This window comes from Astatotilapia calliptera, chromosome 23, assembly GCF_964374335.1.
Source record: "Astatotilapia calliptera chromosome 23, fAstCal68.1, whole genome shotgun sequence".
NCBI classification, from domain to species: Eukaryota; Metazoa; Chordata; class Actinopteri; order Cichliformes; family Cichlidae; genus Astatotilapia; species Astatotilapia calliptera.
In genome coordinates, this window is record NC_137443.1 from 19,565,493 (window position 1) to 19,637,581 (window position 72,089).

General features: G+C 38.9%; 1 protein-coding gene and 1 pseudogene across 4 annotated transcripts; one reads left to right on the plus strand and one right to left on the minus strand.

Annotated features, from left to right (window-relative positions):
- Window positions 1–19,532: 19,532 nt before the first annotated feature.
- LOC113017923 (histone H1 pseudogene) lies at window positions 19,533–20,361 on the minus strand (annotated as a pseudogene). Its single transcript, XR_013905123.1, has one exon. The product of XR_013905123.1 is annotated as a histone H1 pseudogene (transcript).
- Window positions 20,362–25,718: 5,357 nt separating this feature from the next.
- LOC145424352 (uncharacterized) lies at window positions 25,719–56,342 on the plus strand. 3 transcript variants are annotated; one of them, XM_080297597.1, is made up of 14 exons: window positions 25,719–25,828; window positions 26,663–26,746; window positions 26,831–26,914; window positions 28,267–28,314; window positions 34,453–34,497; window positions 35,043–35,097; window positions 40,568–40,623; window positions 42,151–42,365; window positions 42,968–43,239; window positions 45,752–45,865; window positions 50,722–50,863; window positions 51,916–52,005; window positions 55,294–55,322; window positions 55,923–56,342. In XM_080297597.1, the coding sequence occupies exons 2-14, from the start codon at window positions 26,712–26,714 to the stop codon at window positions 56,199–56,201; spliced, it is 1,464 nt and encodes a 487-aa protein (XP_080153723.1). In that variant the 5' UTR covers window positions 25,719–25,828; window positions 26,663–26,711; the 3' UTR covers window positions 56,202–56,342. The 3 variants fall into 3 exon arrangements, with proteins under 3 accessions (XP_080153723.1, XP_080153722.1, XP_080153724.1); XM_080297596.1 differs by having other exon boundaries at window positions 25,719–26,914; XM_080297598.1 differs by lacking the exons at window positions 25,719–25,828; window positions 26,663–26,746; window positions 26,831–26,914 and adding an exon at window positions 40,316–40,395 and having other exon boundaries at window positions 28,296–28,314.
- Window positions 56,343–72,089: the final 15,747 nt, after the last annotated feature.

Below are 72,089 nucleotides of genomic sequence, written 5' to 3' on the forward strand. Positions count from 1 at the left end.
TCGCGATGTCTTCTCGGGCGCTTCTCCGGCGCTGATAATTGGCGTCTGTCTTGTGTCGGTGACGTAAAAGACGGATTTAATGCGACATGACCGTTCAAACAGCAGTCGCTTTCTAAAACATCGGATATGTATCGGATTCAGTACCACATACGAAAGTGACCCAGATCGGATTTGAAAATATCGGATTTGCGCCGTTCACACTGTCATAGCATGATCGGATATGGGTCGCATAGGGTCAGAAAAATCGGATTTGATGCGCTTTCGCCTGCAGTGTGAACGTAGCCTTACTTAGTGAGGTACGAAGAACGGACCCCAGGTTTCTAGGTTCAGGTTTTTGTAGTGATGGCCAAATGAAGCTTTCTGAAGCATTGAAGCTTGTATTGAAAAACGGTTCATTACTTGAAGCTTTTCAACACAGTCCTCTCTGGTGACATCTGGTGGCCAAAAATACAAAGAGCAGCTTGAATCCACAAAATAAAACCAACTGCTTCATTATGATTGCTCACTCTACAGAGTGGAATTCTGTATGATATTGGGCCGCCGTTGTGTTGCTTTGAACGTGTATTTTGGGGGGTTAAAAAATGTGGTTTATTTGTTTTATAAATAATTATGACCAGCAAATTTTCCTTGTTTAAACATGCACCATGGCGTGGTCTTTCTTTGCTTTTCACTTCTTGATGTTGGTAAATGCAATAATTGAAAAATACCACGTTACATATAATATATATATAATAATGTACAACATATTATGGAGTATGTTTCTGCTGTGAGGTCCTGCCTCCATGCACTTATGCAATTAATCGCAAGATGGGTGTATTTATCAATAATATTATATTAGGGACATTTTCCTATATATATTTCTGACCTGGGGGTAGAATTGATTGTGAAATGGAAAATGCTTATGAACTTGCAAATTAAAAACATGATGCATTTAAAGTAGCCCTTTTTCATTTTTATTTAAGAAGAAAATTCGTTCCACTGTGCGATGGCCGAACCTGTTATTTTTCGTTGAGATAATTTCTCCTGCATTAAGGAAAATCCCTTCACATGGCCCAGAGGAGGCTGGAGTGCAGAGAAACTGGTAGAGATGCAGTTATACAGAAACTATCAGCTAAAGAGAATAAATAAATTCAATTGCTGCACATTTGGCAGACTAACATTTTAAGATTAATTGAAAAATAAAAAAATATATTTTTTAATATTAAATGTAACAAGTCAAATGGAAGTTTTTCTAAAGTTATTTGATGATATTTATATTATGAAAATCATATTTTTGACATTTTAAGTTTTTCCCGTTTTCAGATAAAATAAACACGCACAAAACAAAAGCAAACAGCCAGAACACAAAGCTGGAAAACCCACCCGATTGACGAAAATCAACTCAAAATTCTCCCACACAACAGAACCTCCTCTATTCCTCGCTGGCTCCAAATCTCTCAGTAGAATGATCAGTGGTTCGCTATCTGTCACCATCAAAACACTCCGCAAATCCTGCAAATGATTCATTTCCTTATAAACCATTGAATCAGATACCGAAGCAGTCACGCTCTAAATGAAGCTTCGGACGTCACTGATCACGTGACTCTGGCCAAACGAATCAAGCTTCGACACAGTGCTTCTGAAGCAGTGTGTTGATTTTTTTGACACACGCACTGCAGCGTCAGCTTCAAGTGGGCCATCACTAGGTTTTTGTTCTTTTGTATTATATTTGTAGGTGCTCCCACTTTAAGTTTTATTTAGTTTAGGTTTTATTCATGCTCTGCTTTTGTTTGTTTCCTGTCCCCGCTGCAAATAAAAGCGTGTTCACAGTTAAGTTTGTTATCAATGTCTGCACTTGGGTCCTGTTTCTCTCCACTCCATACGTCTGCCAAGGCAGCCGTGACACTGAAACCATCTCCACAGTGATACATGCTGGCCAATTTGGAACAGGGCCTTCAGTACAACTTGAAGACGCTGTTCTGTGAAACAATGATGCAGACAGGCAAAAGCTCCAAACAAAACTACTTATTACATCAGACTGTCAGTAATTATGAGAGAAATTCTAAAACATGGCCAGAAAAATATTGGGACTGCTAAAGACAACAAGCTGTGACTGTAGTGATCAGTGTGCTTCAGCAACATCCTCCCTCTGTTAACATTCATGATAGTCACAATAAATCCATTGATAAAGTCAAACATACAGAGAACAGACTGCTGTGTTCACTGTAATAACCACACAGGTTTACAGATGTTTGTTTGTTTGTTTTTTAGCTCAGTCGGTTTGTTCCTTCCTCACAGCCCTCAAACTTGGTTTGGTTGATTTTTAAGTTTTCTAAATGTCTGTGTCATCAACTTTGTTCTACACACTGGCAGAAAAGCTAGAAGCTGGCACAGTGTTAGGTTTTAATATATATATGGGGCACGAAAACCTTGTTCAATTGTGGTCATGTGACCTGGTATTTTGAACCAAGCTTCGGAGCAGTGTTTTTAATCCAGACTATCCCTCTCCCTCTCTGTTCTATATACTTCTCTGTCTAGTTATCACTTTATCTTTTTCTCTATATTTCTTCCTTAGTTTTCTCTCACTTATTAATTAATCTTGGTGAACATATATTGTGTAATGAATAGAAACACATTCCTTCTCTTACAGTAAGATCTTTCTCTGTCTCTGATATGTACCTTTGTGAAACAAACACATTGCAATGTGGAGAGAACATCGCAGTGAAACACCAGGACCATTTCTGAATTGTGGACACCGCCTTTACAACACAGACAAAGAACATATCACAAACTCTTACATGTTGGCCCCTCTCACGGGGGGGCTATACCTCCTCCCTCACAGAGAGAATTATGACCTTGTTTTCTGCTTAGCCTTCACCTAAGGATTTACATCCCTGATAAGCAGAAAGAGTCTCACTATCTGTTGATGTCTCCCATTACAATGACCTCACTGTGTTAACTTTCCACATGCATGTAAACTAGTGACAGGAGTGCTCTTACTATGGTAAAGTGAGAAAGTGATATTACTGTAACTAATGTGATATAATTATATATATGTGATTAATATATGAGAAAAGAAATCTGCCACCACAATATCATTTAGAGGAAGAAAAGGAGAAGCTAGCTTGAATACAAGAATATACAAATATACGTAAAAACGGCACAGAAATGATAAGTGACAAAAAGGCTGACGTCCTAGAATAACATGTACTTCCTTGTGGTGCATGCTGGGTTTTTTTCCTGCTGCCTAACAGTGTAGACCAGAGACAAACCAGAGAAACTGTTACAGCCCTGTTGAATCTGCTGTGTGAGGCTGTGTCCTGCTGCTCTTTCTAACTCACTCAGATAACAATTCTCCTGACTCCACTCAGCAATCAGCACTGAGGGCAAAGCTGGTGAGTTCTTTGAAATATCCTGCTGATTTATCTATTTATTTATTTTTATTTAATGAACATTATCCCTGGGGCGCAGGGTGGCTGTGGCTACAATGTAGCTTGCCATCACCAGTGTGTGAATGTGTGTGAATGGGTGGATGACTAGATGTGTAAAGCGCTTTGGGGTTCTTAGGGACTAGTAAAGCGCTATATAAAAATACAGGCCATTTACCATTTGTTTTCTGATTCTTGTCTGTAGTTCAGTTTTTCATCAATGAAAAGCAAATAAAATGTATAGTTGTAGAAAGAAAACAATAGCGGCACTAACACACATGATAAAACATGAATCAAAAATGTCAAATAATTTGATTTATTTATATCCATTTTGAAAAAATAGAAAAGTCTTGGAATGTGTATATATTTTTTTCTCTCTATTTTAAATAACCCCAAACTCATTTTTATGTGATTCTTGTTTTCAGTGAGCTTAATAACAAAGCTGATATGTTTGAAGTTTTTAAAACACATTTTAAAGGTGTCAAAATTGTTGGTCATGAGCAGAAATGTTGCTGAAACAGTTCAGAGCTGTTTCTACATTGAAATATGTGAATTTATCCTTGAGGTGAACAGGTCAGGATATTTCCTAAAGCTGGAAAAAAAAAGAAACAGCCTGAAACACTAACTGGTAAGACAACAGGAAGTAGTTATTTAAAGGTAATGCACAGTGAATGTTTCATCTCAGATACTTCAATGGGTGATTCCATCATGCTACTTCACTATGCATGGCACTGCAAAGAAATCTGTGTTTCAAGTGGAACAGTTCCCTTATTTTGCTGATCTTCTTGCTTTCGTTTCTCATTAAAGTTTTACGTCTCTTTCCTGTCACGATCTGCAATAACAGATCACATGGGAGTTGTGGTGTGCGGACCCAAAAGCAGAAGAAAAAGGTGGTACTGAACTTTAAGGAAATGCGAGCGTTTATTGTGGCTAAAAACAAAAAAATAAGCCAAATGAAGGAAATAACCAGGGGGGAAACTAACATAAAACTCGAACCAGGAAAACTAAGTACATGAAAGCTGGAATGCCTGGAACAGAGAGCAGGGAATGGAACACGCAGACTAAGACATACTTGACTCTGTCATAATTGTCTTTTCGCTGTAAATGCTGATTGTATGATGCATTACAGGAAGTCTGGGTCTGAGTGGGAAGCTATAGCTTTACAGCACAACCACGCCTTGTGGAAAAGTTGAGACTTTTTTTTTTTTTTGCCTGTCCCATTTGGTTCTTTAGCCATCAGAATTGTTGTCTGAAGACCAACAAGGATACCCAATGGATTTACTTTGCCAAATGGATCATCGTGGCATTGCCGTATTGGTCCATTTGGTCGATCTTTGTTTTTATTATTTATTATATTTTATTTTCAGATGTTACAGACGGGACAGACATGAGTGAGGGATAGGAAAGGGAGAAAGAAAGAGGAAGGAAAGGAAAAACAGAAGGGGAGAGGGACAGTGAGAAAGGGGGGGAGAAAAAAAATAAATAAAAATCTCCTGGATCACCTGTTGAGAGAAAAATAGAAAACAAGCAAAAAAAACCAAAGCAACATACTAAACACAACACCATCGCATTAATCTAGCTAAGTGTAAACAGCAGTAAATACTAAATATTCAATGTTGTTGTGCAGCTCGCAGGACAGATGTGCTTCGAAGTAGCGGCCAAGAAAGGTGTAATTTGGGTCTACGAGCAGTGAACACCCGTGTGCATACCTGTGTGGATCAGCGCGCTTGTATTCCAAAGGTTTCTCCATGTAACGATCTGCTAGGGAGTGTGGGGGGGCCACAGCCCCGTCCTCCAGGGTGTGAAGCGGGTATGGAGGAGATCAAAACTCCAGACATCCAGAGGCCCCCAGAACACAAGAGACCATGGAAGACCAACAGAGGGGCAGCCGCGCCACTGTTCCAGAAAGAGCTGAGGAGAGTCCCAGATGAGGGTTCACTCAGCAGCCGCGGAGCAGAAGCCAGGGGGAGTTGCAGTGACGCGCCCGTGAGCTCCGCCGGCCCCCAGCTGTGCCTGAGTGACCGAGCCCCAGGCCGAGAGGCCGGGGGCACCCCACCTCCGAAGGGGCCCGAGCGAGCCCCAGGCTCCAGGCCCCGATAAGCGGCCGCCAAGGAGTGAGCCGGTGTGTACCTGGACGCCCACCCCCAGACACAAAGAACCACCAACGCACCGACACCTGAGGGAGTCCGCCACCGGCAGGGGAAGTGGTGGTGGGTGGAGATAGGCCTCCAAACCTTGGAGGGCCTGAGGTGTCCCCAGAGAGGTGGCGTCTGATACCCAACCTGACATATAGACACAGACATACAGGCACACACAGACACAAACATTCATTCCCACCCTCATGCTCTCTCATGTGCACTTACTCCACACTCAACCAACGTGGAGACAGACATAAAGAGACGCTGTACACACGATCACACTCCCCAAGCGTACTCTACAAACCGGGTCTAGGTTGAGACTCTTAACTGAGGATGCATAAATCTAGAGCTGGGCGATAGAACGATAACCATATGTATCGCGATATAACTTTTACTCGATAGAGAAATTAAGCTATCGCGATAGACCTCGCCACTCTTGTCCTCTTAAAAAAAAAAAAAAAAAAAAAAAAAAAAGGTCAGCCGATCCAAATTCAGTAGCGCAGAGCCGAACCAATCACAGCCGCAGCGTCACGTCGCGTGACTTGGTACGTACAGCACAAGTGCCAAGCCGCACGTGTGTTTGTTTGGGAAGCAGCCAGCGGGTAATGGAGCCAGCGCGTAATGGAGGAAATGAGTGTGCCGACTAGAAAAATCAACCGAGCGTGACCGAAGAGAAAACAGATGATGGTCCCAATGCCGGAGAGATTGTCGAACGGAAGAGCCATAGAAGTTCCGTAGTGTGAAGGTATTTCGGCTATTTCAAGTCTGACAAAAAACAGAGTAGCGCGCACTGTTAATTGTACTCTCTGCAGTGTTTAAATGCTTACATATACACACAGTTACTGTCCCTCCACACATACGACTCTGTTCTGCTTCTATGCCCCAGCTTTGTTTACTTTTTCCCACCGAGGCTTCTAGACTTCTGATTGACCAACATTTCTGCACGGTTAGGAATTTAGCGCCACCTGCTGCTTTGGCATGTTCATAGCAGCGTTTTCTTTCATTTCTCCCTTTATGTGTGGACGGGATTATTTTTTAAAACGAAAACGGAAAATCTCCGTTTTCAAGAATACCCGTGTACGTGTGGACGTAGCCTCAGTCTCTGACTGGAAGCGCTAATTCGTCATTCGGCTTTTGTCAGACTAAAGTAACTGTTAAAACTGTTTGAAAAGCTAAGCTATACAACAAGGAGAGATTGAGAATTTCCTTTTAGTTCTCAGTTTATTTGATATTGACAAAAGTTAGTCAGTTTTGTCTGTTCTTCTGTAAAACAAACTAAGATTTATTTTTAGAATTAATATTTTGTTTCTAAGTGGAATTGACAATTTAGTCTGTTTTGTTTGTTCTATTTTGAAACTTAAACACTTTAGCGGCTGCCTTTTGTGTAGTTTACAATATTTGCCTTTATTTATCTGAAAAAGTCTCATGTTCCTTAAGTACATCTACCCTGTTGAACTTATTATGGGAAATAAATATTTAAATAAAAACAAGCTGCTGATTATTTCACATTTTACTTGTGAGCAACGGCACATTTAAATCTTACAAATATAGTTATTTGGCTTATATCGTGATAGATATCGTTATCGCCTGAAATGAAAAAAACATATCGTGATATGAAAAAATCTCATATCGCCCAGCTCTACATAAATCTGACATTTAGATCAGATATCGACCAAATCCTGACTAGAATATCTGAATTTAATATTGGTAACCAGGGGCGATTTTAGCCCATTTTTGAATGAATCAAATCACCCCCAAAGATTTCTTACTTTTTTGACTTTTTTTTGACAATATTTGCTGTTTGTGTGACACACTTCTAAAAATATAAAAAGCAAAAAAAAAAAAAACTGTACTTGTTTGAGACATAACATTTTAACAACGGTTAAAACAATGGTTAGCTTCAGCTCGCCTCTCCCCTACTCTGGCTCTAGCACCGTTGCTGCCAGAGCGATGGTGGCTGAGACGCAGCAGAGCGGAGGTGTAAGTGCCTGGCTTAAAACAAGACATATTAGCTGCATTTAACCTTCAGTTACTCTTTATATAGTTGGTAGGAGTCAGACCATGTTTCTTTTTAGCTGAAAAACATTACACCAGGTAACCTGCTGTGTTGAAAACTTGTTTTCTGACAATGTTTGCTACCCTACAATCCGTCCTGTTCTGTAGTAAATTCAGCAACATTTCATTGTCCTGTTGCTCCCATTGAAATTTATACAGCCTATTTAAAATCTAAAACGTAGCCTACTGTTGTTACCACTGTCCTGTTAGAAATGGATACTAACTAGCTAACTGACTGAATGCCCATTAACCTTATAACTCCTGTTGTGTGTGTGTGTGTGTGTGTGTGTGTGCATGTGTGTACAGCGAGACAGCCATGTTTATAAGGGATATAAGGACGTTTTTTTCAAAAAAAGGAGCCACATTCAGGTAAAAGTGTAAAATCAAATGATCCGTGAATCAAGAATAATGTTGGATCAGTGTTTCAATATTTATATCTTTTATTAGATGTTTATGCGGTTTGGTTATTTGCCTTTTGGTTGAAAGTACACTGAGAGAGGACTATCATTATTGATCTTAGTAGTATTTTTTTTTCATATTAATGTAATTTTTCATCTAATTGAATACAATCTATTTGTGTATGATTGTCAGTCCAAAGAGGGAGAGAGGAAAGAGGGAACATGAGGAGAAAGTACAAGGTCAGGAAGATCCAGGTAAGAAAACAGACAGGGAACAGTGACAGGCACAACAGAAACTGTTAAACTGAAAAAGAGAAAAAACTGATTTCACACAATCTGGAAGTTGTGTCCTCCCTATATTAAAGCTGCTATACAGAATCTGCAAAACAAACTGGGTTGAAGCATTTTTGACCCTCTTTAACAACATTCCAACATAACATTATCATTGATTGGGGAGATTAAAATTAATGATATATTTTTATGTGGTTCAGCCACAACTCTACTAAAACCTCAGCCAGTAATAGGTCGGCCAACTTTTGGACCGTCCAGTTGTCTGTATGACTGCCGCAGTACGTACATCACATTTGCACACTATCAGAAAGAGCCAAAAAGCCCTGGTGGAGTGAGGAGCTGTAAAGAGAAGCAGAGTGCTCTGTTTATATTCTACAAATGGTTTTTTTTTAAATTATTTAAATATATATGAGTGCTTATGTATAAATTTGAGATGGACCGATCTGATATTACGTATCGGTATCGTTCTGATACTGACGTAACTTACTGGATCGGATATCAGAGAGAAATAAGAAATGTAATCCGATCCATTAAATATCAAAAAAGCACCTCACAAAACTTGCTACACGGCGTAACTCAGCTCATAACCGTAGCACGTCGGAGCAGTATGCATCACGTGATAGAGCGGCTGTGTGTATTTGTAGCCTCGCTACCAATCCGGCATTTCATCTCTGGAGGTTATCCCAGAGAGAATTAAAGCAAGTGTGCAAGTTCATCTCTGAATTTTTGTAAAGCATTCCCACGTTAAGTTTAACAACCGATATATGGAGCAACTGCCTCTTCTCTCTCCCTCCCTCTCCTGCTGCTACTTCAGTCATGAAACTGATTAATGATCAGCTGATCGGCTGCGAGTCCGTCTCTCTTCTTTGTTTTTGGCCCACTTTGCACCAGAAAGAGGAAACCAGCAGCACGTTTTAAGTTTGATAAGCTGTTGTTAGAATTTATTTATTATTACTTTCTACACCAGGATCTTTTTCTACTAGCTGACGGTTGGTAACTGTGCAGGGGCGGATCTAGCAAAGTTTAGCCAGGGGGGCCGATAGGGCATTAACAGGGAAAAGAGGGCACAAAGACATACTTTTCTTTCTTATTCTCATTTAAAATACCTAGCTTTTAATAAATAATTATCTGAATCGTACACTCAAAGTTTTAATCTTATGTAAAATGTATAGAAGCCCATTACTGCATATAGTAACTGTTAAGTCTAATATACCCTAGTAAGCTATAGTACTTTTTCCTTTGGGAAGACACCGTCTGTGCAGTCTGCAGTTCTGTAGAAGAAAGATGTTGAATCTATTTAATTATTCTTGAAAAATAATTTATTTCTGTGCATTTTTTTTCACACTGCATCAAATTTAAGTTGATTACGTCAATTAAACATCATGAGGTGGGGGGTGGTTCCCTATTTTTTTTTTTTTTTTTTTTTGCTGGTAGTTTGCAACCCTATTAGTTAGGTTGCTTAATATTTCTGTGTGGCATCAAATTTAATTTGGGGAGGATGGTGCAAGTTTAAGTTTATTAGATTGATATGTATTTCTGAACTATGAAATATTTTGGGTGCAGTGTATTTTTTACATACAGGTATAACAGAATAGATTTAGTGTTGTTGTTTATTTAAACGTGAGTATGAACTTATACAAAATGCAGCAAGATATTAAAAAAAACTGTTTTATTGATTAAAAAACACTATATTGGATTCATATCGGTATCGGCAGATATCCAAATTTATGATATCGGTATTGGACATAAAAAAAGTGGTATCGTGCCATCTCTAGTATAAATACTGTTAGGGAAAATATTCTAAAACACTTCTTCAGTAAAGACTCAGAGAAGAGAAACACACAGAACTTCTTGCTAGCAAGGGCAGCCTCCAGACTGAGACTCGCGCTAAGAAACTGCCCCAATCTTTATTTATACTTCAGTAGGTGTGTGTGTGTGTGTGTGTGTGTGTGTGTGTGTGTGTGTGTGTGTGTGTGTGTCCTGCTGATCAAAGGGTCATGAGAGCACAAAAGGTACATCCTTGGTCAGGAAAGGGTAGTCTCCCCCACCCTAGATAACATGGTGAGGAAGTCCAGCAGTTCATCTATATGTAAAGAAGCACTTAAACTAAAACAGACATAGCTACGTTAATCCTGCCGTAAAACAATAAAACAAGGTACGAGCTCTCATGCTCCCAGACGTGGGGGTGCATTCCTGGGATGCACCCCAAGCCTGCAGCCTGTTAGAGATCACACACAATTAATTATATGCCTCTAGGTATACATGGTTGAATATTTCCTAATACAATAAACTACATGCAGTATTCTACCATATGCAAACTTATATCACTAAAAGATTATACTGACTACTAAATACAATTTTCCATTGACATTCCCTCCTGTTGTCAGTAAAACTTTAAGTGAGATACCAGTTTGTAACATCTTGTTGTACATTTTCTATCACATCGTCATTAATCACACAAAGTCTTCATGTTCCAACAGGTCGGGGTCATTATCATCATCATCACTTGTCATGGCTATTTATGCAGCAACAGTAGAAAATATTACGTGGTTAATCATAAGTTTTAGGCATGGCAATATACACGTTACAAAGACACAAAATAAAAGTGAAAATATCCCAACTCCGATGAGTAGTCTTTTTAGCACCTGTAACCAGGAGCCAGTGTATAGCCAAGAAAACCAGTCACTTGTATCACTTACATAGTCCTGATTTTTGGGCCTGCTAGATCTGTCTCAAAGCACTCAGGGCGTCAGTCACGTTTAATGAGTGTACATCGTCCAGTATGTAAGTGCAGCATGTGTTGTTGAAGAGGACACGAAGTCCCCTTTCTCTGCCAGTATCATAGAGTAGTTCTTCCCTGTGAGTTAGTCCAGGAACATATATATTGTGGGGTATGTTGCCATGCTAGGTAGATGGGAACAGACATAACAGTCTGTATTTGCCGATTCTGCTTTTGTTCTGTCGTGGATATAACGGTACCTGACATTGTTCATCCACGGATGAATGTGGTCTTGCGTCATATCTCTTAGGTGAGCGTTGTCGTGTGTCCATCTTTTCTGCCTTCCTCCTGGTTCAGCTGTTTCCGGCACCAGCTGGGGTCCTGTAAAAGTGAGCGTCGTAGTCAAGGTAACCAAGAGGGTCCACCTTCCCATGGTTGCACACAGGTCCGTCACGCCTCGCACTTGGTTGCCCTAGAGTTGATCAGAGGCTGGAGGTTGAAGTGCGAGCTTACCCTACGGGGGCTCAATCAGCACTCCCCCCTCACCACTGAAACAACCAAGTGTGAGATTTCTCTATTGTGCTGTCTTGAGGGTGCCGGGGTTTCTTGGGACCTCGACCTCTTTGCAGTGGCTCTGATAAATCCAGGAGGATCTCTCCGTTATTTTGCAGGCAGTTGAAAAGGTCAGAAGCACTTGAATTGGCCTCTATCAACCCCTTTGTGAAAAGGGTGCTGGGTCCAGTTATCTTACTGGCGTTATGATCCCAGCAGTCTTCAATGTGCCCGCGTATGCACAGTATAGTGACACAGCTTTAGGTGATGTTCATAGGTAACTGCTGTCATCACCACCATAGCTTCTGGTTCCTGTGCTTTCACAGAATCATGATGTCATCCTTAGACTCCCTCTGCGTTGTCGATGGAGCTTGGCACGCTCCCCTCATCCTTCAGGTGCCCGTCTGTTGTCCACAATCTCCTCTGTTAGCCTCTGGAAATCCCCTTTGGCACAGCTCTCATTCCAACGTAGTTTCATGGTCCGTGCTGTGGCTCCAAAATCTGATCTCATGATGGGCCCCAACCAGCTTGACCTTTGACCTCAACCACTGCCTGGCTGTCAGCTATGCCTGGAGTGGTTCACGCTTCTCACTGGGCCTCTGAAGATTTCTCAGGAGATTACTGCTGCACCTGTATTTCCTTGCTAAGAAGAAAAACTTCTATTTGGAGAGCATGTCAACAATCATCAAACCACATTCTTTAGTTCAGTGAACTTCACTTATAGGCCATCAAAGCCTCATCTGAACATGGATGCATCACTTGCATAGGTTTAATACCTGTAAATAAACGGTTAATCACACAAATCGCCACAAAAATTATATAAAACAAAATTTAATGTTAATTCTGAAATTTTATGTTAATTTATTGTTTCATATTAATCCTGGATCCCCTCTCTTGACACATGGACACTCCCATGAGTCAACTCATCAAACTCAGATTCCTGTCTTAAAGAAAAAGATTAGCTAGATCATATCCCAGGCAACATCAGGGCATCTCCTCCCCTGGAGCAGCACCACCCTGGACCTATAATCCTGCAATAAAAATGTTAGCGTGTTTTGCATATTAAGTTTGCTTAACACCTGGCACTCCCAGGAGCCTGCATACACACCATCATGGCCTGGAAAGCAAAATCTGGAAGTAAAATCAAACTTCATACCTGTAAACAATTGTATCATAAGAACAAGAAGCATTCAACATCAGCAAGACAAGTGTCATGTTCAGGTTTTCTCAAATCAGTAAACTACAATTATTTTCATAAGTCGCCTCAGACATGGATCATCCCATGTACTCAGGCAACATTAATGTAATCGGTGACTGCTCTTAAGCAAAGTCACTCCACTTATATATTACTATGGGCTCAAAAGTGGCCAGCTAATGAGCCCATATCAAACTATCCTAGAAACACTGTATCTCTTATTTGTTTTTCTCATGTCACTTGTCCGCTTCTGCCGAATCCTCTACACGCAGTCATAGAAAAACAAACATTAGCAATACACATTGACTGTGGTCAGACGGAGGTCAGACACAGGTCAACAGGTTCCAGAAGTGCAATAAAAACACCATAAAGCCAACCATCCATAACTATGGAAAGAAGTGACATTAGTTCTCAACACAGGAAATTTCACACGTGTTATTCACATCTTCAAAGTTACCTTCACATTTACCCAAAAACACAGTGTAACAGCATCACCACTCATAACCTATAAACACAGTTTTCCTCACACATAAACCCAGAAATCCTGTAGTAGGAAAAAACATCAACCAGTTGTCCTGGTATAAATCGCATCATCAATTCACATGAAGAACTGGCGTGCTGTAAGAAAAGAAAATGCAAATATTAGCGCTTGTGCAGGCGTATGCATACTTTGTCACAGTTATCTCTGTGAGCAACACAAGCCTATGAATAACACACCTGATAAATGCACAGACACAGAAAATGGCATTTAAAAGGTTAAATCATCATGCAACCTCGAGTGTTGCTGTCATCTTTCTGCTCCTGTAAAAGGAAACACATGGGTTCATCTGCACCTTTGTCAGGTGGGGGTTAGCTTCACACAATCATGTTCAGTCAGTCAGTCAGTTATTTTAAAATTCTTACTCATTCACTCAGTGGTTCCTTCTTTTGCTAATTGTGGAAATTATCATCGCATTCGTTTCCACGCTCAGCAAAACGACGTTATTTCAAAAAGAAAAATAATTTAGACTGGATTTCCTCGTTGAATCCTATTTGGGGGGGACTCTCATTTCCTAATTGTCCCAAATAAGTAGCTTTCTCCAGAGCCCATTTTAATGTGGAAAAAACTCACTTGTAACAATTTTCTTGGCGACGTGTAACGCTTTTAATTCCCGACTTGCAGATCTGCTCAAAGAAAAGAAATTCACAAGCAAAAATCAGTGCTTGTTCAAAAATGAAAAATAACAGAGGTTATCAAACCAAACTTTCAGTGCACTGTGAAAGTATCAAAATAAAATAAAGGCCTTGTTATAGTCATGACACAAGCTCCTCATCAACTTCACAACAGGAGAAGAATCATCAGCTAGATTCACTCCAAACCAACCATCAGCTGCACAACACACAACATAACCCTAATGTCTTCTTTAACTTATGAGTTTAATCACCAGGTCTGTGCTCTTCACTCATTTAAGCCACAGATCTATTTTATTCAATTTTCCTTTTTCCCTTCATCATAAAACATGTGACATGCTGTCATGCACTTCACAAAAGAAGTTTGTTCTGACGTATTCAGAGTTGTGTATCTAAATACAGGATTCACTCACACATCAAAACAGGAAACTCAGTGTTTTAGAGTCTCCACTCAACACACAACAAACATCTCATTCACTCGTGCTAGAATTCAGTCACCTTTCATTAATCTAAAACCGATCAACTAATTTGCATATCAGCTATTAACCCACTAGGATGACAGGACGACAGAAATGCATGTTCAAAATGTTATCTCTAAAAGAGAATTTCCCTCATACAGTAAATTTAGTAGTAAACTTGTGCTGCATCAATCAAGCAGGAAGCTTCTCCCAATTTACTATATTAACAACTAAATTTATTGTCTGATCACTGGTTGGTCAAACCAGGATCTTTTTTCCCACAAAAAGTTAAACTGTTGTCCTGCAACCTAGAGAGTCAATTTTTTGCATTGGATATGTTAGCAGAGCTGCTCTGTGCAGCGTTATGGCATAATAATTTTAAGGGAGAATAAAAAGTCGACACACATATCTCATTCCTGACGGAGGACTCTACCACTACACTTCTCCAGTCCATTCACAGAGTCGTTGCATGGTAAGACATGGATAGGAAGTGGGCGGAGCCTTTTACCGTCATTTTATTACGACGCAAAGTACAAACACCTGTGGACACACAATCCAACACCCCCACTTGTACACAGGTTGGGGAAAAACAATCCTCCGAAAAAAACATCTTACATTCCAAACACAAATACAGAGAATTTGTCTAACTTAAACTTTGAAACTGGTTTCGTCATCATATCTGCTACCATTGACTCAGTTGGACAGTAATCAATGAGCACTTTCCTTTCATGTACAGCTGACCTTATAAAATGATATTTCACATCAATGTGTTTACATCTTTGTTTGTTCACTGGATTTTTTGACAAAGCGATTGTTCCCTGATTGTCCTCCAATATCATAGGTATTTCATACTCAAACTCATCAAGATCTTGAATCAAATAAGTCAAATACATACATTCCTGAATTGTTGCTGCTAATGCCATGTATTCGGCTTCACAAGTTGATAGTGCTGTAGTTGTCTGCTTTTTGGTTTTCCATGATACCAAAGGACCATTTTCATTTAGGCTTACACAATAACCTGTCATACTGCGTCTATCAGAAACATTGGATGCCCAATCTGCATCACTGTATGCTTGTAGACCTAGTTTTCCACTTGAACATTTCCTAAAACACAGTTCTTTTCCTCGACTACCTTTTAGATACCTCAGAACATGTTTCACTGCTGTCCAATCATCAACAGTTGGCGCATTGAAATGTTGTGACAGTTTGCTGACAACATAGCTTAAATCAGGTCTCGTACAATAGCTCAGATAAATAAGACATCCTACCGCTTCACGATATCTTCTCACATCTGGTAATGTCTCGAATTTATCAGAATGAGTCCATTTCTGTTCACAGGGTGTTAACCTTGGCTTACAGTTTTGCATGTTAAATCTCTTTAAAATGTTCTCAATATATATTTTCTGTGACATTTTGACACATTCTTTTTCTTGAAGAAAATCTATTCCTAGAAAATGGTTAAGTTTCCCCAGATCTTTCATTTGGAATTTAGAAGAGAGCATTTCTTTCACGCCTGAAAGCACATTTTCATTGTTAGCTGCAATGAGTAAATCATCCACCCACACTATGATGATTACTTTTTCACTTTCAGTTTCTTTTGAATACACACAATGATCAGCAATATTTTGTCTAAATCCACAACTGCTTAAATAATCATGTAAGGTTTGGTTCCAGTTACGACCCGATTGCTTCAGCCCATAAAGTGATTTCTTTAATCTGTACACCAGTTTATTAGTCTCACTTGATTCTGTCTCAAAACCTTCTGGTTGTTGTATATATATTTCTTCATTTATTGGTGCGTGTAGATAGGCGGTTTTTACATCCATTTGGTGAACCAACATATCATCCTGAACCACTTTCTGCATCAAAACTCTCACACTCGATAAGTTAGCAGTCGGTGAAAAAGTCTCCTCATAATCAACTCCTTTTGTTTGACTAAAACCTTTAGCCACAAATCGAGCTTTATATCTGTCTGATCCGTCTGAGTTCTTTTTAACGGCATAAACCCATTTGCCCCCCACTGCTTTCTTACCCTCTGGTAAAGTGGTTAAAGTATATGTGTCATTCTCCTTAAGGGATTGGATTTCTTCATTCATCGCTTTTTCCCATTCTTTTGACTCACTTGACACAATAGCTTCGCTAAATGATGTGGGTATTTCACACAACAATCTGTAGCAATAATCAACACTGGTTTGCATCTGTTCATTTTCACACTCTTTCACATCCGTGATATAATCACTCAAATAATCAGGTCTCTTTCTGATTCTGGATGGATAACGTGTAGCTCCAGCATCTACTTTATCATCAGTTTTAACCTCGGACTCAGTTTGACTGCTTTCACTACCATCTAGAATATCCTCATCCTTCATCTGTTTGGGTTCACCATCTTTTCTGGATTCATAAACCTCATCTTCATACATCTGATCACTCTGTGTTTGTTGAACCATTGTCGCGGGATTTAGTATTTTTATCAATCTGTGCTTTTCAACTTTCCCGGTTTTTGGGAAATAGATCAAATATGCTGGACTATTTTTGTCATATCCCAAGAAAACACCTTTGTCGCATCTTGGATCCAGCTTTCCCCTATTTTGTTTATAAGCATAGCACAATGATCTGAATTTTTTCATTCTAGAAAGATCAGGTCTTTTTCCAGTTAACATCTTATACGCTGTCTGACCTGTGCGTTTGTTAAAACATCGGTTCCGAATCACTCCCGCGGTTTGTACTGCATATGGCCATAAAGACTTTGGCAATTCGCTCTCAACTAACATGCATCTCGCCATGTCAAAAAGTGTACGCCAGTTCCTCTCTGCTGTTCCGTTTTGATGAGGCGAATATGGCGCCGAAGTTTCCTGCCTAATGCCGTGTCTACTTAATAAATCTCTGAACTGTCTGCTTGTAAATTCAGTTCCATTATCAGAACGAATGCACTTGATTTTCCCATATGACGCCACCTCTGCAATAAATCTTTCAGTTGCTTGAGTCGTATCACTTTTGTGTTTCAGATTATATACAAATGTTGCACCTGAATAATCATCAACAAACGACAAAACATACTTAAACCCTTCTTTAGAGTTTGGCGTAATCGGACCAGCTAAATCCGTATGTACCAACTCTAATGCTGCCCTGGCCTTTTCATCTGGTTCTCGGTTCCTAGTTTGAGTAAACTTCCCTTGTATACAGGCTTCACATTGCATATTTTTGTTGATTTTACCCTTAATTTCCATTCCATCAACGACATTTTGCAGATTTTGAACATCCTCATAATTACAGTGTCCTAGAATTTCATGCCACGTTTGCATATCAAAACATCCATTACATTTCTCTTCAAACTCTTGCACAGTGTTTATAAAGAACAGTCTCTCGTGTTCATATATAGGGAATTTTGTTCCATCAACATGTTTAAGAAAACTGTCCCCGTGTTTGAAAACCACAGTGGCTCCGTTACTAGTAGCTGCTTTTACTGACAAAATGTCCTGTGGAAACGATGGAATGTAGAGTGCTTGTTTCAATGTTACCTTGTGACTGCGTCCTTTACTGTCAATCATACTTATCTCAGCATCTCCTCGCCGCTTTGCAGCTCCTCTGCTCCGCCTTCCGTCAGCCAACTCTACACAATGAGCCTCAGGTCGAAATGTGTCATCAAAAGTCTTAAAACTCTCGATCTTCGTAAAGATATGTGACGTCGCTCCTGTATCCACCAGTAGCTGGTTATTCAGCATCTCTTGGCCGCCGTCCGGGACCCTCTGGGGTTCGGAGCCCGTCTTGAACGCGTAGTCCTTCTCCACAACCCCTCTCGCTTCATCCCGTCTTAACTTCCTTCTACAGGTCGCATCTTTGTGTGTACTACTCCGGCAAAAACTGCACCATACTCTGGATCGGCACGTTCTTGCAGTGTGTCCCTTTAGTCCACATTTAAAACACACAATCTCATTATTCTTTGATCTTCGGTCATCTGCTCGCCATGAAGTAGAATCCTGGTCTAATTGCACTTTTGTCCTCATTACGTTGTCATCAGTTACAGCCGCACGCATTCTCTCGGTTTCTTCATAACTTCTGAGTTTTACTTTAAACTCTGAAAATGTGATTTTTGCTTCGCTCTGTGTAACGTGCACAATCAGGGGTTTAAATGTCTCTGGTAGACCTTTCATTATCATTGCGATCAGAAGTCCATCAGTTAATGACTCACCCGCATTTTTTAACGCTGTGATAATTGCTTCTGCTCAGATAATATAGTCCGTCACACTTTCATTCTTTTCATTTGTGAGAGAAGTAAGTTCGGTGTACAGACTTATGATCCTTGGCTTGCCCACTCCTGCATAATGACCTCTCAAAATTTTTAGGGCTTTCCGTCCGTCATCAACTGCATCTCTCATAACTAACGATAAACTTTTGTCATCCAGAAATTGTATCAACTCTGCATATGCTTCTGCATTTTTGTCATCATCTTCACCATCGGCTTCTTCATCACCCTCAGCCTTTAAGATGACATCTTTCAAACCTTGTAGTCTGAGATGACCAAGGAACTTCATTTCCCATATCTCATATTTCCTTTCATCTCCATCAAACTGCAAACGGGAATATCGACTGCCCGACTCTGCCGTGCGTCTGCTCATGATGCACAAAAACGCTTACTCACTCAATCGTGCCAAACTTTTAACACCTGCCGGTAACTTGCGGTTTCAGGAAACGCTGCCCTTCCTTTGGCAGTTACAGGATCTCTTTACTGCTGCTCTGGGCCCATAACCTGTTAGCAGAGCTGCTCTGTGCAGCGTTATGGCATAATAATTTTAAGGGAGAATAAAAAGTCGACACACATATCTCATTCCTGACGGAGGACTCTACCACTACACTTCTCCAGTCCATTCACAGAGTCGTTGCATGGTAAGACATGGATAGGAAGTGGGCGGAGCTTTTTACCGTCATTTTATTACGACGCAAAGTACAAACACCTGTGGACACACAATCCAACAGGATAAATTCAGCATTTGATAACAAGTGTCTGCTAAATTTACACTATTTTAACACTGATAAAAGATAACAAGCTAATTTTCATTGCATTTGTGTTATTAGGCAGGTTTAATCAATGTCTGAGGAGCTGCATATCCAACAGAGCATGTTCTTAAAGCTGCCTTTCCTACACACTTCTCTACTATTGTTTGATCATTTCTTAACTGATGTGCTTTGAGTCCACTGGTATTGGCATCACACTAAGTGACTTGGACAAGATGATAAACAGACTGACATGCTTAAGATGTTGTCTAATCTTCATGAGCTCTCTTGTGTTTGGAAGTGTTAGTAGAGTTAATGCATGTTCTGCTTGTGTGTGTGATTTTGTATATGATGTATATGTTTTTTATATTTGCATATATCCAGACTCCTTCTCAATTTTCCAACTTAAGCAGTCAGTTTTCTTTTCCCCAGGTTTTTTAACCCCAAATTTTAATTTCCCACTTTAAATAACAAAATTTGTGTTCTCACCACTCTCACTCTATTGTCCTCTCCCACTTCAATAGTCCAATAGCAGGCAGTTTCTCCTTCAGCTTTGTCCTGTCCCTCCTCTGATGCGGTTGACTTTGTACTAGTGGCTGAAGTGCTGCTGCTGCCTTCTTGGGCGACTTCTTAGCAGCTGCTGCCGGTTTCTTGGCTTTGGCCGCGGCGGGCTTCTTGGCTTTGCTCTCAGTAACCTTGTTCATCTTAAAGGATCCGGAGGCCCCGGTGCCCTTGGTCTGCACCAGAGTGGCCTTCGCCACCAGGCTCTTGATGGCGGTCTTGACACGGGCCTTGTTCTTTTTCACATCGTAGCCTCCGGCAGCCAGAGCCTTCTTGAGAGCGGCCGCGAACACGCCGTTGCACTCCTTGGAAGCGGCCACGGCTTTCACAATCAGCTCGCCCACGCTGGGGCCGACCTTCTTGGGCTTGGAAGTCGTCGTCTTCTTCTTCTTAGCCTGAACCTCTACACAGGGCGCAGGGCGTGTTTATGATGGAGCCTTTCCCACCACAGCGCCGGCACATTGAGCGCATCATGAAGGGTCCATTTCTTTCATGTAGCTATGGTCGCTAGCCAGCATGCTAGCTGCATGTGGCTTGCCCGAGTCACTCAGTCCTTTCTGAGCATTTCGACATGCTGCCGCCGCAGAACCTGGCCTCAGATCCAGCAGGTTTAGCGCGCTGATCTCCAAAAAAAAGTCCCGAAAGCCAGAAAGACGTCAAATAAGTGTCTCGTGCTAAGCGCTCGAACAAAAACTCCTCTTCACGCCGCCATCTTGCTCGCCCCTCCGTGGAATTCATCCAATCAGACAGGAAGATGGGTTTGCTTTCTTCTCTGATGCTGTTTGTCCACACTGCTGCTGCTTGCTGGAACTCTTTGCTCAGGACTTTGCTGCTGTCTCTTTATCTGCCATGTTATTGCTCTTTGGAGCTGCATTCCTTGTCTTCAGGGAGGAGTGAGAGCTGCTTGTGAGTTTGAGAGACACATGGTGCTGTAAATAAGTCAGCCAGAAACTTGGCCTGAATGGTTCCAATGATGTTAAACTATGACTTTCTTCCGACCGCTGCATGTGGAAAATTGATTCAGGTCTGCTTTTCACCTGAAAGTGACAAACTAAGACATTTCATTATTATCATCGCTGCTTAATCAACACACATCTCTCTCTCTCTCTCTCTCTCTCTGTGTGTGTTTTTGTGAACAGTCCTTTCTTAAAAACAGAAAATAAGATTGTAGTTGTTCTTGGCTGATCAACACAAAACCTTTTTCCTATAATTATTTTTCATCTACAATGTAAATTTTGTATCTTTTTCACTCTTGGTGACCTGCAGAATCACCGCTCTCACAATCAAAGGCAATCACTCTTACACAGCGCACAAAAACACTGTGACGTCAGACACATTCACACTCACTTTTTCATCTGCGTAAATAAATCACATGGCTGATGATATGTACCATGGTGATCCATAAATATGATCACCAGTTTATTTAACTATTTTTCAACCCAACAAAACAAATAAACAAAAACATGATGCTGATGTTATGAACACTCTACACACAAGTCAAGATGCAGGAAAACTGCTCACGGAAACGCTGCACACTCCAGTTATCACAGTTATAGTTCTGTTTGTGTGAATTATCTGCTTTCATTATTAATACCAGTTTATAGGTTGTTATCCTTTTATTATTAGTTTGAATGCATTAAAATTAAGTTGTAATTTAGCTTTTTGTTTATTTTACTTTATTCCTCTTGCATTTATATCTATTCAGTCGGGTCTGTTTCCAACCCTTTTTTAAACTACTTCAAACTACTGTGATCTCTAATTTTCGCTGGGTGAGGGATTATTATGTTCTTTCTAGTCTGAACTGCTCTCTTCACCTGAGCTGCTATCCTATTCTGAGTTACTGTCTTCTTTGTTTCTTCTACCTCTTGCTCTTCCACGATGCATTCCTCTCTCTTTCTTTTGGATTAATTGTGCTCCGGCTTGCTGTTTTTCTAGACATTTCTCATCAGGTGTTAATTTTACTTGTTTATCCCCCATTTTCAAAGATTTTGCTGGGCCGTCGCTGGCACGCTTGACTTCAGAGTGGTTTACTGATACGGCCTTCGACTTCACCCTAACGGTGAAGCGGTATCAGTTTTATGAGATGAAACTCAACCGTTCTCCTTTGTCACCAGCACATGAGCCTCAGCACAGAAAACAAAAAATGGAAGTAGTTCAGCAGCGTATTGTGCTGTAAAATCAACTTACTTCCAGACACATACACACACATAGACATTTGCGCGCTAATTTGTCACGAGATAATTTCAGCTACCTCTAAAACTGGTCAAAACACAGTTCCTTTTGGCGAACTTAAACCTAATTTGTCACGAGATAATTTCAGCTACCTCTAAAACTGGTCAAAACACAGGTCTTTTGGCGAACTTAAACCCCCTTTTTTTTTTTTATCACATTTCTTTAAACTTTTGCGGCCGTCTTATATACCAAAATAGTGTTTCTCACCCCTGACGTCCCACTGGTGATTCAGATCATTGGACTGAATCCCACCGCCGCGGACCAGATTATAACACCGGCCCAGACCCGAATTTAACGTCCTGGGGCTCTCTCCTCGTCCAAGAGGGCTGTGCACAGGCTTCGGTGCTGGCTCCCCACGGCGTCAGGAATCAGTGCTGGATCTTGGAACAGAGTCACAGATAACAATTCTGATATTTTCTCCTCCGGCTACGAAGGACCAAATAATGTTAGGGAAAATATTCTAAAACACTTCTTCAGTAAAGACTCAGAGAAGAGAAACACACAGAACTTCTTGCTAGCAAGGGCAGCCTCCAGACTGAGACTCGCGCTAAGAAACTGCCCCAATCTTTATTTATACTTCAGTAGGTGTGTGTGTGTGTGTGTGTGTGTGTGTGTGTGTGTGTGTGTGTGTGTGTGTGTGTGTGTGTGTGTGTGTGTGTGTGTGTGTCCTGCTGATCAAAGGGTCATGAGAGCACAAAAGGTACATCCTTGGTCCTCACCCTAGATAACATGGTGAGGAAGTCCAGCAGTTCATCTATATGTAAAGAAGCACTTAAACTAAAACAGACATAGCTACGTTAATCCTGCCGTAAAACAATAAAACAAGGTATGAGCTCTCATGCTCCCAGACGTGGGGGTGCATTCCTGGGATGCACCCCAAGCCTGCAGCCTGTTAGAGATCACACACAATTAATTATATGCCTCTAGGTATACATGGTTGAATATTTCCTAATACAAATAACTACATGCAGTATTCTACCATATGCAAACGTATATCACTAAAAGATTATACTGACTACTAAATACAATTTTCCATTGACAAATACACAAACAATACAATATAAGTAGCTCTGTTTTGGAAGTTCAGTTAACGCTAGAAATGTGTTTTGGAGTTTGTACATGCTTTGTCTCTAGGGGCCACCGTAAATATTTATATATAAACATATATAAATAAAACCACTTTTTTTTTACATTAGTAATTCCTTTTGTGCATAATTTTATATTATTGTTAATAATAAATTAATTAAAGCAACAAAACAACCCGAAGAGTCGGTTCGGAGCCGAAAGAGCCGGTTCTCTAAAAAGAGCCGGAAATCCTATCACTACTTGGTAGTAAACAATAGTGATGGGGAAAGTGAGGTTTCGTGAAACACTGAAACATTTGTGCTGGAATCGTGTTGAGGCCTCAAAACAATCCTAATGTCACGGTCCTGGGTTGGTGACCCAGTGTTTTGTGTTTTGAATTATTAATAGTCTTTGCTTTCATTATTATTTAGAATTTATAGTCTCTTAGTTTCTGTGCTCTTCCATTGATCCATGTTTCCTCTGTCAGTCATGTGTTTGTTGTCTTTGTTAATGTTTTCAGTTTACTTCCCCTTGGTCTCATGTTTGATTACTCCCAGCTGTGCTCTCCTCCTGTGTCTCATTCCCTCGTTATCCCTCAGTGTATTTAAGCCCTGTGTCTTCCTCTGTTTGTTTGCTGGTTTGTATGTGTATCACCCGTGACATTTCCCATGTTCATTATGTTCTGTGTTCCCTGTCTCAGGTTTTTATGTTTCAGTTCCAGGTTTCTAGGTTCAGGTTTTTGTTCTTTTGTATTATATTTGTAGGTGCTCCCACTTTAAGTTTTATTTAGTTTAGGTTTTATTCGTGCTCTGCTTTTGTTTGTTTCCTGTCCCCGCTGCAAATAAAAGCGTGTTCACAGTTAAGTTTGTTATCAATGTCTGCACTTGGGTCCTGTTTCTCTCCACTCCATACGTCTGCCAAGGCAGCCGTGACACTGAAACCATCTCCACAGTGATACATGCTGGCCAATTTGGAACAGGGCCTTCAGTACAACTTGAAGACGCTGTTCTGTGAAACAATGCTGCAGACAGGCAAAAGCTCCAAACAAAACTACTTATTACATCAGACTGTCAGTAATTATGAGAGAAATTCTAAAACATGGCCAGAAAAATATTGGGACTGCTAAAGACAACAAGCTGTGACTGTAGTGATCAGTGTGCTTCAGCAACATCCTCCCTCTGTGAACATTCATGATAGTCACAATAAATCCATTGATAAAGTCAAACATACAGAGAACAGACTGCTGTGTTCACTGTAATAACCACACAGGTTTACAGATGCTTTTTTTTTTTTAGCTCAGTCGGTTTGTTTCTTCCTCACAGCCCTCAAACTTGGTTTGGTTGATTTTTAAGTTTTCTAGATGTCTGTGTCATCAACTTTGTTCTACACACTGGCAAGAAAAGCTAGAAGCTGGCACAGTGTTAGGTTTTAATATATATGTATGTATTTTTAATAAATTAAATATATATATATATAGTTAAATGAAAAAAAAGACTTAATTCCTTCTTTACTAAAAGGCAACGTTTATCCCATTCTGATCAATCGTAACAGTCAATTTGATCAGAACATATTAAAATCTTCCTCTAGTGAAGGACCTTTGAACCTTCCCACTGCTGTGGATGCTGTGTGTCCTGTAACACTGTGTGATGTTTGTTTACTGTGAGTCTGGAGTTTGGGTCATAGTGAAGCTGCTTGTGTTGTCTATGAGATATTCTCAGCTGAAGGGTCAGTGGGAATAAAAGACACGAAACAAAAAACTCGTTTGCCATGAAAACTGTTCAGAAGTAGATCAGCTGTATTCATGTGTTTTTCTAACATTTCTTTTAACAGTAAAATATTCTTTATGACTGCGCACTATGCGAGTAACAGGTTGCAGTGAAGGAAATGACATTTTCTCTTAAAAGTGAAAAAAAAAAACTACAGAGCAAATGGAGTCAGAGCTGAAAACTGTTTTTTAAATCCACATTTGTAATAATTAAAAGCGACAATATCAAAAACACAAATTCAGTAATTGCAAATGACTGTAGTGCAGTGTCTGGAAGCAGCAGGTACACCACCTGTTTAAACTGGGGCACGAAAACCTCGTTCAGTCGTGGTCATGTGACCTGGTATTTTGAACCAAGCTTCGGAGCAGTGTCTTTAAACATCTGAGCTTCACAAGCTCGACTCAGTGCCAAAACATTTGTTTCGAGCTTCCCATCCCCAGTAAACAGGTGTGTTTAAGGGTTGTAGCTGCAGAAGCCTCCTATTGGCCACGTAGCTTGCACATTGGGCGACTCAGTTTGATCGGTATGTATCTTTGTTTTGTCGCCATCTCAGCATAAGTTCTTTCACAGTCATCTTTTTACTGTAAATGCTAATTCTACGATGCATTACAGGAAGTCTGGGCCTGAGTGGGTGGTTTCAAAGCTGTTGCAGCAGAACCGCTACTGCTTCCGTTTACAGAAGTGCTGCTTTGTCATTTTTTGCCTTGTTTTTGCCTTCTCACTAGATCTGCCTGCAACACACTTGTTCAGGTTTTTAGAAAAGCCTTTGAGCCCTATGTGGAATATATGGAAGCATCATATTGTACTGAATTATCAACTTAGAGCAGTGGTATGTAGAATAATTTAGAATAGTATTATAAAATTATTAATTTGTTTTGTGTTCGTACATTTGGGTTCTGAATGTTTGATATGTAGATTTGCTTTTGTGTTACAATGAGTTGGTGATTTTTCTGTACATGTCCTCATCTGGCATCCCATTCACCCTCTGGTAAGATACAGCTGTGAATTTGCAGTACACGTACAACTGAATCATTGCTTCTTTATATCTGATATTTTTAATAGCTGTCAATAAACTGTTGTTTTATACTGAACCACATCTCTGTCTGAAGTATAGTGGACCTGAGATCCTTCTTGATAATTATTATAGTTTCTAACTAAATATTCGGTGAAATTCCCAGGATAGCGTAGTCGGATTTTCCCTATGATTGTTAACACTTTGGAGCTCCTCTGCCACCATTCTAGTGTTACACGTGTGACATCACTGGTTCCTTGCTCTCTTCCTCATTATTCTCACCTCCTTGTGCTGTCGTATTGTCTATAATGTAATGTTTCTCCATAGTTCATGGTAAAAACCTGTCCAGCTGTTCTGTCCACTCTCCTGCCACCAATTAGATGACATGTCTTGTTTAAACTACTGATTAACATACATAGACAATTTGAAGGTTTTATTCATGTTTTTCTCTTTGTTTGAAAAGCAAACTGTCGTTACTTTGTTCTTCTCACTGCAGCGTTTCAGCTTCCTCTGGCTCACACTGCTGTCTGACTGCATTCAGCTGACAGTGAAATGAAGCAGAAAAGAAGCAGCTGATATTTGTACAGCACACATGATGGAAATGAGGATTTCAGTTGATGTGCACATGAATGATTTGTGTTTCCTCTGCAGATGAAGGTAGAAAGTGTGTGTGAGCTGATGTGGATGTGAAGTCAACAGCATGGGTCAGTGTGTGGGAAGAGAGCAAGCTCAAAGGTGAGATGACCATCTCTAACTGTGCATGACTCTTCTCCATGTCACAGCTCAGCACTCACATCTCTGCTCCATCATTATTCACAGGAACCAACCTGTACATCCAGATAGACATAGAGTGAGGGGAGCCTCATCTGGATACTATGAGGCTTTAATCATTCACCAAACTGGGTGATGTATTCTGTTTCTTAATGTTGTGTCTGACCCAGTGTTTTTTTCTCTGAATAAATTAGGAGAAGGTGTTCCTGTAATGATTATTTATTTTTATATTAGTTATTATATAACTATTGTATTTTAGAGGATAGACTCTTGTCAGTGATATGAATTTTTTAGTTTTATTTGGTCCACCAAAGCTGACATTTTTGTCTTATTTTTTTTTTCATTTCCCTTAGGTTCTATTCAATTATTTAAATTTTCAGTTAATTTTACAAAAATATGCATTTAAATAAGAGTTTTATTTCTCTCTCGTACCTTTGATTTCAGCGTCCCTCAGGTTGTACCGACAATCTAAAAAGAAAAAAAAAGATAATGTGTGTCTAAATGTTGTTTTGACTCAGTGTCTGTGAATAAATCCTTCATCATGTTTAATGTCAGCTCAGCTCTTTTTCACACACATTTCCATGTTCATATGTGAAGCGGTGTGTGTTGGAGTGTTTCCACAAACACAGCAGTCAGAGTGTAAAGAATGGATGTTGTTGGAGGTGTTTCTGTAATGAAGAGGCTGAGTGTCTGTAGGACTCCAGTAAGGAGGAACTTCCAATCAGGTGTTCCAGGTGTTGCTGGATGGAGGAGGGAAGCATTAATATGATTGTGATGGCATATGAACGGTGCGTTGTCCTGTTGCAATATTTGACTTTATACTTGGGATTTAACAGGAAGCTACTAAGAATATGGGAGAAATATGCTCTGTCCTGTTAGTCCCTGTCAGTACTCTTTCGGCTGCATTTTGGATCAACTGAAGGTTTTTCACTAAGTTTTTAGTGCATCCTGATAATAAGGAATTACAGCAGTCCAGGCTAGAAGTAGTTTCATAGCCTCACCCTGAGATGAGATGTTTCTAATTATAGTAATATTAAATATTAATGAAATGACAGGAAGCAGTCCTACATATTTGTTTAATATGCACACTGAAGGACACCTCATACTCAACATGGTGTCTAATGATATGCTTGCTCTGGATGGCATTACGTTATTAACACTGTGAGGAATCTTTAAGATTGTATTTTTGGCCCAAGTATGAAAAATCATATTTTATATTCTGAATTTAGATAACATTTATGAGAAGGAAATTAAATTAAATTCAGTTATTTGTCTTTAAGACATACTTGCAGTTTAACTAATGGATTTCTGTGTAACTGGGGACCAATGGAAGTGCAATGCAGTGTTTTCTAATAATATATGAGATCAGGGAAGCATGTATGATGTAAAAAGTATTCTAGTCTGTGTTAGTACTTTGTAATGATCACGGATGTCAGCTGTTTTACTTTGTTGTAAAGATTATTTATTGTGTTTATTTTTACCAGGGGGTGGGGGCAAACCAGAGATTCACTATATGGATCAATTGGCACAAGGTAATTTAAACCAATGTGAAATGAAATAAGAACAAAATGTTTTTCTCCAGACTGTTGTTAGTCCAAGTTTAAAATCTCGCATTTCATCTATAAAACCACTAATGTGATGAACCACCACTGCTGTGTCACCAGCAAACTTCAACAGCAGGATGGTGTCTGTCAGCAGTGAGATACACACAAGCAGATTCATTATGTTTAAAAATGATCAATCCAAATAATATGAAAGCTACAAATATGCTCTAAGTGCGATGTTTCCAAAGCTATAGCATTAACATAAAATAATAAGTAACATAACATATTAAATAACCATGAGAGCATGAAAGTAGTAAAAACATGAGCTGTCACTATACTGATGTTTTTACTCCTGTTTGTCTGTATTTCTGTTGTTTCTTCTTGTACTGTCAAACAAGTTTTCTGGTTAGGATTGGATGGCAGTGATTAATGTTTGATGTCAGCCATGATGTTTATTGTCGCAAAAAACATAGCAGCACTACAGGGCGTCTCTAATCTTAATGGACCTTTTGTGTGTTTATTTGTTTATTTGTTTATTTATAAGGAACCCCATTAGCTTCCACAACAGTGGTTGCTAGTCTTCCTGGGGCCCAAGCCATCAAATATCTCCAAATAAAATGTTACAACAATTAGATCTACAGTAAAGTTTTACAATACTGAAATGTAAACATGTGAATATTAAAAATTATATAAAAGCAGAAAACCAAAACAAAACACTCAAACAAAATACACAATTTCCATTACAAGTGATATTACCCTCTACAATTTTTTACAAATACATTAAAAACTGCCTAAATAGGCTTTTAGGTGATTTTTAAAATTATGAATTGAAGCCAATTCTCTTATTGCCTCAGGCAACTTATTCCACTGAAACGATGCTCTGAATATAACAGAGTTTTTCAAAAAGTTACTTTTAACACGAGGAATTACTAAATTGTGGTTGGTTGAGAATCGTGTGGCATGATTATGAATTTCATCTGGATACTGCAACTGAGCGCAAAAAAAGTGTGGTGTGTTTAACAGTATTGTTTTCTTTAAAAATACAAGTAAGCCATAGTATAATTTAGCTTGTACAGAAAGCCAAGAAAGTTTATCATGCATTTTGTCAATACTTGTATAGTATGAACACCTTAACACTAATCTGGCCGCCCTATTTTGGACTAACTGAAGTCTGTTCAGATCTGTCTTATTAGCTGCAGACCAGATGATTGAGCAGTACTCTAGATGAGATAATACTAATGCGTTAATGACATCTTTCATAACTGAAGAAGTAATATAAAAGGAGCATTTCCTAGCTATAGCTATGCCCTGTCCCATTTTCTTAATAACAGAATTGATGTGCTGAGACCATGAAAGGTGGTGGTTTATGGTAACACCAAGTAATTTAATCTGGGTGACCTGTTCTAATGCCGATCCAGCTATGGAAAGATTTAGTTGTGGACTGTTGATTAAGCGTGCTCTACTTCCTATTAACATGGATTTGGATTTAGTCACGTTTATAATCATGTTGTTTTTACTTATCCAATCAAACACGTTCAGCAAATCTAGTTGTAATACGCTTGTCAATTCAGAGTGGCTACTGGCTGAATAAAACATGGTGGAATCATCAGCGTACATTACAAGATGAGATTTATCCAGGACGTACGGCAAATCATTTGTAAAAACTGAGTAGAGAAGTGGACCGAGGCAGCTGCCTTGGGGTAGACCACAGTTCATTTCGCGGCCCTCCGAGAAATAACCATTATAATAAACCTTTTGCCTTCTTCCAGACAGATAACTTTCCATCCAGCACAAAGCAGCTGGTGAAAATCCATAACATTTTAGTTTATCTATCAGTAGATCATGATTTATTAAATCAAATGCAGCACTAAAATCCAGAAATACCACCCCGGCCAAATTCCCTTTATCTAGGTATTTGTACCAGATATCTGTCATGTGAATGAGAGCTGAACTGGTGGAATAACCAGGTTTGTAGGCATGTTGAAACTGAGTGAGTAACTGATTTTCTATTAGATAATGTTGAATTTGTTCGTAGACAATCCTCTCCATAATTTTACTTAAAATGGGTAGCAGACTGATAGGTCTGCTGTTGACACCATTAAAAATGTCATTCTTGTTTTTAGGAATCGGAATTATTTTCGATTCTTTCCACTGCAATGGAAATAAGCTGCATGCCAGAGATTTATTAAATATGTGACATATAGGAAGGGACACAAACTTGGCTGCAACTTTGAGCAGTTTACTGTCTATGTTATCAGAACCGGAGGATGTATCGTCAGGAAGTGATGTCAATAAGCGCTCTACCATCTGCACGTTCACTGCCTCAAACTTAAATTGGCATAGTTTATTATTCATGATAACATCCTGTATAAGACGACGTGATAAGGTGGGATCGCCTTTGCTCATATTAGATTTTAAATTTGTTATTTTATTGCTGTAATAATTCACAAAATAATTGGCAATAATAATTGGTTTTTCACTAAGTTTTTAGTGCATCCTGATAATAAGGAATTACAGCAGTCCAGGCTAGAAGTAGTTTCATAGCCTCACCCTGAGATGAGATGTTTCTAATTATAGTAATATTAAATATTAATGAAATGACAGGAAGCAGTCCTACATATTTGTTTAATATGCACACTGAAGGACACCTCATACTCAACATGGTGTCTAATGATATGCTTGCTCTGGATGGCATTACGTTATTAACACTGTGAGGAATCTTTAAGATTGTATTTTTGGCCCAAGTATGAAAAATCATATTTTATATTCTGAATTTAGATAACATTTATGAGAAGGAAATTAAATTAAATTCAGTTATTTGTCTTTAAGACATACTTGCAGTTTAACTAATGGATTTCTGTGTAACTGGGGACCAATGGAAGTGCAATGCAGTGTTTTCTAATAATATATGAGATCAGGGAAGCATGTATGATGTAAAAAGTATTCTAGTCTGTGTTAGTACTTTGTAATGATCACGGATGTCAGCTGTTTTACTTTGTTGTAAAGATTATTTATTGTGTTTATTTTTACCAGGGGGTGGGGGCAAACCAGAGATTCACTACATGGATCAATTGGCACAAGGTAATTTAAACCAATGTGAAATGAAATAAGAACAAAATGTTTTTCTCCAGACTGTTGTTAGTCCAAGTTTAAAATCTCGCATTTCATCTATAAAACCACTAATGTGATGAACCACCACTGCTGTGTCACCAGCAAACTTCAACAGCAGGATGGTGTCTGTCAGCAGTGAGATACACACAAGCAGATTCATTATGTTTAAAAATGATCAATCCAAATAATATGAAAGCTACAAATATGCTCTAAGTGCGATGTTTCCAAAGCTATAGCATTAACATAAAATAATAAGTAACATAACATATTAAATAACCATGAGAGCATGAAAGTAGTAAAAACATGAGCTGTCACTATACTGATGTTTTTACTCCTGTTTGTCTGTATTTCTGTTGTTTCTTCTTGTACTGTCAAACAAGTTTTCTGGTTAGGATTGGATGGCAGTGATTAATGTTTGATGTCAGCCATGATGTTTATTGTCGCAAAAAACATAGCAGCACTACAGGGCGTCTCTAATCTTAATGGACCTTTTGTGTGTTTATTTGTTTATTTGTTTATTTATAAGGAACCCCATTAGCTTCCACAACAGTGGTTGCTAGTCTTCCTGGGGCCCAAGCCATCAAATATCTCCAAATAAAATGTTACAACAATTAGATCTACAGTAAAGTTTTACAATACTGAAATGTAAACATGTGAATATTAAAAATTATATAAAAGCAGAAAACCAAAACAAAACACTCAAACAAAATACACAATTTCCATTACAAGTGATATTACCCTCTACAATTTTTTACAAATACATTAAAAACTGCCTAAATAGGCTTTTAGGTGATTTTTAAAATTATGAATTGAAGCCAATTCTCTTATTGCCTCAGGCAACTTATTCCACTGAAACGATGCTCTGAATATAACAGAGTTTTTCAAAAAGTTACTTTTAACACGAGGAATTACTAAATTGTGGTTGGTTGAGAATCGTGTGGCATGATTATGAATTTCATCTGGATACTGCAACTGAGCGCAAAAAAAGTGTGGTGTGTTTAACAGTATTGTTTTCTTTAAAAATACAAGTAAGCCATAGTATAATTTAGCTTGTACAGAAAGCCAAGAAAGTTTATCATGCATTTTGTCAATACTTGTATAGTATGAACACCTTAACACTAATCTGGCCGCCCTATTTTGGACTAACTGAAGTCTGTTCAGATCTGTCTTATTAGCTGCAGACCAGATGATTGAGCAGTACTCTAGATGAGATAATACTAATGCGTTAATGACATCTTTCATAACTGAAGAAGTAATATAAAAGGAGCATTTCCTAGCTATAGCTATGCCCTGTCCCATTTTCTTAATAACAGAATTGATGTGCTGAGACCATGAAAGGTGGTGGTTTATGGTAACACCAAGTAATTTAATCTGGGTGACCTGTTCTAATGCCGATCCAGCTATGGAAAGATTTAGTTGTGGACTGTTGATTAAGCGTGCTCTACTTCCTATTAACATGGATTTGGATTTAGTCACGTTTATAATCATGTTGTTTTTACTTATCCAATCAAACACGTTCAGCAAATCTAGTTGTAATACGCTTGTCAATTCAGAGTGGCTACTGGCTGAATAAAACATGGTGGAATCATCAGCGTACATTACAAGATGAGATTTATCCAGGACGTACGGCAAATCATTTGTAAAAACTGAGTAGAGAAGTGGACCGAGGCAGCTGCCTTGGGGTAGACCACAGTTCATTTCGCGGCCCTCCGAGAAATAACCATTATAATAAACCTTTTGCCTTCTTCCAGACAGATAACTTTCCATCCAGCACAAAGCAGCTGGTGAAAATCCATAACATTTTAGTTTATCTATCAGTAGATCATGATTTATTAAATCAAATGCAGCACTAAAATCCAGAAATACCACCCCGGCCAAATTCCCTTTATCTAGGTATTTGTACCAGATATCTGTCATGTGAATGAGAGCTGAACTGGTGGAATAACCAGGTTTGTAGGCATGTTGAAACTGAGTGAGTAACTGATTTTCTATTAGATAATGTTGAATTTGTTCGTAGACAATCCTCTCCATAATTTTACTTAAAATGGGTAGCAGACTGATAGGTCTGCTGTTGACACCATTAAAAATGTCATTCTTGTTTTTAGGAATCGGAATTATTTTCGATTCTTTCCACTGCAATGGAAATAAGCTGCATGCCAGAGATTTATTAAATATGTGACATATAGGAAGGGACACAAACTTGGCTGCAACTTTGAGCAGTTTACTGTCTATGTTATCAGAACCGGAGGATGTATCGTCAGGAAGTGATGTCAATAAGCGCTCTACCATCTGCACGTTCACTGCCTCAAACTTAAATTGGCATAGTTTATTATTCATGATAACATCCTGTATAAGACGACGTGATAAGGTGGGATCGCCTTTGCTCATATTAGATTTTAAATTTGTTATTTTATTGCTGTAATAATTCACAAAATAATTGGCAATAATAATTGGTTTTTCACTAAGTTTTTAGTGCATCCTGATAATAAGGAATTACAGCAGTCCAGGCTAGAAGTAGTTTCATAGCCTCACCCTGAGATGAGATGTTTCTAATTATAGTAATATTAAATATTAATGAAATGACAGGAAGCAGTCCTACATATTTGTTTAATATGCACACTGAAGGACACCTCATACTCAACATGGTGTCTAATGATATGCTTGCTCTGGATGGCATTACGTTATTAACACTGTGAGGAATCTTTAAGATTGTATTTTTGGCCCAAGTATGAAAAATCATATTTTATATTCTGAATTTAGATAACATTTATGAGAAGGAAATTAAATTAAATTCAGTTATTTGTCTTTAAGACATACCTGCAGTTTAACTAATGGATTTCTGTATAACTGGGGACCAATGGAAGTGCAATGCAGTGTTTTCTAATAATATATGAGATCAGGGAAGCATGTATGATGTAAAAAGTATTCTAGTCTGTGTTAGTACTTTGTAATGATCACGGATGTCAGCTGTTTTACTTTGTTGTAAAGATTATTTATTGTGTTTATTTTTACCAGGGGGGGCCAAACCAGAGATTCACTATATGGATCAATTGGCACAAGGTAATTTAAACCAATGTGAAATGAAATAAGAACAAAATGTTTTTCTCCAGACTGTTGTTAGTCCAAGTTTAAAATCTCGCATTTCATCTATAAAACCACTAATGTGATGAACCACCACTGCTGTGTCACCAGCAAACTTCAACAGCAGGATGGTGTCTGTCAGCAGTGAGATACACACAAGCAGATTCATTATGTTTAAAAATGATCAATCCAAATAATATGAAAGCTACAAATATGCTCTAAGTGCGATGTTTCCAAAGCTATAGCATTAACATAAAATAATAAGTAACATAACATATTAAATAACCATGAGAGCATGAAAGTAGTAAAAACATGAGCTGTCACTATACTGATGTTTTTACTCCTGTTTGTCTGTATTTCTGTTGTTTCTTCTTGTACTGTCAAACAAGTTTTCTGGTTAGGATTGGATGGCAGTGATTAATGTTTGATGTCAGCCATGATGTTTATTGTCGCAAAAAACATAGCAGTACTACAGGGCGTCTCTAATCTTAATGGACCTTTTGTGTGTGTCTTCTTGATGACAGCCATACAGAAAGGCTTAGCTTAGTCAGCGCTCCAGTATTCCCCCAGAGAGGAGAGGTAAGAGGACACACACACCTACACACCTTAGCTATAATGCATGTAGACGGCAATGCAATCTAATTAATTAATATTCCAGCATTTGTACAGTACCATAACAATAGCATACATAGGAATGTGAGTTTTTATGAAATATAATATACTGTCATGGTGAGCTGTGTGGCAGGCAGGGGTTGGATCCGAACAGAGGATTCTACTAAAATAGGACAAACTAAGAATAAAATACACCAATACTTAATGAAAGAAACAAAGACAAACTAAGGCTAATGATCTTGAACTCGACAAATCAGAATCAGAATCAGAATCAGAATACTTTATTGATCCCTGGGGGAAATTATTTTTTGTTACAGTGCTCCATTTTAAACCAACATTAAGACAAGACAGACAATACGCTAACTAAGAATAGTACAATATATACATATATATACATACATACATAAGTCACTTATAAATAAATAGTTGGAAAAGAAACATGTGTAGTTGTAGCAGCAAACAGTGTGTTAAGTGGATGCGTTGTACAGGGAGATGGCCACAGGCAGGAAAGATTTCCTGTGTCGTTCAGTGGTGCTTTTCGGTAATCTCAGTCTCTCACTGAACGAGCTCCTGTGACTGACCAGCATGTCATGGAGTGGATGGGAGGTGTTATCCAACATTGTCTTTATCTTGGACAGCATCCGCCTCTCCGACACCACCTTGAGGGAATCCAGCTCCATCCCCACAACATTGCTGGCCTTACGGATTAGTTTATTAAGTCTGTTGGCATCTGCGACCCTCAGCCTGCTCCCCCAGCATGCAACAGCATAGAGGATCGCACTGGCCACAACAGACTCATAGAAAATCCTCAGCATTTTCTGGCAGATGTTGAAGGACCTCAGTCGCCTCAAAAAATAGAGACGACTCTGGCCCTTCCTGTAAAGTGCTGTGGTGTTTTTAGCCCAGTCCAGTTTACTGTCAATGTGTACTCCAAGGTATTTATAGTCCTCCACAATGTCAACACTGACCCCCTGGATTGAAACAGGGGTCAAGTGTTTCCTGGTCTTCCTGAAGTCCACGATCAGTTCCTTGGTCTTTGCCACGTTGAGCTGCAGATGATTCTGCTCACACCACGTGACAAAGGAGTCGACCACAGCCCGGTACTCTGTCTCATCATCCCTGCTGATGCATCCAACCACCGCAGAGTCATCAGAAAACTTCTGAAGATGGCAGGTCTCTGTGCAGTGGCTGAAGTCTGTGGTGTAGAGGGTGAAGAGGAAGGGGGAGAGGACAGTCCCCTGTGTTGCTAATCACCTTGTCAGACACACACTGTGGGAGACGTACATATTGTGGTCTTCCTGTCAGGTAATCAACAATCCAGGACACCAGAGAAGCATCCACCTGCATCGCTGCTAACTTATCACCCAGGAGGGTCGGCCTGATGGTGTTGAAAGCACTGGAAAAGTCAAAAAACATGACCCTCACAGTGCTCGCCGGCTGGTCCAGATGGGTGTAGACACGATTGAGCAGGTAGATGATGGCGTCCTCTGTTCCGAGACGAGGCTGATAAGCGAACTGAAGGGGATCCAGATGTGGTCTTACTATGGGTCGCAGCTGGTCCAGGATGAGCCTTTCCAGGGTCTTCATGATGTGGGAGGTCAGTGCCACGGGCCTGTAATCCTGGGGGCCACTGGGACGAGGCGTCTTTGGTACAGGGACGAGGCATGATGTCTTCCACATCACCGGGACCCTCTGCAGACTCAGACTCAGCATAAACAGTTTATGAAAGACTCCACACAGCTGGGGGGCACAGGTCTTGAGGACAAGGGGACTCACTCCGTCTGGTCCAGCAGACTTGCCTGAGTGAAGTCTCCTCATTTGCATCTCAACCTGGTATTGAGTGAAGGTGATGGGTGGGGGAGGGGTGTCAGGAATCTCACAGGAGGCAACATGTGAAGAGAGAGGCTGGCACAGTGGTGTGGCTCTGGATTCCAGGCTGACTACAGGTGAGGTTGTGGGGGTGTGAGCAGACACTGTGGTGTCGAATCTATTGAAAAACAGATTCAACTCGTCGGCTCTATTCTCACCTCCCTCAGCTCCCCTGCTGTTGGTTGGCCTGAATCCAGTGATGGTCTTCATGCCCCTCCACACCTCTCTCATGCTGTTCTGCTGGAGTTTCCACTCCAGCTTCCTCCTGTAATTGTCCTTAGCCTCTCTGATCTTGTCCTTTAGTAACACTCAATTAACAACTCAATGAGACTTGACATTACATGACTGGAGAACCTAGAACTAGACAAGAACACAGCTACTGTGGGGGACACACCAAGAAAGAGGGGAAGGACTAAAATACACAAGTGGAATTAACTAGAGGCTATGGAACAGGGGGGAACACAGCTGCGACTAATCTGACAACGAGACAAAGGGGAAGCAAAATTGAATACACTGAACACACGACAAAGGACTATACAAAAAAACAAAAACAGAGATACAGATTGAGATGTGGACTGGCTGAACAAAACAAAGACATGACGGGGAAACAGAAGAATAAACACGGGGACAGAACTAAACCTGCACGAGACACAACAGACTGCACATGGGACGTGGACACAGCGAAAGCCGGGACACAGAACCATAAGGAATACTCAACTAAAGAATATTACAGAATATTAATTCTTAAAAAAAACAAAAAAAAAGAAAAAACAAAAACATAAACAATGGGTTGCCTGATTCAGGAGCATGACAAGTACATATGAATATAACCGTCACGGCTGCCGGGGTGAGCCCTGTGGTGAAGGAGGAAAAGGACCCAAAATGCAGGCAGTTGACTGGTGATGAGAGTGACGTTTATTTACAGAAGTGGCAGTGAGGAATGACAAACGACTGGAGAAACCTAAACTGGGAAAACTAAATGACAAACCTGAGAGCATAAGAAACAGGGTGCAGGGCAGAGCGCCGCAGACGGAGGAACTGAACACCATGGAACATAGACGAACCAACAACAGGCAGGACAACACACAGGGCTTAAATACACACACCGGTAATCAGGGGATGAGAGACAGGAGGGCAACACACAGGGGAAACATAAATTGAACACACTCACATGAGATGGGGACCTTCAGAATAAAACAGGAAACTCAGACACAGAGAACCAGACACGACACTGAACTAAACAGACAGATTCACAAGCAGACAGTGTGACACCATAGACAGACGGAACACAGTCTGTCACAGTCACAGACACAGAACAAAACCCTAACAAATTGCAAATCATAACAGAATACATACTCAGAATAAACAAAAGCATAAAGAAACACAAAACACTGAGTCGACAGACTCAGGACCATGACAGTAACATCCTAAGTTAGTTAAACAACTGTTAACAGTTCGTAAATCAGTGTTATTCCAAACGGTTTGTCTGAAGCAAATTGCTCCAGCTTTATAGACATTAAGGCAGAGTTGTCCAACATAAGGCCAAGGATCCAAAATTAGCCCACAAAAGGCTCTAAGTGTCATGGTCCTGGGTCTGTGACGCGGTGTTTTGTCTTTTCAAATCAAAATCCAACTTATTTGTAGGGCCTTGTTTTACAACTTTTCCTACTAATACAGAAGCTCCCTCATTCATACTACACCAAAGTAATAAAGTCATCGATAAAAAAACAAAACAAAATGAGAGAAAGTTCCCGATTTCTTTACTGTTTGCTGTGTATTTTTTCTTTCTTTGAAATAATGAAAACTTATATTGTTTAATCTGGCAATGAATTACCACTAGTGATGTGCGAATCATGAACGAATCGTTCGATACTCGAGAATCACTTTACTGACAAGTGAATCATGATTCACAAGCCCAACTGACTCACTGACTCATCCCTGTTGCTGTTAGCAAACTAATTTCATTAGTACAAATATATCTAGCTTATAATTAAAATTGTGTGGAAAAAACTACAGCCAGTTACTTAACAAAAACATTTCTGCCCTGAACTGGAAGAAAAAACCCTGAGTAGAAGCTCACATCAAGACAATAGCTCGTCGGTTCACAGTAGCAGTTAGCTCTGCTAACATGCTAACAGCACATTTGAGTTACTCACCCCCTCCTTTCCTGTGCTGAATCGTAGTGTAAGCGAATCACTCAGGACTCACTCACCCCCTCCCTCCTGGCTCACAGCTTCTTCTTGTTGTTTGGCAACCAGTGTTAAGGAGCATTACTGACCCCCTGGCTCACAGCTCAATGGACATTTAGATGAGAAAATATATATTTGACACATTTGAGGAAAATACTAATAAAATAAAATTAAAATAAATAAAATAAATGTTCCCTTTAGAAATCTTTTTTTTCTTTTTTGCTCTATAAAAATAGTTCTTCTTTTTCAATCACTCATCTTAGCAGTAGGATTTACATGAAAAGAGAAACAAATTAAGTTTGTGTGAAAATGTACATTTTTTGCACTCTCTGGTCAACTGACTCAGTGACTCAAATGACTCAAAAAAACCCGATTCACTTTGGTGAGTGACTCATTCAAACTCGATTCAGTAAAAAGAATCGAATTTACCATCACTAATTACCAGAACTCTTTCTAGAATTTTACACGCTTCTCATGTCGTTTCACTGGTCTGGCCCAATTAATGTCAAAGTCGCTTGTATGCTGCCCATGGTGTGAAATGAGTTTGACATACCTGCATTATGGGCTTGCTCTATTCAAATATAATCCAATAGAGCCATCTAGTGGCCACACAGGTCAATAGCAGGATAGACATGGTGTTCACGCGCCTCCACAAAGTAATTAAGCTAGCCACTAGTTATGCACCTAATATAAACATCACATGGAGGTCATAATAAACTGGTAAAGACTATTAAAAGTCTACACTACAAGAAATTGGGCCAAATTACACATAGGAAAGTGTCGTGATTAATTACCATGAGGAGAACAAAAACACCCTAAAGTCCATATCACACTACAATCTCCATACTTGCAACTCTGAAATATTCATGAGAAGGGTGCACGATCAAGAACTATACAGGTAAATGAATAAATCACATTTCTCTGCTACAGTCCACTTCAGCATCCCCTCAGGCACTGGCACAGCTATATGACTATACAGAAAATTATTCTGACCCTGAAACAATTGTGATCAAACAATGAACCTGGTATCAAAATATTGATCCAATTTAGATCCCAAATATGCTTTAACTTTAGTGAGCGAATTCTAGTGAATATATGATAATAGGTTCTTCATATTCTTATATTAGGTAACTTAAAGGCCATTGTGAGGAGAAAAAATCGAAACTACTCTGGGCTGATGGTCCAAAAAGATTTCAGGACTCAGCAGGTACCTTAAATCAAATTGCTTAAATATCTGCTGCAACAGAGTGAATCTTCAAATCTTGGTTTCAGAATTTTTATTGTTCTGAATCCAAGACCGCACACACTTTGAAATTTTCCATGTTTTGGTACATTACCACCAAAACTTCAGTGTATTTTATTGGGATTTTATGTTCCAGCTTACATCCATCTTTGAACCTGAAGTGGAAACTGAATCTGGAAATATTTCCTACAGGTAATCATTCTGCATAAAAATTTCTATCACATTATTTTGACAGCTACAAGTAATAGTCTTCCAAATTAAGTACAATACTTAGAAATACTACTTTCATGCTATATGACACTGCTGGAGCTCATCAGGTCTCAGCTTGTGTCCAAATGGTGAAGTAGTCTCTCCGGACCCCACAGTTATCTGCTGGTGGTTCTCTGCTTTTTTTAATGAGGGATTCATGACCAGTCCCATGAGATGCTGTGTAAAACACCTTTAGAGTATAAAATTTATTTTTAAAATGCTCAATTAATGAGAAGTAAAAGGTGGTGAAAGGAGTAGTAGCCAGAAAAAAGATACAGCTCTTTTACACTGACCTTTTTTATTCTAAAACTGTTCCAGACAGCAGTGTTGTAGACAGCATTTGTAAGCACTGCAATTTTGAGTTTTCTTATCACCGGAGTGCTTCAAACCTGAAATATCACTTTAATGCTTTACACACTATTGATGCCAGAAAACCACCCACCCAAACAAGCAGTTTCGGGAGTTTTCGAAAGACTATGTTAGATGCAGCATGTGGGAGCAGTATAGCAAGACAGCAGGACAAGCTAACATTCGCCATAGCGAAGTGGTTATCTACAAACTGCAGGCTGATTAGGCTCATTCCAATCACCATCTGCACCTGTTGGCAAATGGCTTGCCTGCATATAAGACCAGTGCTCTCAATGAGTCTATGCCAGATCTTCTGCTAACCTGTGTTAGTGTGAGGCCAGTTAGTGTGTTCTTGAGCATCATATCTCAAATATTGAAGGCATGATTACACTGTGACAAGCTGATATTCCTGGGCTTGAGACAGCAGTGCAACAATGGTGCACAGCTGCACTGCTTCAGGACAGTAAAGCAGCAACACTGATCATTTTATTAAGGATGAAAGAATTTGGACAGTTTTTAACTCTCAGTGACGCCGCAGTGTTGATTTGACTTTGGGACGTGAAGCGGATGGATTTTTGGACCCAGATTGCTCCGCAAGGCTCCTGACTACAGTAGCTGTAATGCGCCGACAATCCATCAAGCAGTGCAGCTTCGTAGCTTACCAAAGTCTTAATTAAAACATTTTTTGACAGATTTTTGAGCGCTGTGTACCACATAAAATCGATTCGAGGTCAGTAAGCACAACCAGAATTCATACATAAGGCGCACCGGATTACAAGCTGCACTGTTGAGTTTTGTGAAAATTTAAGCATTTCAAGTGCACATTATATTCCAGAAAATACGGTATAATAAGTTCATAATATACTACTTTTGAATTCATTATTGAATGTTGCTTTGACAATGCAGTTAATCACAAAGAATCATGAGATTAATCACTCTTTAAAAAATGTAAATGCTGCCCAGCACTAATATCTAGAAATGTCTAAACCTCTAAAGTTGCACTGATTTATTCAAATAGCCAGTGCAGCAACAGTAGATAGAACATCTACTGACTGTGTGCTACAGTATTTTACTTCCATGCATCTATTTCTCTCTTCTTTCTTCATTTCTTTTTTCCCACAGATTCAAGTGTCCTGGTTTGGGTCTCTTCCAGTGTTCTCTGACTGGACTGGTGTTTGACATGACTCAGGAGGTGGAAGTTCTGTACAGGATTATCCAGTGGGATCAGAGTATCCTCCAATCAACTGGAAAGATGGCAGCAGGGCCGCTGTTTGAGATAAAGGGCTGTGAGGATGCAATTCGTCAACTCCACTTCCCACATTGTGAAACAGATGAAGGTGAACAAATTACTGTACTGACTGCAAAGTTCCACTCTGAAGAGCTTTTATTTTCAAAGGTCATGGTTGCAGACTTGGGAACAGAAAAACAACAAAACACTATTACAGCAGTGCTTATTCTGAAATTGATCCACAATTTAAAAACTCGGTCTCTTTAAGAAGCTCTTTTAATACTGACCTGTTGTCAGTTAACCTGGTTAACTACATGGTGCTCCAGCTGTTTCTTTTTAAGAACCACGTACTTTTCCAAACCTTTTGACATGTGCCGTTGCCATCAAATTGAAAATGAGCCAATCTTTTTCATGAAACAGTAAAATGTCTAAACATTTGAGATGTTTTGTAGCTCTAGAGTATGGAACCCCGCAAGGGCAAAACCTTTGCGAGTTCATCTTCATTTTTTTTTCCCTCCAGTGTCGCTTGCGGGGCTCCGTACTGGAGATCTGGGTTTGTATTTTTTGTAGAATAAAATTATCCAACTGAGAAAAAAATCTAACCTAGCAACACATAAAGCCAATTATTGTTCAAATTATAGACAGTTGTGCTTAGCCATTTCCTCAGAATTAGATTTGAACAAGTGACAAAAACTGTCTCTGTTTTCACAGCTGTGCTCTCTGATGACTTGCTGTCTGTCATCAACTTCTCCGATGATGGATTTAGCGTCCTACAGCCACTGAAGATCACAGATACTCATGTGATTGTAGAAGTCTCCCACCTCTCTGCCTTTGGGCTTATCTGGGATTTCATAAAGAGGTTTTTGACCATAAAGAATCCAGTTAAGGGCCAAGTTTTACTGTTTGTCAGAGCAACACCGATGGGAGCACAGACACAAAACCTTGATGTTTTTCTCCTGCCATGCAACGTCCCTCTGCACGAGGTAAAGTTGGATCAAATGCTATATCTTCATCGCTTTCAATACTTTTAGTGCAAGCAAAATATAATGTCAAAACAAAAGTGCTTTTATTAATGGGTATGAATGAGGTTAGGTGTATAAAGTGCTTTGTGTGTCAAGTTAAAAGTGAGATATAAAAATCAGTCCATTTACTTTCTTTTTTTCCCTGAGGTGTATGAAGGAAGTTGAACACAGCTAAGCTTTCATTATGTTAGATGGCTGAGCAAAACCCCAAACACCAGCTGGAGATGACGAGTATCACACATCTTTCTGTGTTCAGCTGCACTTTGTTTTATGCTGTTCACATGTTCACATTTCATTTGTCTTCAGACTCTTTTTCATACATGATGATTTTGGGAGCTACTCCAGTATACCTTGAGATTGTGATGTTACAATTGGAATCCACTAGGAGAGCGTTCTTCAAGCAAATATTTGAATTGAATGGAAGCCCCTGACTATGGCATTATTTTTGTACCTCTTATGAGCACACACAAATTATTTTTGCAAGTACAAATTTAGAATTTTGAGGAGGAAATTATTGCTGCGTGCAAGAAATGTATTTCAGTGTTTGCTATTATCCATAACCAGAGATGGGCAGTACTGTAATCTGATTACTTTTTTCAATTAACGAGTAAAGTAAGGGATTACTATTGCAAAAACGGTAATTACATTACCGTTACTTTCCCGTAGTAATGCTGCGTTACTGCGTTACTAAAACCGTGATTTTTTTTGCGAGAATGTCTCACGACAGTGACGTAAGCGAGGGCGCCGTTAGTGACAACAGCTGTGTGCAGATCAACAATGGATCACATATCGATTGTGGGAGAGAGTATGAGCGTGCAGCGTTTAAAGCGTGGAAGTACTGACCTTACTTTGAGTTTGATTCCATAAAAAGTGACAAAAACATTAGTGTCCATCGTGTGTGGGAAGAAAACTTATTTTTATAGCGAAAAAAACCCCCCTAAACTTCCAAGCAAGCACCGAGTGCGCAACGACGTAATGGGAAACTCACAGAGAAAGTCGCGGATTCTTCAACTGACCGTGGCACACCTGCACCAGGGTAAACCTCCGCCTACCATAGTCCTGCTATGACCGCTGAGTCTTTGACTTTATTTATGTTCTGCTGTGTTTTACTTGCATCTATTTGAAAGAGTGAGTGTAAACACAAAAAATATTTTATTTTATGTGCTGGAATGTGCAGAAAATAGGTTTAAATGTTAAACTAATTTATTCAAGTCAGAGAATGTTGCATATAATTAAATTTTTGCTTGATGCATAAAGTTAAAAGATTAAAACTGATAAAACAAGTTTAAAAAAAAAAGAGACTTTTCCATTTGATTACATTTTGTATGATGGATTATGTAGAAAAAGTAGAATTGGGCTGAAAGATCTATCGCTTTATCACCTCTTCAGGTTGTAAATCGTGTTTTTAAAAAGTAACTAAGTAACTAAGTAATTAATTACTTTTGAAAATAATTAATCAGTAAAGTAACGGGATTACTTTTTTGGGGAAGTAATCAGTAATTAGTTACTGATTACTTTTTCAAGTAACTTGACCAACACTGTCCATAACACATACAATAACAGTCCCTCTCGTGCAGTCACAGACTTGGATGTAACATTTGTATTTGCAAAAATTATTTACATGCGCTCAGAATAGAGGCACAAAATAACGCCATACTCAACGGAATGGTTGAGATGTTTGTGCATTTCAAAATTTTGTACTAAACTCTATTTAGTATTTATACTAATCACTAAAATGTACTTTGTATGTATACACACTTATGAGATGTAAAATTGTAATGAAATACAAAACTGAAAATTGTTTAATTTTCAGTTTTGTATTACATCGGTAACATCAGTGATGTAACCTGGGTTCATAAGTGGTTCCGGGTCTTTCAACAATCAGGCCCCTTCTCCCAGGTGACCCAGCTAGGGTTGATCAAGCCCCAGCTTGTGTCCAGGTAGCTCTACCCTACATGCCACGCCTCTTCTTTTGATCCACAACCACCTCGATGCCGCTTCTGCTGCGTTGGTGGCCAATTTGATGGCCCTCTGCTGGGATCTCCCTTTGCACAGGGCTTTTGGACAGCAGCTTAGAATGTGCTCCAAGGTTCCTCTCTTCTGACAGAGGATGCAACCTGGTGTCTCCACCTTCCCCCATAGTTTAACATGAAATTAAAAAAAAACAAAAAAACATTACAAAATGGTGAGGAAATAATTTGGGGAATCTGAGCATCCGTAGGTCAGTAAATAAAGAAAGAGACAATTCTTTCCAGTTATATCGCTGAGCACACTCACAGAGCTTTTTATTTTCAAAGGTTATGGTTGTGTATTAGAGCTCAGAAACTTTCAAATGGAATCATTTAAACATTAAAAATATTTTATTTTTGTTCTTTTATTCTTGTGAGGTTGAAAGTGATCTGATTTCTGATGTGTCACTTGGCCTCTACTGAAAATTAAGCCTCTAAATAAAATGTTCTGGTGTCTCCTTAAGGTGAAAGCACAGCATCCACACTCTGTTTACATCCCGGTGCCTTCCAACTGTAAACTCATCAAAAATGAGACTTACACTGTTCTCTGTCCAACAGCCAGGAAAATCCAACCCAAGGTAAATATTGTACAAGAAAAATGACTAGTGCTACCTGTACTACTGTAGAGAACAGGATACCAGTTCTTCCCGGAGGATGTTGAATTCAAATATAAACAGAGATGGGAGGCATTTTAATAGCTTTGTTTTTCATACTCATCTGATACAGAAAGAGAAATAAGAGAACACTGAATTCTCTCTTTAGCAATAAAACATAAAGCTTTGTAGGTTGAGCTGCTAAACATGACAAAATATATCAACCATCAAGAAGAGTCAAACTCCTTTGTTTGAAAAAAATCTGACATCCTTAAACTCCAAAACAGTTTTGCTGTAGACTGATATGCTGAATGAAAGTCATTTTCTAGTGTTAAGCTAAATTTGATGCAAGTACTAGAAGACATTTTACTGGCCTATTAGTTAATTAACCCACAAACAGAGTAAGGGATCATGTAGAACTGTCACCTGTTCAAAATGGACACGCATATACTGAGTAGGAACCATGACTGAAATAGAGGCCCCTGGTGATCCACTGTGAATGGTAACCTTGCTAAAGCTTACAGTTTTTCTCAAATGCTAAAACACATGTCACAAACGTTACCACCAGGTCCCCCAATGTCCAAACACAACACCCTTCTCTAAAGCTACATAAACACAACCACACCTTCCCACTGCAAAACTCAAACTCCCACACCAAGAGAGCAGCTCGAAGCTGTCAAAACTGTAAACACTATACACAGCATTACACACTACAGCAAAACAATTGAAAACACAATGCTCAATTTGTGAGAAGGTTCTTTGTTTCATAACTGCCAATGCATATTTTAGAAACTATACAGTAACGGATCGTCGTAGATCTCTGCAGAGGATTAGGCATTTAGATTTGTGAGTTTCATATGAGTAGTATAAATCTATAGAAAATCCTGCATGTACGTACACTACTGTAACACAATTCAATGCTAAAACAGAATCTATTGCACACAACAGTAATCTTGAAAACATGAACAGGGTTTGAAGTTTTTTTATTTACGTTATTCACACCACACACACACCACAATCACTGTGCAGCATCATGTTGCTGAGCTGTTGCTCGCATCTCGTCCGTAATGATGGTGCGAGGTTGTCTTGCTCTCCCTCCTGGACCTTCTCCTCTCCCATGTTGGCCTTCTCCTCTTCCTCATTGGTCGCTCCTCTTCCTCCTCTCATTGTGTGGATGCTTTAAGCATCCACACTATTGAGTTCCTTCTTGATGTTTCCGTACACTTTTCGCCGTGGATCTACTTCCACAATTTTTGTGCTATTTTCACCGTTCAAATTTTAAACTATTCTGCTATTTCTGCTAATGACGGCTATGTCTTTTGGTATTTTTCACTATTATATTTTTTAAAATATTAAGCTTTTTTCCTTTAATTTGAAATGAATGGGAAACTTCTGCAATTCTGCTAAAATTTGCTTGTTTTTGAAACTTAACTACTTCCTCATATTTTCACATAGAGCAACCATTCAAACTTTAAAATGTTCTCAAATTATTGGATGCTTTAAGCATCCACACTATTGAGTTCCTTCTTGATGTTTCCGTACACTTTTCGCCGTGGATCTACTTCCACAATTTTTGTGCTATTTTCACCGTTCAAATTTTAAACTATTCTGCTATTTCTGCTAATGACGGCTATGTCTTTTGGTATTTTTCACTATTATATTTTTTAAAATATTAAGCTTTTTTCCTTTAATTTGAAATGAATGGGAAACTTCTGCAATTCTGCTAAAATTTGCTTGTTTTTGAAACTTAACTACTTCCTCATATTTTCACATAGAGCAACCATTCAAACTTTAAAATGTTCTCAAATTATTGGGCTATTCAGGTATAAATCAGCTTTTTCAAATCTTTTACCGTTTTACTTTTATGCCTCTTAAAGTTTTCAGTTGCAAAATTGTGATTTTTCACAAAATACATGCGTTGTTATGGTTGCTATGCTCTTGGCTTCCAGTGTGCCACTGAAGGTTTTGCAGTCTTCTCTTCATGTCCGAACAACTTCTTGCTACTTGCTCAATTTTCACTCAACTTCCACAAATTATACATCAAAACTTAGGTATTTTTGCTGGCTTTCAGGAAATGTCACCATCATTGTTGTGGGACTTATAGAATGTTTGCAAATCTCCTCAGACCAACACAAAGTCGGAAAACTCTCCATAGAAAGTCAATGGAGAGTTTGTTCAAAATCACCGCTTGATTTCTGTAATGAGAGGCATATTCGAATCGTCATATCTCCTTAACAAAACAAAGTTAAGACATGAGGCTTGTCCCAGTATATCTTCAGACACTCCTAACACTCACAATTCAAGAATTTCTTTCTCACCTATTACCGTTCTGAAATGAGTTAGACTTGTTTGAGGGTAGCAAATTCGTCCTTCGCTCAGATTTCTTCAGATTTCAAACTCTGGAAATGAACCACTTTTTTCTCTCGTCATAACTTTTTGTTGGATTTCCACAGAGACCTGAAAATTTCCATGACTGTTCACCAAATCCTGCTGTCTCTTATGGTGAAAGAATGATATCGATGCTCCAAATAGATTTAGAGTTACAAAGCGTTGTTGAAGGGCAGGTCAAGGCATTTTTTGCTTTGCTCTACTCAGTTATGGTGCATTACCAGTCAAATATCTTTAATAATTCATATTTTAATGATAAATTGTTAACACTTTAAGATTCCCCCATCTCTTCTGAACAAAACGGTGTAAGAATGACCATTCTAGCCCCTACGGTTAGGAAATTATGGTCATTTGTTTGAGGGGAGTCATCACTATGAGAAATAGACTGTGCAATAATCCTGTGTCTCTCTGTGCTGCGTGCACCTGTTTTGGCGGGAAAAAGTACACAGCCTCTCTGATTGGTGGATTCAAATTCAGCAGCTCCCAGGCTGCTTGACTGAGCTAGAAACTTGCTTCTCTCTCCGTGTGTGTGTGTGTCTGTGTGTGTGAGTGTGTGAGACAGAGAGAGAGAGAGAGAGAGAGAGAGAGCCTTTTTATGGGATGATCTCATTGTAAGATTCAAATTCAATATATTTAGACTGGTTGACTGATTTGGATCTTGTGTGTGTGTCTCTCTGTGCATGTGTGTTTCCATATGTGTCCATATTTGTGATTGTGTGGCTGTTATATATATTTTTTGCCGATTTTTTTCATTCAACAAGTATATTTGAGGGACCCTTAGGATGTTCCGCATTTTTTCAGCTGTCCATTTTGCTTTTCCAATTTTTCTGTTTAAGTTATTACTATTGCGCTAAATCATAGCATTTCTGCTGTTTTATAAGATTTGTGCTAAATATAGTATTTCTGATTAATTATAGTGTTTCTACCAAATCATAGTACAGTATTTTTGGTTTTTATAGGATTTTTATAGGATATTTATATTGCTTAATATAGTATTTCTGCTTATTATAGGATTTGTGCTTAATGTAGTATTTCTGCTAAATGTAGTATTTATGCTTAATCATAGTATTTCTATATATTTCTGCCAGGTCCCCAGGCAGCCAATCCTCTGTGAGGACTAAGGCATTCAAATTTACATATCAGGGCCTGCACGGCTTCCCAGCCAATCATATATGTGGGCTGAGGCATTCAAATTTGCATATTGGGGCCTTCGTGGCTTCTAAGCCAACAAGTCATCGATATCATATATCTCTAAAAATTCATATTTTAATGATAAATTTTCAACACTTGACGATTCCCCCATCTCTTCTGAACAAAACGTTGTAAGAATGACCGTTCTGGCCAATACAGTTAGGAAATTATGGTCATTTGTTTGAGGGGAATCCTCACTATGAGAAATAGACTACAAAAATCCTGTCTCTGTGCTGCGTGTGTGCACCTGTTTTGGCGGGAAAAAGTACACAGCCTCTGTGGATTCAAATTTAGCAGCTCCCAGGCTGCTTGACTGAAAACATGCTTCTCTCTCCCTTTGTGTGTGTGTGTGTGTGTGTGTGTGCATGAGAGAGAGAGAGAGAGAGAGAGACCCTCTTTAGGGCAGCATCTCATTTTTGGAAAAAAAATAGAATATATTCAGACTGGTTGACTGGCATAGACCCTCCGTGTGTCTCTCTTTCTGTGCATTTGTGTATACATATTTGAGTTTGTGTGTATCTGTTGGCTGTTCCTTCTTGTTTTTTAAATTTATTTTCTGCTAAGTTATTCCATTTTAGCAAAGTTCCTTTGCTTCTGCAAAGTTTTTACAATTTCTGCAACTTTTCAGCTTTTTCAGCTAGTTTTTGCAGACAGCTTCAGCTTTAAAGCATCCACACTGCATTTTCGCAGGAAATGCAAATTTTTCTAGTTTGAATTCCTCTTCCTCATTGGCCTGCTCCTCTTCTTCCAGGGCCAGCTCTTCTCCCTCCTCTGCATCAAATTCCTCTTCCCCTGACTCTGCCTTCATCCCTTGTGTTTGTTTGGAACCTTCAGCATACTGTGCACTCTGAACTTGCTTTTACATGTGGGTACAGCATTAGCAACAAGTGTCTTCAATTTTGAGTCATTGTGTGTAGTGAATGACACCAGGTGTGTTCCCTGTGTTCAAAGATTGGTGACTGTGGCAAGCATTTTGCATCACATGGGCTTTCATTTGAGGATATGAGCAGAGTTGTTTTGCAACATGTGTTTTAGCAAGGAAAAATGTGTTTAGATTTATGAGTACAGAGGGTTGTGTTTTGTGAATTGTGTCTTCATGTGACATGTGTTTATGGTACTGGAATATGGTGGCTACATTTAGTAAATGTGTTTAGACTACTGGTCATTTGGGTTACAGGATTGGCTTTTGTGTTTTAACATTTGAGAAAAACTGTAATAAACGTGCCATGGATAAAGGCATTGACCTCGATTCTTGTTTTCAGAAAGCTGAATTTGACATGGAGTTTGGACCAAACTACTATGCAACATTTGAGATCCGTTTTAATGTAAACACAGAAGAAGTCACTGTAACAGTTCAAGATCAAACCAATGAAGAAGTCTGGGAGCATGACATTGATATGGCAGGTAAAGGCTTCATCCTGCAGCAACATCATTTTCTCTCATAGTGTCCAATACTATAGAAATAAAAAGAAGACTCCTCGTATTCTCTGTAGCTCTTCATGAAAAATGGAAATGACAGGGCGATTGGAGTGGCAGGATGGTCACTCAGCTACACCAATTGAACTAAAATTAATACTAAATCAGTGTTAATGTTGCCAAAACAATATTGAAATGTAGTTTCCTCTGGTACCCGTAACATATTGAATCCATGGCTGTCTTAGTGGTGTCCAGAAAATGATCTGGGAAACTTTCTAGGGAAAGCCTGGTGATATCAGGAGAGACAGCATCCATTACACTTGGAGTAGAGAAGCTCTCATTGATAGGAATTTTGCCAAATTTATTAAACCCCCAAGACATGACAATTCAGAGCTGTAACCAGGAGGCAGATTTTTGTTTTAGATTACGTATTAATGTAGCAATAATTAAACCATTACCTAAAAGGGTTTAATTTGACACAGGTGTCTAATTAATTATACATGATGAGTTTCAAAACATATGAGTGTACAGTGTTCATCACAGTTATCACAGATCTGCTGTCCTGTGGAACCAGTTCCCAGTTTGGACTCCCTACTTTTAAGAATAGGCTTAAAACTTTAATTTTTGATAAAGCTCCTTTAGTTTTCACTGTAACTAAGAGATCCATTGATGCTCTGAGCTTTTCTTATTTACTACACTATGTGTTTATTCGCCAACTCTGCATTTAATCAAGAATCGCCAATTAACCTAACCTCACTAACTACGCTTTTGGACGTTGGGAGAAGCTGGAGTCCCCGGAGAGAACCCACACAAACATGGGGCAAACATGCAAACTTCACACCGAAAGGCCTCGGCCAAATGGAAACAAATTCAGGCTGTGAGACAACAGTGCTAATGACCACACCAACATGCTTTAATATCTGTCTCTTTTTCACAGTGTGTCTTTTGTCCTGTCTTCCTCCCCTCACCCCTACTAATGTTTGTTCACTCTTCTTGTCAGACCCACCCTAATTGTCTTCACCTGTCTCAATCACTTTCAGCTGTGCCTCCTTCTCCACCTGTCTCCTGTAGCAGTTGTCAGACGCTTCACCAGAAGAGTGTACCGCAAAGCAGGATGTTGCCTCATCCAGGTAACTTCGGGGTTGTCCGTACTATGGAAGTAGTTTGCAATTTATCAGGGTAAATATTAGTGGTGGGCAGATGAAGCTTCATGAAGCACTGAAGCTTTTCATCCAATTGGTTCACCCCAGCGCAAAGCTTCTTGAAGCTTCATTTGCTCTAGTAGGACACCTACTGGACGTAAAAATATTAGTTGGCATGAATTTGAAGAGTGTGGCCTTTTGCACACAGCCTGTAAATGTCAACAACAAAAGGAGTGTGTAAAACATGTATATTGTAGTAATAGCAGTACACTGTGTATATTTATACTGGCAGTATGGAAAATGATTATTTGGAAATGCTTAAAATGGAAATGATCATTTACTGTGAGGTGAGATGTGGTTGGGGTGTGGACAGTGGTTGTGCTTTTGGTATGGACAGCTAGGTATGGACAGCTACACACTGAGCCTCAGTCCTGCCTGTTCACATTTTATTCTGTAAAATTTTTTTATGACCTTTTTAGTGGGGAGAACATAGCTAGGATTTAATGACTTAACAAATCTTTTGAATCCTTTGTCCTCCACAATGCTAAATGGCTGGGAGTCCTCAATCACCATGCTAACCAGGTCTTCATCTATTTGAGATTGTTCTCCTGAGGAAAGACAATAAAGACAAAGCACAAATATAAATATCACACACGTAACTTATTACAGCTGTATAATATTGTTATATCATTTAGTAACATTACTGCATGCTATATTATCATGGCATTTGATGGCTCACCTGGTCTTGCTCCACAATCTGTGTCCCCCTTATTCTCATGCAAAGCTCTGTAGTGCCTAAGCATGGATGAGGTGTTGCTGTTATATCCCAGCTCCCTGGCACATAGCAAACACTTCACCTTGTACAAAATTCAAGACAGCTTAACATAAATTGTATTGCACCATCAGTATTATGAAAATACATCTTCTGTAGAAATTTACATACCTTGTTGGGAGGAATAAGATCAAAATGTTCCCACACAGGGGAGGACATCCTCCTCTTCTTAGCTGGCTCCATTCTCTCCTGACTTTCTCTCCTCACTCTCATAAACCTCCAAACTGTCTCCAAACTCTCACTAACCGCAACTCTCCATCAAACACCCACATTTTTGAATGAAGTCTGAGGGGTTTATATCGCTGTCATATCTTGCGGCAAAGTTCGAACCACTTCATGAACCAGTCATGTGGTACAGCCGGGCAGCGAGGCATCGGACGTCATCATTTTCAGCTCCTCCCATAAATGAAGCAAGTCTCGATACGCGCATTGCGGGAACGCTCCCTCAATTACTCGACACAAGCTTCGAAGCCTCGATACAGAACGTCACATCACTAGTAAATATCCATGTTAACTCATTTTGTGAGCCTAACCAGCTCTGGAGCAGGTTTGGTTTCAAATAAGAAGTCAGCAGATATAAAATCAATGCTTACTGACCAATCAGTAACATCACCGTTCCTCGAGGATTTCTAAGACCCCTGCTGGGAGAGTACGAGGGTTGAAAGTTCTTCCGTTGCATCTAAAGTCGTTTTGTTTTTTAGATGCAACTTTATTCAAAGTCAAAGTAAACTTTGTGATCTCTCCCATATACAGTGCAGTATGCATAAAAATGAGATCATGAGGTTCCAGTTTAATTCAGTGCAAAAGACGAACAATAAATATAAGAAGTTTTATTTATTATTCATTGATTTATACTTTTTTTTTTCTTTTTTGCAGTAAACGATTTTCCAACGATGTTATCATTCTATAAGCACTTTTGTCTGATCTTAAGACACGACACATACACTGCAGTTGTTAACATCATATCAAAGCTGCATGTGTCAAAGTCTGTGTGGCAGACCGTGGGAAGTGGGGAATGAGGACCCAGATGCAGGATTCTTAATGATGAGCAGTGAGTTTATTTACAGTGATGTAAACAGTTCACACAAAAAAACCCCTGTGCTCTTCCCTGATTCCCGTGCCGTGTCTTCTTCCCAATTGCCTCACGTTCTCCGCTCCCGTGTGTCTGCACTCCCAGTGATTGCTGCTCTCAGGCTTCCTATGCTCCTCCTGGGGGGGAAACAATAGACTGTGGGCATACACTAACTTAGACTTTGCTCTCAAGACACTGACATGGAGTCTCTCACAATCATCCCACACCGGTGGGAGCTCCATCACACTCCCCCGATGAGCCTGATCAGCGGCAGGTGTGTGGCATGGTCTTCAGGTGTGGCCAGCGCCCTAGCAGGGCCACACCCACCAGGCCTGCAGGTGCCTGTCACCCAGCCTACAGGAAACAGCTGCACACACTACTCTCTCATCCTTAAATAAATATGAGTCTGCAGCTGAGATAATACAAAATAAAACTCACAGGATCGGTTATGTCCAGAGTTTTGGGTGTGCTCCATAAAGAGAGTCAACTGTGAGTCAGTTACCACGGTAACAGTCTCTGTGACCTAAACCTGCTCGTTTGCAGGTTTCCCTACTCTCCTCCTGCTACACCTGAACCAGCTGACTGACACTTATAAAATCCTATAGCAGAGCAGATTAATTTACATTATTTTAAACTTTTTTAAAAACATTGAAATCCCAGTTATATCATAGTTTGCTATTTTTTATATTTATTTACCATGAGTCAATTTACAATCAATTCTAAATATAAAAGGATGGACACAGTGACTACATTGCAGTTTTTATTATCAATATCTAAAAAAAAACTGTGGACAGTAGTGATCTGTTATGATCATCACACTGAAAACAGTTTTATATTTGACTATAACTGACTGCGAGGTTAGTTTCATAATCATTAACATGCCAGTGTTCAGTGATCAGTGGACCTTGATTATATCAAATAACATTTTATGAGGTACAGTGTTTGAAATTCAAGTCTGAACCAATAGTACATAATAGGACATCCATGTAGTTGTAAAAGCACGATCATAAATTAAGTAATCTGAGGTATTCAGAATACGTTACTCTCATTGAGTAACGTAATGGAATACATTACAAAATACATTTGGGGCATGTATTATGTAATCTGTAGTGGAATACATTTTAAAAGTAACCTTCCAAACACTGACCACACATACCAATCATACGAACCACATCAGAAAGTGTGATCTGAAACTGTCCTTGGTCCACTGCCTGTTACAAGAAATTTGCACAATTCAAAACTTAAAAAGCAAAAACACAAACAAAAAAGTCTGTAAGATTCCATTTTGACTCTTTTCTGTTTTATAGCAGCAAAAATATATTTCAGGACTTGTAAATTTTTGTTTGTATTGTCTTTTCCTTTTTTATTTCAGGTTCTCCAGAGGTGAATGTCGCACCAAAGGTGAGTTTTAAGCTCTGTTAGCCTGCCCACTATTGCTGCTCTTCTGTGTGTTGATTTGATTTTTTACCCTGGCTCCCCCGTTACTGTTGTTTCTGTGTTTGCAGTGTCATATCTGTTGACCTAAGAATATTTCCATGCTTCAAAGTAATAATTACTGTGGATGGAAATAATAGCTGGAATAATATTTTTATTGCAAAAGTGGTCATGAATTAGACCCAGTAATCAGGTCAAAACTGCAGAACAGTGGGAAAGCTAATCAGTGGCAAGAACGAGTCAAGGAGCTGGACTCCTGCGGCAATGAACAGCCAGGACGAGTGACATGCTTCCGCCTTGCTCTAGAATCTAGAGCAAGGAGGAAGCATGTCACTCGTCTAGATACTGGACTCCAGTCTAGATACTGGAGTCCAGTATCTAGACTCCAGTATCTAGAGTCTAGATACTGGAGATTAGGAAAAGGCCAACACAGATCAATTACAAATAACATCTTTTTGTGGATGATGGGATGAAGTCCCTTCTGAACTGTTACAAAGTTACATTAACATAATATTGCCTAAATTTAAGTAACATGGAAAATAACTAACACTAAACTCTGATTTTTAGCTGAAAGTTTCAACTGAGCTTCTCGAGATCCTGAATGATTTAGATGATGGGGACTTTGACACCTTTAAGTGGCACCTCAAGTCTGAGCTGTGGAAAAACATCAAGCCCATCCAAGAAAACAAGCTTACGAAGGCAGAGCGGCATGCAATGGTGGATCTCATGGTGCAGAAGTATGAGATAAGCGGAGCTGTAGAAGTGATGGAGAGCGTTTTATTGAAGATCAGCAGGAATGACCTGGTGGAAAAGTTAAGACTCTTAACTGTGGATACACCAATCTGACATTTAGATCACAAGTCCACATTCCATATTGTAACATTAATCTGACACTCTTCAGGTCTATGAGAAATATTTGACGTATATGTAAGTATTGTTGTGGAAGTTTTCCATTTAATAAAGCCTGCAGACAAGCGGTGAGCGATAGCTAACATTCTTTAATCGAAACACAAAAACGTAAACCAAGCTTGGTGAGAGAATGCATCATCGCGAAGATCAGCAGAGTCTCTCCTGAGCCTAGCATGGCTCTCAGTTAAATACCTCCTACAGGAACAAAAGGCAGTACACAGCTGTTTCACACCTTAAGGTTCACACTCCCTTGCTACCTCCCAGAGTCTCAAAGAGACAAAGATTCTCCCTGTGGAGTGGTCTGCTTCCCTCAACTTCCTTACCAGACCCCCACCATCTGTCTAACTGCATGAGTTTGAGACTTGCTAAAATCCATTGGCACCAAGGCATTATACAATAAAATAATGTGAATGATACATAAGTGAAATAAATTCTTCCACAGTATATACAGTCAAGCCCCTAATTATTCATACCTCTGGCGCATTTTGACCTACAGTTACTTTTATATAAAAACAGCAAGGTTTTTTTGACCGGAAATGAGACAGGTGTCTCCCAAAACATAATAAGACAATGTACAACAGGCATCATAAAAAAAAAAGCTGGAAAAATAAAAACATTTTCCAGCTTTTATGTCCAGAATTATTCATACCCTTCTCAATGATCAATAGAAAAGCCTTTATTGGCTATTACAGCAATCAAATGCTTTTTATAATTGCAGACCAGCTTTTTGCATGTCTCCACAGGTATTTTTGCCAATTCATCTTTAGCAATGAGCTTCAAATCTTTCAGGTTGGAGGGTCTTCTTGCCATCACCTTGATCTTTAGCTCCCTCCACAGATTCTCAATTCAAGTCAGGACTCTGGCTGGGCCACTGCAGAACGTTAATGTTGTTGTCTGCTAACCATTTCTTCACCACTTTTGCTGTGTGTTTTGGGTCATTTTCGTGCTGAAATGTCCACGTTTGACCAAGGCCAATTTTCTCTGCAGACTGTCTGATGTTGTTGGGAATCATCATGCATTGTTCTTTATTCATGTTGCCATTTACTGTGATTAGGTTCTCTGGTCCATTGGCTGAAAAACACCCCCCAAAGCATTAGGTTCCCGCCACCATGTTTGACAGTAGGGATGGTTTTCTTTGGGTTGAAGGCTTCTCCTTTTTTACGCCAAATGAAGGAAACATCATTGTGACCAAACAATTCATTTTTGTTTTATCTGACCATAATAGAAGACCAGAAGTCGTCTTCTTTGCCCAGATGAGCATTTCCAAAGGCCAAGCAAGCTTTTGTGTGCCTAATCTGGAGAAGTGGCGTCCTCCTTGGTCTGCATCTGTGGAACCCAGCAGTGTGCAGTGACTGTCTGCTTTGAGACATTGCCACCAGCAGAGCCCAGATTCACCAGGATGGCCTTGGTGATGATCCGTGGATTCTTTTCCACCTCTCTCACTAGCCCTCTGGCCAGCACAGGTGTCACTTTTGGCTTCTGACCACATCCTCTGAGATTTTCCACAGTTCAGAACATCTTATATGTTTTAATAATACTTTGCACTGTAGCCACTGGAACTTGAAGTGGCTTAGATACAGCATGGCCTTGTAGCCTTTTCCTGACTTATGAGCAGCCACAATGCACAGCTGCAGGCCCTCACTGAGCTCCTTTGTCTTAGCCATGACTGTCCACAAACCAACTGCAGAGAGCTGCTTTTTTTCACCTGTTGATTTGATTAAACCAGCTGTTCCCAATTAATCAGGGTAATTAGGATACTTTAGAACAGCTTGCACACTTTTGCTCAAATGTAAATAAAAGCTGAGAAATGTTTTTTTTTCCACAATGATGCTTCTTGTACATCATCTTATTATCTTTTGGGAGACACCTATGTCATTTCTAGTCCAAAAATAACTTTCTGGTTGAATAACAGTAACTTTAAATCAAAATTTGCCAGGGGTATGAATAATTGCGGGCTTGACTGTAACTGTATGTATATATGAAATATATGAGAGAGAAATAAAAAGAAAAGTATTTCAGTGATGATGTCATTCCCCCCTTTTCATATATATATTTTTTAGGGTAAACAGTGTCTCAAGACAGACCAACACTTGGATTAGTCTACACTAGAGATGGCACGATACCACTTTTTTATGTCCGATACCGATTCCGATATCATAAATTTGGATATCTGCCGATACCGATATGAATCCGATATAGTGTTTTTTAATCAACAAAACAGTTTTTTAAAAATATCTTGCTGCATTTTGTATAAGTTCATACTCAAGTTTAAAACAACAACTACACTAAAGCTATTCTGTTATACCTGTATGCAAAAAAAAAAAATTTCATAGTTCAGCAATACTGATCAATCTAATAAACTTAAACCTACACCATCCTCCCTATTCTGGTATTTTAAAGAGTACTTAGCGTAAATATTAAGCAACCTAACTAATAGGGTTCCAACTCCCAGCAACAACAAAAATAAATAAATAAAAAATAGGGAACCACCCCTCACGCTCCACCTCATGATGCTTAATCGACGTAATCAACCTTAATTTGATGCAGTGTGAAAAAAAATGCACAGAAATCAATTATTTTTCAAGATATATTAAATAGATTCAACATCTTTCTTCAACAAAATTGCAGACTGCACAGATGTTACCTTCCCAAAGGAAAAAGTACTATAGCTTACTAGGGTATATATATTAGACTTAATAGTCACTATATACAGTAATTGACTTCTATTCATTTTACATCAAATTAAAACTTTGGGTGTAAGATTCGGATAATTATTTATTAAAAGCTAAACATTTTAAATGAGAATAAGAAAGAAAAGTATGTCTTTGTGCCCCCTTTTCCCTGTTAATGCCCTATCGCCCCCCCTGGCTAAACTTTGCTAGATCCGCCCCTGCACAGTTACCAGCCGTCAGCTAGTAGAAAAAGATCCTCGAGTAGAAAGTAATATTAAATAAATTCTAACAACAGCTTATCAAGCTTAAACGTGCTGCTGTTAATCTTAGCTTACTTCATTTGGTGATGATTTGCAAAGAACAATGTTTATTTCACTTTATTGCCTCAAAAAATATATACAAATTGCATGATAACCAATCTCAGTTACACTTTCAAACACTTTATTAAAAAAGTTTAGTTTTCTAAAGTTCAAATGTCTCAAGTGAAACTAACTTACCATACACAACATTAAAAAGACGCAAATCTCTGAACTTTTTTTCCCGATGTCGTCCAAGCATGTTGTACTCCACAGCCAGCTCAGGTAATATGAGGAATTTCATCATCCTTCTTGTGGCATCTTGTGGCCCTTGAGGGCATCCACACAACTAGAAAAATTTGCATTTCCTGCGAAAATGCAGTGTGGATGCTGTAAAGCTGAAGCTGTCTGCTGAAAACAGCTGAAGAAGCTGAAATAAATATTTGAAAAGTAGTTGAACTTTTAATCAATTTGCAGAAGCATAACAACTTAGCAAAAATTTAAAAACTTAGCTGAAATGACACTTGGCCGAAATATTGTAACTTACTAAGAAATAATATAAAATAGCAGAAGTATTGTAATTCAGCTGAAATGTTAATATTTAGCACAAACATAACAATTTGGAAGAATTGGTTTAACAGTATAACTTGGTATACAATACTATAACATTGTAGCAGAAATACTATAATTTAGCAGAAAAGTAACAACTTTAGAAAACAGCGTGACTCAGCAGAAATATAACAATCACAAATACTATATCATAGCAAAAAATATATCTAGTTAAAAATGTCATATCTTAGTGAACATTTATGACAGTTATGACACAAAACTGAAAATAAATAAATAAATAAATAAACAGAACAAGATGACGTTATCTCAAAACTACTTGTGAAAAATTGGCAGAAAAACCATGTCAACACATTTATTTTCTTAAAAAAAAAAAATCATCATAAAATTGGTGCACCTTACTCAATGCAATTGGGATATGCATTTCTCCTGAGATGATTGGAACCATGATTCCAAGTGTATTTTCAGTGTTCTGACATTCATGTCTGAATACAGGGATAAAATGTTTTCATCAGTACAAATCCCACACTACCCTGAATCGAATGATAAGATTTATTACCCCACACTATTCACTTAGAAGATTTCACGTCTAATAATACATGTGGAGAGAGCAATTAGAAGCATCAAGGCGATCAAAATATTTGACACCATTATCCCTCTGAACGGTGCTGGCAGTGCACAAGTCTGCTTCCTAAGTATTATCAAAACAAACCCCTGGTTAAAACGTTGGCTAAAGATTTCACTGTCAGTGAAGTTGCACAGTTCACTTGGCATTTAGATTGCTCATCTGGTAGATAGGGCACCTCATATACTAAAGCTACGAGACCTCTGCAGCAGCTGTAGTCTTGTATTTATTCCACTGATTGAATTCAACAAAATGTTTTGAAAGCTGCACCTCTCAGACCAGTGCTTGTAACTGCACTATTTTTATAGTAAATAGTTTTATATTGGTTCAGGTAGATTATATATGATGTAAATGATTAGAGCTCTAATTATTGATAACAAACAACAATTTTTAACAAGTAAATGTAAAAAATGGTTTTAATGAAATTCAGATTTTAGTGATTGTAGCCCCTCAAATGTAAACATTGGAACTATGCTTTGGCTATTTTAGTAATGGTTATATAATCACATTTATGAATTGCACTGATTTACACTTGGATATATGTTTTTCCTGCCAAGAATAAAGAAAACCTACATTTATTTCAACATATGCACAGCTAATTATGCAACCAAGCACCCTGTTGATTTACCATTAAGATTGCATTAGATGAGAAGAAGAAACTGGAGAGTGCATGTGTTTGGTGTGACCAACATACTGAACATTTAACTTGGCATCTTTAAATCACCTATACTTTTTTAAGACCACACAATAGAAATCAAATAATTTTTAAGAGAGAAGTGCATCAGAGTGTGAACATGAAAGTAATACCAGTCCACGCTCTCTCTGATGCTGCTGTTAACTTTGTGTCAACATAGTCGTTACGAGTGACTTTTACAGAGAGACAGGGTGCCATTCTTAGTTGAAGGTATCTGAAGTGAACATAATTCCTCACATAAAGACACTTTATCTCAAGCAGTCCAAACGGTGGCTGTGCAGATGGATCAAAGATCAACCCATCTCGTGAGGAACCAAGCCAGGGAGCGTCAGGGTGGACAACGAGGCCATGAGGCCTATAGTTAAAGTTTTTCAATTTGCAGTTTTCTCCAGCTGCGTTAAACTCCATGTCTGTCCCTGTGCTCACGTCTGCAGTCTGTCTCGTTCCTTTGAGGATTCTCTCTGCACAGTTTCACCCCTCATATAACAAACCTCTTAAACATGAAGATGTAATCTTGGCCTCTGGAACTGATGCCACTCCTGGTCGGCTGCCTGTTCTCCTGTTGCTGTCTCAATCTTATTTGCCATGTCGTCTGTGCTTTCATCCTCACTGCAGACATGCACACACTCTATGGGGTCCAGCCTGTACTCACAGTGTAGAGTAGCAGTGGCAGGTAAAGAAGAGGATCTTGGTAAATGTTTACAGATGTTGTGGCTAATTTGGGCTGCTGGTAACAAAGCACACTCACCAATGCTGTCTCAACACAGGTTTTCTCATCACTGATGCCCATGGTTGCTGTTAGAGGTCAATCTATTACACCAAAGTCTTTGCATGATTCTCCAGTGTTTAGCAAGGAGATGTGAAGTGGGTCACCAGCCAAGTCGTTGTACAGTTTATTTCTGTTAAATGCCTCACATAATAATATGAGGGTAAAATGAGGCACTGTGAAAGTCATCTGTGTAATAATGACAATAATAATAATAATATCAATAATAATAATAATAATAATAACAACAACAACAACAACAACAACAACAACAACAATATATACACTTAAAAACTACCCCGCACACAATAGTTTTGCACCTGAGCACTTAAAGTTAGAGCACTTTATTCATCACTTAAATCACTTTTAACTGGATTGTCAACGTCTGACAGTTTTTGGTCTGTTTACAAATTTTACTGTTTATGTTTATTTGTCTTTACTTTTGTGAATAGCTGCTGTAGGATGTATATATAATTATATTAATTATATTTAAACATTGCACTTTCTATTGTGCTTGGAGCATGTTACCTGACTGTTGTACACTAATATTGTATATAACAGCAGCTTACTATCTCACCTGATTCCTCCTTCCATGACTCGATTGAGCCTTGGTCTGGTGATGACCATTTAATAGCTGGTCCTGGTTCCAACCCCTGAAAAAAAGCAATAACAAATATTTTTTAAAAAAAAATACTTATCAAACAAGCATATAACATATTATTTATTGCAGGTTAGAAAAGAACATTAAAGGGTCAGGCCTGAATATGAATCTCAGTGCTGTTTGGGTTTGTCTCACTGTTGCTCTGTCTCGGTGTAGGTGTGAAGAGACAACCTGCAGCTTCATTTCTGATAGAAAGAGCAAGGCTCACACTGTGCGATTTTGTCAGTCGCGCGATTCAGCTCCTGGTCAAACTGTACGGTTGACTCGCAGGGGTTAGAAGATCGTAGGTCACGATGCAGGGTCTCACACTATACCGCCCGATGCTCTGATGCGACCTGAGTGCTCACACTGTGCATCCATAAAATGAAGGTTATAACAGAAATTCTGTCGCTCGCTCCCCCTCTCTGTCTTTCACTCACACAGACACGCACACCACTGCCATCAACTTTGCTAAATTGCTAATGAAAAACGTCAGGCAGCTGTGATTGAGCAGCAATGTCTATCCAACTATTTTCACGGTTGTTGTGGTCGTGATAATTTTGTGAGGCCACATCGAAAAGGCTCGGGTGAGCTTTCCAAAGTTCTACAAGTTGTGCCTCCATCGCTTGTGTCCAGATCACACGCTGCACAGCCGTGCTGCTCCATCTTTTTCGCTGACATTTGTGTTTGCGCGTGCGAAGTGTGAGAAGCTGCGGTGACACCCTCACAACGGTCCCGAGGTAGGACCAAGCGATTGATAATCGGGAGCTGGTCGTGAGGTGTTACCCCACGTATACTACACGATGCACGATGCAGGCCAAAATCGGGCCGATCACCAAAACGCCCGCACGACTGAAAAAACGGCTCAAAATGGGCCAAAAATCGCACAGTGTCTGCCCAGCACAGAGGCACTCTAATGCTGGGCTTACATATCAGTCATATCAGTGCACTGAACTCACTATGTTATCCATCTAACAGAGCCTCAACATGTTCTCACTGTAATTTCCCCTCATGAATGAATTTATGCTGCACTAATATGAATGTTCGGAGGGAAATCTAACGCATTTTACTGGCAGTACTCAAGCTGACTTACCTTTGATTGAATGATGACGTATTCACGACGTGGAGTCTAATAATAGCCAAATCTTGTAACCAACCATTGGTTAATCGGATGTGCGCCTCCAGACATTTATAATTGCGAAATGGTTCGCTGTGTATGCGCTGACTCCACAGGTACGGAAATATATCAGGCTTCGGGGTTTCTGCTCCACTGCCGTTTTTACATACGGGTCCACATTTCCAATGCACGCTATTTTTTGCAAGTACCGTCTCTTCTCATCCGACACAATCTGAGTCTATAAAGTTCTTTTTGTTTTGAGCTGCTTTTAAGTACGGTTTGTATCTTCCGTCCAAACGAGTGTGTTTGTTTTGATTCGTGGCCTGATAAAATGGTGGCATGCTCCCACAATGCATTGCGGCGTGACGTCAATTCCAAAGCCCTATAACACATTTTATTAATCTCAAATTTTACGTTTGAGACTTATAAAATAGTAATGATAATTCCATAATTAAAATTAGACGAGTTAACAAACAAAAAACCCCGAAAACAGTGATAACATAAAATCAGCACAAGGCAGTCCAATCACGAAACACAATCGTAGTTAGCCAATCAGGGCGGGTGACAACAGATTACGTCACAAGTTGTAACTTAAAGACCGCCGGGAACCTTATTTGATCTTTCTGAATCTTTCCAAGATACTTCGAGGGACACAGACGGCTCTTACTGTTCTCAAAAACTTCATAAAACGTAAGTGTCCGACTTCTAACTCCGTTAAATGTCTTCTTTTTTTCTTTTCTTTTTTTTCCATTCGATTACTTTAAAAAGAAAGTAATACTGACCATACTGTTGGTCAGTATGGTTTCAGAACGCAAAGAACCACTTCAATGGCGATAATTGAGGCAGTAGAAGAAATTACTGATACACTGGATAAAAATAAATATGCAGTTGGTATTTTTGTTGATCTCAAAAAGGCCTTCGACACAATCAATCACTCAATTTTACTGGATAAATTGGAAAGATATGGTATTCGAGGGAAAGCTGGTAACTGGTTAAAAAGTTACCTAACGGGTCGGGAACAATATGTTAGCATAGGGCATTACCATTCAGAGAAACTTGGTATTACATGTGGTGTTCCCCAAGGGTCAGTGTTGGGACCAAAACTTTTCAATGTATACATAAATGATATTTTTGATGTTTCTCAAGTACTTAAACTCATACTGTTCGCAGATGACACCAACATATTTTTCAGTAGCGATGATTATACTGATCTTGTAATGACCGTAAACAGGGAGCTAAAATTAATAAAAAAAATGGATGGACATAAATAAATTATCATTAAATATAAATAAAACTAAAGCAATGTTTTTTTGGTAATTTAAAATATAATATAGAATTACCAATTATCATTGAAGGTGTACCAATTGATAATGTGAGTGAAAACAAATTTTTGGGAGTTATAATTGATAACAAAATTTCATGGAAACCCCACGTCAGACACATAAAAACCAAAATTTCTAGAAGCCTCGCAGTTTTGAACAAAGTGAAACAATTCCTTGATAAAGATGCTCTTCGTACTCTGTACTGTACCCTGGTTCTTCCATATCTTACATATTGTGTGGAAGTGTGGGGAAATACATATAAAAATACAACTAATCCATTAGTCACAGTACAGAAACGAGCACTGCGTATTATTCACAAGGCTGGTTATCTAGATCATACTCACAAATTCTTTCTTCAGGCAAAGTTACTTAAATTCCAGGATCTGGTTAATTACAATACATCCATAATTTTGTATAAAGCTTTTACTAAACTTTTACAGGCAAATTTACAAACTAGATTTGAAATTCGAGAAAAGGTTTATAATGTGAGAGGCTTTGGAGAATTCAAATTACCCAGAACTCGAACAACCCGTAAAGGCTTTTGTGTGTCTGTATGTGGTGTGAAAATCTGGAACAGTCTGAGTTTACAATTGAAACAATGCAAAAATATTCATAGATTTAAATTTCTCTACAAACAGTTGGTCTGGTCACAGTATACTCAATGATGGGTTTTAGTGTGCTCTGTAATGTCTGTCCTCTTACCATTGCTGGTATGGATTCCAAAATAAAAAAAATAAATAAAAAATAAAAAATAAAGTGTGCGTATGTATGTACATATATGTACTTGTGTGTGTAGATATATATGTATGTATATGTATGTGTGTTTGTTACTTGTAGTTATTACTACCTGTTACCTGTGGTAATGCAATTTATAATTTATATATTCTGTATTCAGTTATGAAGGCTCTAATTGTTGGTTGCGAGCTGCCGCTTAGATGCTTGTATGTGCCCGGAGCTGTTGATGGGTCTGTATGCAATGATGGGCGTAGCTGCGGGAAGTTTATTGTTTTTTTTGTTGATGAGTGAGTATAGGGGTGGGATTTAATAAGTTTTCTTCGTCCCACTCCTTTTTCAGGCAATTTTTGTTTTGTGTATTTTATGTTCAATATAGGTATTTGTTGTGCCTGAAAATGAATAAATAAATGAAATGAATGAATGAAATGTCATAAATTGTTTTCATGGATGCCTGGATGTTAAACTCAATTGTTACACCTGGTAGAGCAGAACGCTGATCATTTTATTAAAGATGAAAGACTTTAGACAGTTTTTCAACTCTCAGTAATGCCATAGTGATCATTTGATATATGGAGTTTAGGTCCAGACACGGCTAGTGAAGTAAGACGGAACAACCGGATTGAATTTTGAGGGTGTTTTTTTTACTACCCTTATAATATGTATAATACAATATAGGGCAAGACACAAGATCTAGCCATTTAACTTGCTGTCAATATAAAGACTGTCAAAGTACCAAAACTTAATCTGACTTTTCTTTCTTTTTCCTATGTTACGTTTCTATTGCAGAGAAATTCATTATCAATAAATTCACATTTACTATTGACAGTAATATATTAGTGGGTGTCATAGTTGATGAACTTATTGTCTCATGGGTGTTTAATTGAAAAAAAGATCTAAATGTATTAATGAAAAATAATTTCAGTCCTAATTTTTTATATGAAATATTAAGATCTTAACGAATTTGACAAATCTTCAAGATCTATAACAGTTTTATAAACTTTAAGATGTTAAGTTTGAGCTGTGAGTCTCTAACTTTGCTTAAGGCTGGCACTCTGCCCTGGCAATAGGGCTGCCACGATTAGTCGACTAGTCACAATTACGTCGACTATCAAAATCGTCGACGACTGATTTAATAGTCGACGCATCGTTTGAAGCTTTGTAAGATCACAAAAGACGCAGGAATAACTAGTAGGATTTAAGAGTGTAATAACGGACTGAAACAGAAGATGGCAGCACTGCATGTACAAGGATGCCGGCTGCCGTTAAACCCCGAAGAAGAAGCGGTGTCCCAGAATTCATAGCGCAGCCCAGCTCAGTTTACAACAATGGCGGCAGCTAGTTAGTTTTAATATTACTCTTATTATTCTTTCTGGGTCACAAAATAAACGTTTAACATATTTTCTTACGAGAATGTAGCCGTGTAAACCTCAAATATCTGCTCAGTTTATCAAGACACCACGTATTTTCAAAAGCGATCAGATGTTTTCGGAGACGTCTGTTACCCACTAGCTCGATAGTTAGCCGGGGGCTAGGCTCACTAGAGCCGTGAGAACACCGGACTCCAAATCGTTTTCAAACCCACCGCCGTCTTTCGCTACTCAGGTTAAACATATGAGTCACTTAGATAACTTAAAAATGTTATTGTTTGGCTTTTTTTAGTATTTTATTTGTTCCTGAGTAAATCGGTTTGGCTGAGATTAAAGTTATTGTTGTTACACAGCTGAATAAACGTCAAGCAGACAGCTGATTATCAGAAGTGTGAGATGCTCGAGAATTTACTCCGGTGTCCTGTTATATTTTAGATAGCAAGGAGTTTATTAAACTTCACCAAAACAATCTGCAGATTTCATTAAAATTTAATAAACTATCATCTTGCCTTTATTTTTAGTTAGCACAGACCTGAAACACTTAAAGCTGTAAGCTAATGATGGTTATATAAGAGCAGATGCTGCTGGTGCAATAAGCTGTAGTTTTGCGTCCAATGGATGATGATCTGATTAGTCGACTAATCGCAAAAATAATCGGTGACTAGTCGACTATCAAAATAATCGTTTGTGGCAGCCCTACCTGGCAACAACACTTTCTAGCACTTTGTCAATTAAGCTATACAAAAACTGAATAACCAATAGGAATTAAGCTAAAAGAGTTAAACAAAAACCTAATGGAAACCATATTCTGAATAACTTCATTTCCCACAATGCCTCAGAGCCATTACGCGTCAAAAAAAGGCCATTTTCTGTGCGGTTACAGAGGTTGTGACTGACATGAAAGCGTACTAGATTACTGTCATTCTATTGGCTCAAATGATTAACAAAGGGGACCAATAGAAAGAACCACAGCCACTATGCAAGTCCATTACGTGTGTGTGTGTGTGTGTGTGTGGAGGTGGGGGGATCTCCAACAAACAACCAAACAACAAATATTTTAGGCATTTAAATAAAGTTAAATCATTTCTTGTTCATAAATTTAGAGCCAAAGAAGCTATTCACAAATTATGAATACCCAGCTTTGTCTAAACTAAAACTGTTGTTTCACTTCAGCAGCATCAATCTTTGCACAGATAATATTCATGTGATGATTCCTTATTTTCTGGAGTGTATTGCCAGCATATTTTCAAAGGACATTATATGCTAGAAAATATAAAAAATAAATGAATAAAAATTTGGTAAGAAAAAACATCTCATTGGTTCTATGAGTATGAGTTCAGTCTTCAGTTACTTTGACCAACTCTCTATGCTGTAATATTTGCATTAATTCAATGAAATCTTAGAACTGTTAGCTTTATTTTAAAACCAACATTGTATTTAATATCAGAAAAATACTTTTAGACAGGCCTGGGTTTTTTGGCCTGTCATTTTTAAGCGGGAACCTCAGAAAGGTATTTCTGACTTTTGTTTGACATCAGAAAGCAAAGAGACTGCACAAAATCTACAGGTGTTACCATATTATATGACCCTTGGTTGTAACAGAAATGTATTAACTTCTTAATATTTTTTGTGTTGCCTTTTTTTCAGAATGGCTTTGATGAAGCTTCTAAATACTCGCCCTGACACACCGTATTTCCGGCCACCCCCACTGCACTTCAAAGTGTTAAGATCATGCGACCAGCTGAGGGTCACTAGCTGGCACTTCCAAGATGGGACAGCTACACCCCTGAATACCAAAAAGAACACTGTGGCAGCCATCACAGATACCCAGACTGTGACCAAGGTCACAATATTTGAGGAATTCTCCTCTAAAATCCAGCAGGGGGGGATGCTACACAATGAGGGGGTATGAACTCAGGGGCACGGCCCCACCATACAATATAAATATAACTGCACGAACCCAATTTTTTAGGGCTGCAAACCTAACTGTTAGTGAGGATCGTTTCACCGAAGCAGAGCATCTTCTACATCCTCCTGCTCCACTGACAGCTCTGAAGATGGGCTCCACAAGTGGCGGGCTCATCACAGTCCAAGGGGAGGTGGTGGAGGTAAGTATTTGTGGTTCCATCAGAATTTACATGGCTTTAGGTTTCCAAATAACCCATTATTGCGTGTATTTTTTTACAGTTAAAAATAATTTTTGCTGTCAAGCAGAGACTAAATTCTGTTAAGATTGTTAAGCACAATTTTTAAAAAATATTTTCCAAAGACCGTTTCTGGTATTTATGCAGCCAATTTGCATTGTGTCTGCATACATTTGTATTGTAAGGGCTAGATTCTAATGAACAGTCTCTACTTAAAAAACAGCTAAAAACACATCTTTTTAAAACTGCCTTTTGCTAACTTTGTTTGTATTTTGTCTTTTTAATCTGTTATATCTTGTAAAGCACTTTGTGATCTCTATCTAGAAATGTGCTATATAAATAAAATTTTACTTACTTACTTTACTTACTTGATAATAAAAAACAAACAGAATAATAATTATTTTATATACCTGTGTATATAAATTTATACAAAGGTCTTCATCTTAATATATAGTCAAAGGAGCTTGCAAAGAAAAGCGTCTGGACTTCTTTAAAGAAGAAGTCCAGACGCTTTTCTTTGCAAGCTCCTTTGACTACGATGACCTGGATGACTGAGAACCTTCACAGACATCTTAATATATACTTTATAATAAAAATAAAAGGAGATACAATGGAAACTGGCAAAATTACCCTGAATTGGGCATAATGGATGCCAACTAGAATTTATAAACTGGCAAACTTTTCATTTATGTTGCTGTCACTTAAGAATCCAACTAAGTTACAAATGTATTGTTTGTAGAAAGATTTCCTTCAAGCTGTTTCATAATCATGAAAAACATCCTAATAAACTGCTTCTGATAAGTTCAATGAAGAATACTTAATAACAGCAATAATATAATCTAAAAATCTTACTGAAGAAATAAAAACCTACCACATATCAATACACTAACTATTATTGATATTTTATTTCAATTTAGGGCTGCTCGATTATGGCAAAAATGATAATCACGATTATTTTCACTGAAATTGAGATCTCAATTATTTGACGATATTTATTTAACAATGTATTGAATAATGACTTTAAAGATTGTCAAAAAATTATATAAAATAGTGTGCAAATACTGATAACAGTGCAAATGTTTGCAATATAAAAAATAAATGAAAAATGTAAACATCTATGTTTAGTGAACTTTGCAGTGTTGCTCTGTGGTGCAGCTACGACACAGTAGCAAAGTTTACACACTATGTCTGCTTGATCCACGTCTGACTCCGCGAACCCATAATGTGTCCACACCACTGAAGTTTTTTTTACCTCTCTTTTCAACCAACGGCAGTCACTCTCCTCTCCAAATAACTTCTGCTTAGCTTTCCGAGCTTCCCTCGGGTCCTCTTAATCAACGGTCCCCAACTCGCGGGCCTCGGACCGGCACCGGTCCGTGAGTTGTTTGGTACCGGGCCGCGAGAGTTGAGGCTCAGGTGTTTTCAGGGGTTTTATCGGTTTTCAGCGTTATTTTGTTATCGTTTTTATCGTTTACTCGGTTTTCCTTGGTCTTTTCACATGTGTTATGAATAAATCATCTTTTTTTTTCGGTACTGGTACTAGTTTTATTTTGTTGTATTTATCCGCGACACCTTAAAGGCCGGTCCATGAAAATATTGTCGGGCATAAACTGCCAGGTCCGTGGCGCAAAAAAGGTTGGGGACCGCTGCTCTTAATTGTTGTGACATGTGCTCTCGATTTGCCACACGGAGCAGCGCGAGAGTAAAGCATGAGGGAGGGGCTAATAATCGGCTCAGTCTTTTTTAATGATCGTTGAAAGCCCAGATCGTAATCGAGATTAAAATTCGATTAATTGAGCAGCCCTATTTCAATTTACTTTTCAGTTTTCTGCAATAAAGGACATAGTGTCAGGAAAACAGCACGTTCCCTTGCAAAATCTCCAGCTAAAGGAGGTAATGATGCAATTTTAGTTTTATATTGAAATTGGTTAAACAAATGTGACAAATTTAACATTGCTGGTACATGAGCAGAGTGTATGAGGCTGTGGGCTTTGTTTTTCTAGTTACTGGATTTTGGATTATTTAATTACAGTTTTTTCTGAATGCTTAAACCCTAACTGTGATTCCTGTAGCACAATCTCTAAAACTATTCAGACTTATAGCAAAACTACTCACTGAGTTTGCAAAACTAAAAGCACAAAAACTGCTTTGCACTCAGTTTGCAATTTTGTAACACACACTATGCAAAACTGTAGGCACAATTCACTGCACAACACTCAATTACCAAATTTCCAACACACTCCTAGCAAAAGTATACACATGTATGGCTATCATTAACACTAATTTGCCAACTGTCTGGCACACTTTCACATGTGAAAACTTTTTTAGATAATTAGTTCACTTTGCAATCAGCCTAAGCACTATAATACAGGTAAGCTGTGTGTGCGGAGTACAATGGAGGGAGCAGAAAGAGTGAGAAGTAGAGGAGGCCGAGGAAGAGGACGTGGAGGTGAAGAAGTAGGATGAAGAGGACGACAAGGAGGAGCAAGAGGAAGATGAGGAGGGGGGAGAGGAAGGGTAGGAAGAGTAAGAAATAGAATTGCTGATGACATCAGAGCTACAATAGTGGACCATGTAATCAACCGTGGAATGACCCTGAGGGTAGCTGGCCAACGGGTCCAGCCTAACTCGAGCCGCTACACTGTAGCAAGTACCATAAGGACATCTTGAAATGAGAATCGGTGAGTACAGTCACTTCGCACAAAGATTTGTAGCACTGCCATATGCCAATGAGAAACACGCCAATACCATTGATGTAAAAATACTGAAATTGTTACTTTACAGAATTGCTAGATGACCAGATGCTGGGGGCAGAGGAAGCATGTTCACTGCAGACCACGTAACCCATATAGTCATTATGGCGATTGCAAATAATCCTAT

Bases quoted from the DNA above. Each gene is read 5' to 3' on its own strand.
- LOC145424352 (XM_080297596.1), top strand. From the start codon at position 26,772: ATGACTCTTCTCCATGTCACAGCTCAGCACTCACATCTCTGCTCCATC. The intron at 45,866-50,721 runs GTAAATATTGTA...TCTTGTTTTCAG, and splicing joins CCAGGAAAATCCAACCCAAG to AAAGCTGAATTTGACATGGA. The intron at 50,864-51,915 runs GTAAAGGCTTCA...AATCACTTTCAG, and splicing joins GCATGACATTGATATGGCAG to CTGTGCCTCCTTCTCCACCT.